The following is a 72,089-nucleotide window of genomic DNA, read 5'->3' on the forward strand; positions in this document are numbered from 1 at the left end:
TATATGCCAGTCCAACAAATAGATTTCATCATTGAACTGATAAGTTTCATTCTTGGACACAACTATTTCTTGTACCAAAGCAGATACTATCTTCAAACTAAGGGGACGGCCATGGGCACCAGGTTCGCTCCAAGCTTTGCTAATCTTTTTATGGGCAGTTCTGAACATTCTTATATATACAATGCCCAGTTTGCAGCGAACCTGGTGTTCTATGGCCGTTACATAGATGACTTGTTATTCATCTTCAGAGGGTCTACGGACGACATTAGTGCCTTTCTTGATCACTTAAATAACAACACTTATGGGATATCTTTTACTCATAACATCCAACGAGAAGAAATCGAATTTCTAGATCTCATCCTAGGGCGAACCCCCGAGGGTAGAGTTCAATCAAAAACTTTCTTTAAAACTGTGGACTGTAACAGCTTTCTCCACTTTGAAAGTAATCATTATAAATGTTGGAAGATGAATGTCCCTTATGGACAATTTAGAAGGATCAGAAGAAACTGTTCGAGACTGGAAGATTATGACATATAAGCTCAAGTCATTGGGGCGAGATTCCTTGAGAAAGGATATCCAAAAGATCTAATAGACCGTGAAATCATTAGAGTCAGACAGGAAGATAGGTCTTGTTATTTCACCAAAAAATCAAGAGAAAAGGAAGAATTCAAAGAATGCAATCCACCATTGTTTATTACAAAATACAATTCCAACCACCATGCAATCACTAAGATTCTTAGTAAACATTGGCCAGTTTTGACCCATGATCCAACTCTTATGAAAATAATAGGTAAGAAGCCTAAAGTGGTCTTTAGGAGAGCACCTACCCTTAAGACAGCTCTAGCTCCTAGCAAGGTGGTTAGGGATAAATATCAAGAGAGTAATAGTCATGGCACCAACCCAATAAATAGGAACATTCCTACAAACAGAATATCCAAGTGTTGTAGGAAACGCTGTGGGATGTGTAACTTTATATCTCACAAGGCGACAAGTTTCACATCACACACTACAGGAGATACTTTCAAAGTCAAAGGATTTATGACATGCAAGACATCCTTTGTCATATACCTTTTGAGCTGCTATTGTTGGGTCCAATATGTTGGACGCACCTGCCGCAAGGTGAAAAAGAGGTGGAGTGAACACTCATACAACATTAATAAAAAATCCAAATCACATAGTGTATCAAGACACTGTATTGCTCACCACAACAAACAAAAAAATCAGATGAAAATTACACCCATAGAGGTAATCTCTATATATTTATCTGATGCATTCCTGACTCTCAGAAAAAGAGAGACATTTTGGATTAGAAAATTGAGAACACTCCAACCAGATGGACTCAATGAAAATTTAGACATGGCAGCTTTCTAAACAGAATATCAGAAATTTGATTATTCTAGTTGGTATTCTCCATTTGAGGTAATGAATTCTTCTTTAGTGGCCATGTAGTTTCTTGTTTTGATATCTACTAAATCTATACTGGGGTGTACTTATGCAGTCTCATTTGACATACATAATTATTAACTCCTAAATAGAATATTATCCATATACATAAAATTTAATTAGATGTGAGATGTACCACTACCCTATACCATATCTGTCTCTAGTGACTTTTGTCACTGATACATAGGGACTAATAATATACCATAAAGGCATGTATATTAATTACTCTTACCACTAATATTTTATCACACATATTGACGACATGATGGTTCAACACTTCACTATTTAATCTTTAAACACCAAATCTATCTATACATCAAGATTTATTACACACTATTAGTAATATCCTAGTTTATAGTATATTTAGGTCATATAGAATAACTATTACCATCTGGCCACTAGTCCAATATTCCATACGACAATACAGTTTGCTATTTTCCACTTTCACCCAACCTACACTTTAGAAACTAGTAGCACATTAATGTTTTCCTTGTAAATGAGGGTAGATTAAATACCCCCTTATTTATATATATTTTTTATCACCACTATAGCTATTATATTATAGCATGCAATCACTCATATTTTATATGTAATTAATTCTCTTTACGTATGAAATTTAGATCACATCTCCCATTAATATAATATTGACCCATCTTATTGTAAGTATATCGTTACTTAACCCTTGGACTTGAATCTGTTCGACATATCTATATCATAATATTAGCATATCACTTCTATATATCTATAATGTGGTTACAAATACATTTGGATACATTATAGTTAACTCGATTCAAATTGTGCATATTTTTATATATACAAACACTATTACTAAATCTGCATCTTGTTGTTGTGAGTCCAGTTTCCCCAATATGTTTTCTCTTACCATTATAATTCATTATTATTTCTTATATGTAGTCCACAATCGTTATACACTCCTATCTTTTATAAATTTACACCTGATTAATCACATCATTTATTTTTTTTACATAACACCTTTTTAATTTGACATAAGCCTTAATATCTGTCCTTAGCCCCAGCATTTGCAACTGACAGTTTACTACTGATGCAAACGATCATGTACGATCTCTACTTTTTGACAGACATTTTGGTCAACCATACACACTTCCCATTTATAGATACTTCAGACACATTCATTTAATGGAACAAAGCGTGACAGGCAACCGTGCATGCTCTCACATACAATATTACTGGCTCCTTTTCAGATTGTTATATCACACATGCTGTGTGATAGGCACATTACAACTCCCTCACGGATAGGGTGACAGTTCACACTCCCCTCTCACAATGGACGTATCTGCATCGTTCCAAATATTTGGAGTTAGGCATTAGACATACACATACACAGCTGATTCAGCTACACGCCGTCCAACACACAAAGAACACCTTTTTCTTTAAATGTATTAACACGCTCTCTTGGTTATTTTCTTGGTATTAAAACCAGTATGGACCTTTAACAAATCCTAACAAACTAGTCAAGCAATTTCTGATAAAGATCTATACAAGATCTCTCTAATAAACTGTAAGTCAGTATTAACGTTTTTTTTTTTTCAAACTTGATATCAATTTGGTAGCTATAGAAGCTGTTCACATTAATATAATCAAATCTAGATTGCAAAAGATTTAGCTGTTGTTAGAATATATTTTTAATACATTGCTAAATAAGGTTGTTTGTATTGTAAGGATATACGGATGTTATAACAGATGTATTTCTTGTCTATAGATGCAAGTAATTGTTTTATGAATCGTCTTTAGAATCGTTTTATGTTGGAATAATCTGCATCAATTGGGATGGATAAACTATAAGAGGGCATTTTTTGGGTGTATGTACTATGTCAATTTTACTGTATGTTTGATTTATATTTTATTAGAATGAGCTATTGTTTGTTTAGACACCACCTGACCTACATGTGTTTACAATGGTTACCAAACCTACCACACAAATGTGATTACAGACAGGTGTTGTGCGTTAAATGATCATCCAATCACAAGGGTTCTCTGTCTTTTAGATTTTTGTTAAATAGCAAGTGTATCACAATGTTTGTTATAGCCTGATGAAACAGCCCTGAGTAGGCTGAGAAACGCGTCGCTGTGTGAATAAAGATATTTTATATTTTTATACACTTGCTATTGTGTGGTTTATCACCTTCTGTGAAAATTATATTTCTGATCATGGTTCCTGCTGAGGATACAGTGTGCTGGACCACTGTGAAGTTTCAGCCCGCTCTACTATCACCAGTTGGGTGCTTCATGTTTGTGAGTATTCACATTCTCCTGTGCTGTTGTTTTTATCTGTATTGGCGATATTAGGCCATGGTGGCGCCTCTGTTTTTTACTCTTTTCTAGATTCTGAACTTCAGGATAGCCATCCTTTGACAGAGTGCTGCCTCAACGTCCTGATTATTTCATTATCCTGGATTTATGGACATTTATATTATCTGATTTTATTTTATACCATATACTGTCTTTATTACTATATTCTATTTTATTTTAGTTTCACATTATTGATGATATTACCATTTGTTATGGTGTTTAACATAGATAACTGCATTGCTACTCACTTTTGAGATTTCTTAAAGCCCCCACATTTACCATCAAATACATCTGAAACTGAGGAAGTGCCCCCTTAAGGGCTTGGTGTGTATTAAGTACACATCACTCTCTATATACATAGGTTGCTTGGTTAAGTGACACTACTTATAAAGGCCAAGGGGTGTGACTAGCAACAGCTAAACAATGTGTACGGTTACCTGTATAAGTGCATAAACAAATTGTTGTATGATGCCAACTACTAGGAAGGTCAGAATTGCAAACTTGTCTACACAGGTGCAGCACATGAACACGAGCAAGTGATCCCTATATAGTGTGTATATGTCCCTATGGGAGTGGGAGTGATGGACTGCAAAATAATAGTATATAGTGTAAAGGCAAAATAGGGCCTTTGCTTCCTTTTCATGTGTGTAAAAAATGTGTCCCTTGGAATTGCTAGGCTTTTAAATGGGCAATAGCATAAGCTAATTTTTTTCTCTTTTGAAAGTTGTATATCTTTTGGGAAAAGGCCTTGAGCAGACACTTTCTTGCTAATTTTATTCCACAGCTCCTTTCTCCTACATCCAAAAGTCTGGCTAACTTTTTTGCCCATAATATAATCATAATAACGTAATATTCTATCAACTAGAACAACATTCTGCTTATAGCAGAACGGCGTGAGGAGTTCACTTTTGGTAACACCAGCAGTAGGCATATTGGAATTAAAAAATAATGGATTCTAATTGAAAGCGTTCGTACACCAAGTATTTATACACGTTGCACTGTATGGTGGTTCTATTTCTTGATACAAACTTTATCATGTGAGGAAAATAAATGGTGCATTAATACGTAGACAGTTTGATAAATACACATGTCTGCATCTAGACAGACTGCTAATTTATCAAACATTGCCTCTTATTGCGCCTAATTTGAAAAGAATGTATCCGGCTTAATTTTAATAAAGGCGAACTGTAATTCAGGGTGCTCAAATTGACGCAAATTGAGGTGGGCATTCTCCTAAAAGTTTTCTTCTATTTCAAGGCAATTTGATAAATCTAGGCCATTGTGAGGCATTTTAGTAACCAAAACAAGGTTTAAAGTTGATGTTCCTGAGTAACCCAAATTATCCTTTTAGCATTTAAAATTCACTTTCATAATGTAAAGCAAAACTGCAATAATCAAGGTTATGAATTCTTAGCCATGTTAGACAATCTTGAGAAATCCTTGTTGAATAAGAAACTTTTATTCACCCAACTAGTGAAAATTAATTGATTGAATAGGTAAAATAATAGATTTTATTTTTCCAATTGAGTAAAAGTTTTTTTTTTTGGTAATGAGAATTATTCTTATATAGTTTTCACATGACATAGTACAACTGTTCAGTTAATGTAAACATCCAAATAAACATTACAAGTACCCAGACGGATTAAAATGCATCCTGCAGGATCCAGAAACCTAAGACTACAACATTTTAGTGATTAATAAATCTGTGTAGGAGAACCATTTCCTAAGCAAAGGGGATAAGATTACTAGCTTTCAAGATGATTTTAAGTAGTATGTCAGTGCGAAGTTTCATAACAGAATGGTAATTATAGATGCTTTTATAACATGTTTGTTATATACAGATATTTTCTAATGCTCTCTTTAACTGTACTGTATATATATATATATATATATATATACAGGGGGGCATAAAAGTATTTAGTCAGCCACCAATTGTGCATGTTATCCCACTTAAGAAGATGAGAGAGGCCTGTAATTTTCATCATAGATATACCTCAACTATGAGAGACAAAATGTGGAAACAAATCCACATTTTATCTCTCATAGTCCTTGCTGGTTTGTCTCTCATGTCCTTGCTGGTTTGTCTCTCATGTCCTTGCTGGTTTGAACAAAGACTGTGGTCACATTTTTTAAAAGTGCTGTGACACAATATTCTAAACACCTAAAGTCTTCAGTATATGGGTATATATTCATTATTATGGATGAGTGGTCAAAGTGTATTTATTATTAGAGATAAGTAGACGAGTCCCCTATATGTTAGGTGCTAGTTTTATTTATCAAGATAATTTGTATTGAAGAGATTAAGGGAAGAATAAAATAAATACTAGTGTGTGTTTTGGGTATGCACCTCTTTAAATTCATTAAGGTACATGAACCTATATTGAATAACATAGCCCTCAACAAAGTCAAAGGTATGTATCCAGCACAAAATTCCCCAAGGTGTGCACAGAGCTGTGAGGTGTAAACTGCAAAAGACCCAAGTGGTCACACCTGTCTGTAGGTATTTAAGTTTGTGTCTAATGATTCATTTTGTATGAACATGAGTAAGGGTACATAACCCGAAACGTCGTTCTGTTCCATTGCTGTTTGCTATCCTTGTGACATGGAATAAAGAAAAAGATTGGAAACACTACAGTGGTGCTGCTGTGATTTTATATACTGAATAACATAGCCCTAACTGTGCATGTGGGTTTAACCAGAAATGCTGCTAGGTTGATGTCTTTATTGAAACCCTGGGAGGTCATGGTTTTTAGGGTATATACAGAAGGTTTCTCTTCTTCTTGGATGTATTTCCCTATTGCAGCCTTCAGGAACTCTTTTTATGTGCTCTATTATAGGGCCTCTCAGGCAGCTTGGATCCCTATTATGTTTGGTTCTGTAGTGGCTGGATAAGCTATGCAATTTATCACCTTTCTCAATGTTTTTATTTTGTTCCATTAGTCGTTTCTTGTAAGATCTTGTTGTGCAACCTGTATACTGTAAATTACAGCTACACTGCAATAAATAGATTACATACTCTGCCTTGCAGTTTACCAGTGTCTGGATTTCAAATGTTTTTTGTTAGATGTAGAAACTATCTGTCTGTGGCCTCATTATGTGTATAGTGGTGTAGACATGCTACACAGTTCAATCTATTACATTTAATAAAAGCCCCTACATTTTGTCTCAAGTCAATTTTTCATTGTTTCTTTTGGTTTTAATTTGCTAGGCGCTAAAATAGATTTGAAGTTCCTGTTCTTTTTAAACACGATTTGGGGGCCCTGTACAGTAAGTTCTTTTAGGAGGTTGTCCTTTTCTAAGATATGCCAATGTTTCTTTAGTATTTTTTTTATTTAGTTAGCACCTTCATTATCAGGGTGCCTTTTTGGGTTTCTTTTGTCTTTCTAGCTTTGTATTCTTTTCTATCCAGTTTCACTATGGCATCTATTTATCAAGCCGTCAACTTACCTGCATTCGACGGCACCAATACGCTCGCCTAAGATCGCCTAACATCACTGCTGCGGACCTGAATACGCTCTCCAAAATTATCAAAAAAGCTGTCAAAAAGCCACGCACCAAGTACGGTGCGATGAGCAGCGGACTGTTGTTAACTAACAGTCATCGATCTCGCTGATCTTCGGCTTTTTAACAGCTTTCTTGGTATACTGTCATTAAACACCCACACTATACTATACAGTTTACCCCCTAAACCGCCGCTCCCGGAGCCCACCGCAACTAAATAAATTGTTTACCCCCTAAACTGCCGCTCCCAGAGCCCACCGCAATGAAATAAATTGTTTAACCCCTAAACTGCCGCTCCCGGAGCCCACCGTAACTAAATAAATTGTTTAACCCCTAAACCGCCGCTCCCAGAGCCCACTGCAACTAAATAAATTGTTTAACCCCTAAACTGCCGCTCCCGGAGCCCACCGCAACTAAATAAATTGTTTAACCCCTAAACTGCCGCTCCCGGAGCCCACCGCAACTAAATAAATTGTTTAACCCCTAAACCGCAGCTCACGGAGCCCACCGCAACTAAATAAATTGTTTAACCCCTAAACCACTGCTCCAAGAACCCACCGCCACCTACATTATACTTATTAACCCCTAATCTGCCCCCCTACACTGCTGCCACTATATTAAATTTATTAACTTTTAATCTGCCCCCCCACACCGCCGCCACTATATTAAATGTATTAACCCCTAATCTGCCCCCCTACACCGCCACCACTATTCTAAATTTATTAACCCCTAAACCTAAGTCTAACCCTAACCCTAACACCCCCTAACTTAAATATAATTTAAATAAATCTAAATAAATATTTCTAGCATTAAATAAATTATTCCTATTTAAAACTAAATACTTATCTATAAAATAAACCATAAGATAGCTACAATATAACTAATAGTTTCATTGTAGATAGCTTAGGGTTTATTTTTATTTTACAGGCAACTTTGTATTTATTTTAACTAGGTACAATAGTTATTAAATAGTTATTAACTATTTAATAACTTCCTAGTTAAAATAAATACAAATATACCTGTAAAATAAAACCTAACCTAAGTTACAATTACACTACACTATAATTAAATTAAAGGGACAGTCTACACCAGAATTGTTATTGTTTTAAAAGAAAGATAATCCCTTGTTTACCCATTCCCTAGTTTTGCATAACCAACACAGTTATATTTATATATTTTTTACCTATGTGATTATCTTGTATCTAAGCCTCTGCAGACTGCCCCTTTATTTGTTCTTTTGACAGACTTGCAGTTTAGCCAATCAGTGATGGCTCCCAGGTAACTTCACGTGCACGAGCACAGTGTTATCTATATGAAAAACATGAACTAACACCCTCTAGTGGTGAAAAACCTGTTAAAATGCATTCTTAAGAGGCGGCCTTCAAGGTCTAAGAAATTAGCATATGAACCTCCTAAGTTAAGCTTTCAACTAAGAATACCAAGAGAAAAAAGAAAAAATTGGTGATAAAAGTAAATTGGAAAATTGTTTAAAATTACATGCCCTATCTGAATCATGAAAGTTTTTTTTTGGACTAGACTGTCCCTTTAATTCCCTAAATTAACTACAGTTAAATAAAATTAAATAAAATGATCTAAAGTACAAAACAAACAAACACTAAATTACAGAAAATAATAAAAGAATTACAAGATTCACCTAATCTAATCCCCCTAACAAAATAAAAAGCCCCCCAAAATAACACTAACCCCTTGAAGATCACCCTACCTTGAGACGTCTTCACCCAACTGGGCCGGAGTCCTCAACGAAGCCGGGCGAAGTGGTCCTCCAGACGGGCAGAAGTCTAGTGGTGAACAACTGTCAAAAAACATTTACATTAGAGGTGTCCTTCAAGGTCTAAGAAATTAGCATATGAACCTCCTAGGTTTAGCTTTCAACTAAGAATACCAAGGGAACAAAGCAAAATTGGTGATAAAAGTAAATTGGAAAGTTGTTTAAAATTACATTCCCTATTTGAATCATGAAAGTTTATTTAGGACTAGACTGTCCATTTACTATATACTTCTAATTTGTTTCTGTCACGCCAGTTGTTTTCTGCTCAACTTTTCTAATTTTTCGAATATTTTTTTTGGGATTCATTAGAGGTTATTTTCCAGTCTAATTTGTTCCTAGCTAATTGAAAGATTTGTATATTTTGTAGAAGGGTCAAAATACCCCCCCGTATTCAAAATCCTGCAACAAGGAAAAGTTCAAGGTATGAGAAAAAGCAGAATGCCTTCAACTAAAGAGTTATAAAATCAAACTAAATCAGAGAGCAAGCTGTGCAGTGAATGCATTCTTACAGACTCAATAAGGTACAAAAGAAGAATAAATGGGTTACGTGATTCACACACGTGACACTACCAATCCAATCGAATTCCTTGCTTTACTGTCAAGCAAAGTGGGTGTGCCTTCGCTCACATTTATTCCGTACTGGCTTCCCAAGAAGCATTTGAAAATCCCTCTGAGGAAGAAGGACTGTACCCTTTGGAGCCCCTAAGGGAATTCTTAGCTACCAGAAGGCATTTTGTTTTAACATATATTTTCATAAAAAATTGTTTGATACTCTGGAGTCCATGGAGAATTATACAAATTTAGGATTGGGGACACACTAATATTGAGTGCTAGACCTATACCTTATATCTTTTGAGGGTTTTAAATATGAATGCATTATCTTATAGTATAATGATTAGTGAATAATAAAACAATATTGCACTATTCTTTGTTCTCTTTCACGGTATAATCTATTGGATCTACCACAAGATTACAAAACTCTACTGTGCTTCAAGAGACGAAACAGACCCACAAAGACAAGGTCCCATAATTTACTACACCGGAGATCTCTCTCACAGAAGCAGCAACTTAACTCATATCGATTAAGGTATGTTCTATTGGAACCTATCACTGGGAAACATATTTCTTTATTTATACTACATTACATTAAAATGAGTACATAGCAAATATCCTTTGCTGCTGAAACAAACTGGTTTCTCGTATTTTGTTCTCTATAGACTTGGGACACCATGTACTATAGCTCATGTTTCATGCTGATTTGGGAATTTACTTGCACTCTCTTTTTGTACCTTATTGAGGTTGTAAGTGCCCATTCACTGCACATCTTGCTTTCTTATTTTGTTTGATTCTATCACTCCTTATTTGGGGGCATTTTACTTTTTCTTATATATATATATTTCCACTGAAGAATGCACTATCAGGCTTTTCTCTAAGTGAAAACAGCTTTATTGAGCTGTCCAGTGTATAAATAAACATAATAGAAATCTCTAAATATATATCACCATACCCTACTCAATCTAGTGTATATCTATATACATTATATTTCATCCTGCATATTATATGCAAGGAAATGGTCTAGTTTATCCTGTGATACATAAGGCAAGAGGATCCTATATAGATAGAAATCCGTGAGGCACAGTGGATATATAGACTGGGCACTATTTATCCAGGTGGACTAAACTCGGCACCAGACTTCAAGCAATTGATATAGCCTGTAGTTGTGATACACACTTGAAGTGCATTCCATAGCAATTGGGCTATATGATGGGAAGGTGGACATACTGACATCATAATATGACATGGTTGTCCCCCAAGTACCTGAAGCTGACAGGTGATTAAAAACGATATGCGCTAATAACTGTAAGTCTAACCCACTGCTGTTGGTGGTTACTCTATGCTCTTCACACTTCTGGCTTTAATATCTATATAATACATAAAAGGACACTATGTAAAAAACATCCACCCTAGGGCTCTAAGGATAGGTATTACATACCAGGGGTTCATACCATGAAGACATGACCCCTTGAGGTTGAGTAGGTATGCAGTTGCAGAAATTGCAAGTGCATTTTCTAATACCATCTCTTTATTGTTAGTGGGGAGGGGGGTACCCCGATCACACTTCCATTGGGGTCATGCCATGATGGATTGTCACTCACTTATATATACTATTATCCAAATGTCCACCTTAGCGTGTGATGGTCATAGGCCCATTATTGGGTGGGATGTTGAAGATACACAGGTGTCAAAGCATTGAATTGAGAGAATGAATATAATCGCTGTTTCTACCTATATGGCATATACATATCAAGAATGTGGTTTGGCATTACACTAAATATGCCTCCCATGTACCTATGGTCAGATAGAAACCATGGATAGGATCATCTTGCCTAATGTATCACAGGGTAAACTAGACCATTTCCTTGCATAAAATATGCAAGATGAAATATAATGTGTATAGATATACACTAGATTGAGTAGGGTATGGCAATATATAGTTAGAGATTTCTATTATGTTTATTTATACACTGGACACGCTTTTGTGTTTTATTTGCAACAACAAGTTAGGGTCACACTTTATTTTAACTATGTATAATGTGAGGTGACATAGAGGTCCCCCCTCGTTTTTTTTAATTTTTTCTATAAGTGTTGCAACGGCAACGGAAAATAAATATACACAATATAGTTGCTTTAATTGCAACATTGGGTACATAAACGAACCTCTGCTTTGAGGCAATGTGAACATCATGAATCTACCATAGCCTGCTAAGTAAGGCAATATTACTTATCTGATACACTTGTAACACAAAAGGAATACCACATAGAGCAGATATTAAAAACATATGAGCTCTATTAACAACATACCTGTATGATATTTAGGTTGGCAGCCATGGCAATGGATGGGTATCCTTGGTAATGGTTAAACACTGGTAGCATACTAACAGGAGAATGATGATCCTTTGTCAGTTTTTTAACAAAAACACACATTTTGTTTGAGGCACACAGAAGGCACTAAAGGATGATGATGTTGTTGCTTGTCCAAGTTGACCTGTTATTACTTTTTATATGTTTATTTTTCAGCACTTTTGTATTATACTGGAAGTGATGTACATACACTTCTGGTTCCACGTAACGATTGAACGCATGTTTACGTTCCAAGATAGATTGTTTGGCGCCACATGAATCTGGATGGGGTATGTATACATTTGTTATTTGATAGTAATCACTATATAATTGTGAGATTTATAAACTTTGATTATTCTGATGAAGGGGATGTAATCTCCCCGAAAACGTTCAATAAACCTTTGCTTTTTCACTTTGAGAAAAGCCTGAGAGTGCATTCTTCGGTGGTACTATTCAAGGACATTTTTGCACCCAGGTAGCTGTCATTTGGTGGGTGGATCTGCAGACTGATATATATATATATATATATATATATATATATATAAATATACACACATGGATAGATAGATAGATAGATAGATAGCCCAGTTCCAAAAAAACACTCATGCTTGCCCTGAATACGGGGGTAAAACCCCAAAACATCATGAAGGATTGTTAATTGAGTGTTAAATCCAGAGAGTGCATACTGAGGCCTAGATTTGGAGTTTGGCGTTAGCCGTGAAAACCAGCGTTAGAGGCTCCTAACGCTGGTTTTGGCCGCCCGCTGGTATTTGGAGTCAGTGATTAAAGGGTCTAACGCTCACTTTTCAGCCGCGACTTTTCCATACCGCAGATCCCCTTACGTCAATTGCGTATCCTATCTTTTCAATGGGATCTTCCTAACGCCGGTATTTAGAGTCGTTTCTGAAGTGAGCGTTAGAGCTCTAACGACAAAACTCCAGCCGCAGGAAAATAGCAGTAGTTAAGAGCTTTCTGGGCTAACGCCGGTTCATAAGGCTCTTAACTACTGTACCCTAAAGTACACTAACACCCATAAACTACCTATGTACCCCTAAACCGAGCTCCCCCCACATCGCCGCCACTCGATTAAAATTTTTTAACCCCTAATCTGCCGACCGCCACCTACGTTATACTTATGTACCCCTAATCTGCTGCCCCTAACCCCGCCGACCCCTGTATTACATTTATTAACCCCTAACCTGCCCCCCACAACGTCGCCGCCAGCTACTTACAATAATTAACCCCTAATCTTCCGACCGCAAAGCGCCGCCACCTACGTTATCCCTATGTACCCCTAATCTGCTGCCCCTAACACCGCTGACCCCTATATTATATTTATTAACCCCTAATCTGCCCCCCTCAACGTCGCCGACACCTGCCTACACTTATTAACCCCTAATCTGCCGAGCGGACCTGAGCGCTACTATAATAAATGTATTAACCCCTAATCCGCCTCACTAACCCTATAATAAATAGTATTAACCCCTAATCTGCCCTCCCTAACATCGTCGACACCTAACTTCAATTATTAACCCCTAATCTGACGACCGGAGCTCACCGCTACTATAATAAATGGATTAACCCCTAAAGCTAAGTCTAACCCTAACTCTAACACCCCCCTAAGTTAAATATAATTTAAATCTAACGAAATAAATTAACTCTTATTAAATAAATTATTCCTATTTAAAGCAAAATACTTACCTGTAAAATACATCCTAATATAGCTACAATATAAATTATAATTATATTATAGCTATTTTAGGATTTATATTTATTTTACAGGCAACTTGGTAATTATTTTAACCAGGTACAATAGCTATTTAATAGTTACCTAGTTAAAATAATAACAAATTTACCTGTAAAATAAATCCTAACCTAAGATATAATTAAACCTAACACTACCCTATCAATAAATTAATTAAATAAACTACCTACAATTACCTACAATTAACCTAACACTACACTATCAATAAATTAATTAAACACAATTCCTACAAATAAATACAATTAAATAAACTAGCTAAAGTACAAAAAATAAAAAAGAACTAAGTTACAAAAAATAAAAAAATATTTACAAACATAAGAAAAATATTACAACAATTTTAAACTAATTACACCTACTCTAAGCCCCCTAATAAAAGGAACAGCCAATAGAATGCGAGCTCAATCTGATTGGCTGATTGGATCAGCCAATCGGATTGAACTTGATTCTGATTGGCTGATTCCATCAGCCAATCAGAAAATTCCTACCTTAATTCCGATTGGCTGATAGAATCCTATCAGCCAATCGGAATTCGAGGGACGCCATCTTGGATGACGTCCCTTAAAGGAACAGTCATTCGTCGTTCAGTCGTCGAGCCGGATGGATGTTCCGCGCTGGAGGTCTTCAGGATCCTGCCGCTTCGCTCCGGATGGATGCTGCTTGGATGAAGACTTCAATCGGATGGAAGATCCTCTTCTGCCCCGCTTGGATGAAGACTTTGACCGGATCATGGACCTCTTCAGCCCCCCGCTTGGGCTTGGATCAGGACATCGGAGGAGCTCTTCAGGACGGATCGGTGAACCTGGATGGTGAAGACAAGGTAGGAAGATCTTCAGGGGCTTAGTGTTAGGTTTATTTAAGGGGGGTTTGGGTTAGATTAGGGGTATGTGGGTGGTGGGTTGTAATGTTGGGGGGGGGTATTGTATGTTTTTTTTACAGGCAAAAGAGCTGAAATTCTTGGGGCATGCCCCGCAAAGGGCCCTGTTCAGGGCTGGTAAGGTAAAAGAGCTTTTACCTTTTTTAATTTAGAATAGGGTAGGGAATTTTTTATTTTGGGGGGCTTTGTTATTTTATTAGGGGGCTTAGAGTAGGTGTAATTAGTTTAAAATTGTTGTAATATTTTTCTTATGTTTGTAAATATTTTTTTATTTTTTGTAACTTAGTTCTTTTTTATTTTTTTGTACTTTAGCTAGTTTATGTAATTGTATTTATTTGTAGCAATTGTGTTTAATTAATTTATTGATAGTGTAGTGTTAGGTTAATTGTAGGTAATTGTAGGTAGTTTATTTAATTAATTTATTGATAGGGTAGTGTTAGGTTTAATTATATCTTAGGTTAGGATTTATTTTACAGGTAAATTTGTTATTATTTTAACTAGGTAACTATTAAATAGCTATTGTACCTGGTTAAAATAATTACCAAGTTGCCTGTAAAATAAATATAAATCCTAAAATAGCTATAATATAATTATAATTTATATTGTAGCTATATTAGGATGTATTTTACAGGTAAGTATTTAGCTTTAAATAGGAATAATTTATTTAATAAGAGTTAATTTATTTCGTTAGATTTAAATTATATTTAACTTAGGGGGGTGTTAGTGTTAGGGTTAGACTTAGCTTTAGGGGTTAATCCATTTATTATAGTAGCGGTGAGCTCCGGTCGTCAGATTAGGGGTTAATAATTGAAGTTAGGTGTCGGCGATGTTAGGGAGGGCAGATTAGGGGTTAATACTATTTATGATAGGGTTAGTGAGGCGGATTAGGGTTTAATAACTTTATTATAGTAGCGCTCAGGTCCGCTCGGCAGATTAGGGGTTAATAAGTGTAGGCAGGTGTCGGCGACGTTGTGGGGGGCAGATTAGGGGTTAATAAATATAATATAGGGGTCGGCGATGTTAGGGCAGCAGATTAGGGGTACATAGGGATAACGTAGGTTGCGGCGGTTTACGGAGCGGCAGATTAAGGGTTAAAAATAATATGCAGGGGTCAGCGATAGCAGGGGCGGCAGATTAGGGGTTAATAAGTGTAAGGTTAGGGGTGTTTAGACTCGGGGTACATGTTAGAGTGTTAGGTGCAGACGTAGGAAGTGTTTCCCCATAGGAAACAATGGGGCTGCGTTAGGAGCTGAACGCTGCTTTTTTGCAGGTGTTAGGTTTTTTTTCAGCTCAAACAGCCCCATTGTTTCCTATGGGGATATCGTGCACGAGCACGTTTTTGAGGCTGGCCGCGTCCGTAAGCAACTCTGGTATCGAGAGTTGCATTTGCGGTAAAAATGCTCTACGCTCCTTTTTTGGAGCCTAACGCAGCATTTGTTTGAACTCTCGATACCAGAGTTAAATTTATGGTGCGGCCAGAAAAAAGCCTGCGGAGCGTTAACAGCCCTTCTACCGCCGAACTCCAAATCTAGGCCTGAGAGTGCTAAGCCTGTTTGAGATTATATATCTATATCTATCTATCTATCTATCTATCTATCTATCTATCTATATGCTGTGCTTATTTTTGAATTATTTAATTCTTTTTTAAACCCTTTTTAATTTGTCATGTTATATATATATATATATATATATATATATATATATATATATAAATGTATATTATTTACCAATTTAAAAAAAATTATTGTGCATAGTGTCTGCTACATTATATGGACTTTTCATCATTGCCTTTCTGGTTTGGAGAACTCTTTCTTTCTTTCTTTATATATATATATATAAGTATATATGAAGAAAGAAAGAGTTCTCCAAACCAGAAAGGCAATGATGAAAAGTCCATATAATGTAGCAGACACTATGCACAAGCCTTAAATAAAAATTGAAAATGTATTCGATATGCATTAAAACAATGTAGTTGAAGGTAGACTCAAGCTGAGGTATTAGCTGCATCTTTGCTTCAATGTGAGTCTGCCTTCAACTACATTGTTTTAATGCATATTGAATACATTTTCAATTTTTATTTAAGGCTTGTGCATAGTGTCTGCTACATTATATGGACTTTTCATAATTGCCTTACTGGTTTGGATAACTCTCTCTCTCTCTCTCTCTCTCTCTCTCTCTCTCTCTCTCTATATATATATATATATATATATATATATATATATATATATATATATATAATAGAGTTACTCTTTTAGTACTGAGTTCACATGAACAAAAGCACTTCAGAATACTGGAAACTTGTTGTACGAGATCTATTTGCATGATTTTGCTGGGAATTACTTGATATAGATACATTAATACTTTTCATTAAAGTAATTAATAGATACATTATGTAAAGAATGGTAGCTATACATCAACATGCATTTCAATGAAATATTTAAGATAAAATGTGGCTATCTGTGATTTCATTTTAATACAGTATGCGATTAATCTTGCATTGGATTTTCTTATCTGCTGTCCTACAGAATGCAATTAAGTAATGGATGTAACTTTAATGATTAAGCAAAATACAATACTATCAAATATGAAATATGCATTATATCAACTTAAAATAATGTAGAAATATTAATTGTAGAAGATGACATATCTATAGAATATTGTAGAGATTTCAACTGCATTCAAATGAGTTTATTTTTTAATGTCCAATAATTAGAAAAGAAAGCAAGGAGGCATTTGTTAACTGAACGTGTTGCTAAGGAAACAAATATTTTTCCAGCACATTATGTGCTTGTCATAGCTTTTTCATTTATGCTGAATGGTAAATGTTTGTTTCCAACGTCTCATATTAGAGTTTCTTTCTGTAAATAATAATATTGAGTATTATTAGTTAAAATAAACCTATATATGCTTTTCATGATCTTTGAGAATTCAGGACTCTGGCTTTCACTGGTGTTGGTGTATGACATCACATTCATATTTTCAGCAATACTGGAATAACATATAAATCATAATAGAGTCAACTTGTAAAACTTAATCAGAAACAATGTTGTACTTAAAGGGTCATGAAACACTAAATAAATGCTAGATTAATTGATGCACTCAAAGAAAAGATTAGTCTGAGAATAACATGTAGATGTATTTTTTAAAGTTGCATTAGCTGTTTAAATATTGACAAAATAAGTGTAAAGTTTTAGTGTCTATAAAACAATGGGAACTGCCATGTTGTAACTTAGGTTACCTTCTATGCTGTAGCCAATTAGGGACAGTTATAAATAGGTCACTAGAATGTGCAGCCAATGGCTGTGTGGAATACAACATTGTTCTGCATTTCAATTTTTAACAGGAACTGAAATACTCACAATTTCAGAATGGAATTACAAGAAAAGGGGACAGAATAAATAATAAAAGTATATTGCAGAGTTTTTTTTTTTATAGACATGTTATTTTTTTATTTTATATTACTATCTCAAAGTGTTTAAAGGGACACTAAACCCCAAATTTTTCTTTCATGATTCAAATAGAGCATGCAATTTTAAGCAACTTTCTAATTTTAGACCTATTATCAATTTGTCTACGTTCTCTTGCTATCTTTATTTAAAAAGCAGGAATGTGATGCATAGGAGCCGGCCCATTTTTGGTTGAGAACCTGGGTTATGCTTGATTATTGGTGGGTAAATGTAAGCCTCCAATAAGCAAGCGCTATTCATGGTGCTGAACCTAAAATGGGCTGGCTGCTAAGATTTACATTCCTGCATTTAAAATAAAGATTACAAGAAAACGAAGAAAAATTGATAATAGGAGTAAATTAGAAAGTTGCTTAAAATGTCATGCTCTATCTAAATTATGAAATAAAAAATTTGGATTCAGTGTCCCTTTTATGTCCCTTTAAAGGGACAGTAATCACCTTGAGATTATGATACATAAAATGTTTAATTATGAATATTACAACAACAATGTATATTTATTATGTGTGAGGATGTGTGAGGGCACAGTAAGATCAGCCCCAGCAAGTATAATATATTGCTGGTTTAGCACAGGCAGTTTTTTTTTTTTACAATATTATTATGTATAGGACACATTTGGGGATAACAACCTTCTAGCCCTTTCTGCACTGGACCATTAAAGCAACTAGATAGAGTGTCTCTTAATACTAATTACAAGAGATGAAGAGAAAGAGAAAATAAAAAGTTAAAATTGAATAAAAATCATAAAAATGTTCATGGTAAAGGCTCCCCTGCTGCCTGATGAATTAAAGTATTTATTTCCCTAAAAATATTCTGATATATATTAAATATATAGGTACAAAGGGAAAACAGCGCTTAAAAATTAATAATCTAAAACATAAAACATAAATGGTGGGTTAACATTAAAAAGATAAAATCTAGGTAAAAAAATGATAAATGTGTAGATAAGTAAAAAATTGGTAGCAAGTCCACTGTAATACTATTAGTAGTGTGAATCCCCTTACCAGAATTTACCTCAATCTAATAAGGTAAGTAGCCACACTGCAAGGGGTATATGGGTACTGGTACAGGTGTGTCCGGTATGGAGAAGGATGTCTTTATGTTCTCATCCACCTTTTGGAGTAGGTAGTAATGGGATAGTTCACATCCAGTAGTTTTCTCCCAGAATGTTCAGGATTGCCATCCACCTCTTGGAGTATGTAGCTTTAAACTTCTGTTAGCCTCCTCACAGGGGGATGAGCCCATAAAAGAGAGAAAAATCACAAATAGTGTAATACCGTTTTTAATATGCAATATTGACAAAACAAACAATTATTAAACTCACATGTAGTGACCTCAAACAGTGTGAGGTATGTTTCTAGCGTAACAGTGAGTAACTCCAATTGGTTTCAATGCAGTAGACAGTGTAGCAAAAGGTTCCAAAATCCACATGGAACAAAAGGCAATGTCATACAAGTAATCCGGTAGCAAGTACCCAATAGTAACATATATACCCTAGGGTATATAATTTTCTTTATTAATTGAATGAACTTATTTGAACTTATTTTAAATACGTTACTATTGGGTACTTGCTACCGGATTACTTGTATGACATTGCCTTTTGTTCCATGTGGATTTTGGAACCTTTTGCTACACTGTCTACTGCATTGAAACCGATTGGAGTTACTCACTGTTACGCTAGAAACATACCTCACACTGTTTGAGGTCACTACATGTGAGTTTAATGATTGTTTGTTTTGTCAATATTGCACATTAAAAACGGTATCACACTATTTGTGATTTTTCTCTCTTTTATGGGCTCATCCTCCTGTGAGGAGGCTAACAGAAGTTTAAAGCTACAAACTCCAAGAGGTGGATGGCAATCCTAAACATTCTGGTAGGAAACTACTGGATGTGAACTATCCCATTACTACCTACTCCAAAAGGTGGATGAGAACATAAAGACATCCTTCTCCATACTGGACACAACTGTACCAGTACCCATATACCCCTTGCAGTGTGGCTTCTTACCTCATTAGATTGAGGTAAATTCTGGTAAGGAGATTCACAGTACTAATAGTATTACAGTGGACTTGCTACCAATTTTTTACTTATCTACACATTTATCATTTTTTACCTAGATTTTATCTTTTTAATGTTAACCCATCATTTATGTTTTATGTTTTAGATTATGAATTTTTAAGTGCTGTTTTCCCTTTGTACCTATTTTTAACCTTTTTATATTTTGGTGTGTTTGCACTATCCTTTAATGAATTTGTTTTTTAATAGCAGCTGATTATTCTCCCCCTGATCAGCGCAATATTTGGTGCTGCTTGTTTTCAGATCTGTTACATTCTACTTGGATGTATATATTAAATATATGTGCACACATTATTACTCAATGGCAAGCAAAGGCATTTGATTTTTTTAAGATCCAAATTGAGCACTTTAAAAAGAACTACAAGAGACCAAACAATTAACATATTTGTTCTGTTTGTTTCTGTAAAATGTCAAAATGTGAGCACCTCCTAAAAAAATTTTTTTGCACTATTTTGGACCAACAAAAAAAGTATATATTAGAATATAGTAGGAAACTTACATGTTACTAAAATTATTATACACAATATTTTTGTTGTTGTTATTTTATTTATTCATTTTTTCTAAATTAAATTATAGCACATAAACAACTGTGGCTAAGCTGTTGAATAGACAAATCATCTATAAAAACATTTTCTGTACTGAAAAAAATATATTCTATAACAATACAGTAAATAAAAGAAATGCAGTAAATAATGATATTCTGCCTCTGTAGCAATTTGCTTTATCTTACAAAGCTGTAGGTAGATAGAAATTCTACCTGGAATACTTATTAAACATTCCTAAAATGCAGTTCAAATAGCTTTAGTGGGCTCTGTTTTGTTAATTATTACCTTTTATTTGAATGGACTTGTCAAAAACATGTGTATTAGTTTGTTGATTGTTGAAATATCCTAAAAACACTTCCCTCCAAATGAATGCAGTAAAAAAATAATAAAGATGAAAATAACTGCACAGAGTATATTTAAATACAGTAAAGTGTTTCTTATCTTACAAAAATATATGCATTGCTTGTAAAATCTAAATATTATGGCTTAGATTAAGAGTGGCACTTGAAAAAACTTCAATTTTATTGAAAGTGCATCAAAATAAAACAGCAACGTTTCGGACACAATAGTCCTAATCATGCATAAATTGTTACAGATGTGGAAGACTTAAATACCACTTCAAACCCCACCCTCTCTGACATCACAGAGCAATACAAGTTCAAGTGCATAAAATCCTATTCCTTTCTTAAAGATACAGGCCTAGATTTGGAGTTTGGCGGTAGCCGTGAAAACCAGCGTTAGAGGCTCCTAACGCTGGTTTTAGGCTAACTCCGGTATTTGGAGTCACTCAAAAAAGGGTCTAACGCTCACTTTTCAGCCGCGACTTTTCCATACCGCAGATCCCCTTACGTAAATTGCGTATCCTATCTTTTCAATGGGATTTTTCTAACTCCGGTATTTAGAGTCGTGGCTGAAGTGAGCATTAGAAATCTAACAACAAAACTCCAGCCGCAGAAAAAAGTCAGTAGTTAAGAGATTTCTGGGCTAACGCCGGTTCATAAAGCTCTTAACTACTGTACTCTAAAGTACACTAACACCCATAAACTACCTATGTAACCCTAAACCGAGGTCCCCCCATATCGCCGCCACTCGATTAAATTTTTTTAACCCCTAATCTGCCGACCGCCACCTACGTTATACTTATGTACCCCTAATCTGCTGCCCCTAACACCGCCGACCCCTGTATTATATTTATTAACCCCTAATCTGCCCCCCACAACGTCGCCGCCAGCTACCTACAATAATTAATCCCTAATCTGCCGACCGCAAAGCGCCGCCACCTACATTATAGCTATGTACCCCTAATCTGCTGCCCCTAACACAGCCAACCCCTATATTATATTTATTAACCCCTAATCTGCCCCCCTCAACGTCGCCTCCACCTGCCTACACTTATTAACCCCTAATCTGCCGAGCGGACCGCACCGCTACTATAATAAAGTTATTAACCCCTAATCCGCCTCACTAACCCTATAATAAATAGTATTAACCCCTAATCTGCTCTCCCTAACATCGCCGACACCTAACTTCAAGTATTAACCCCTAATCTGCCGACCAGAGCTCACCGCTATTCTAATAAATGTATTAACCCCTAAAGCTAAGTCTAACCCTAACACTAACACCCCCCTAAATTAAATATAATTTTAATCTAACGAAATTAATTAACTCTTATTAAATAAATTATTCCTATTTAAAGATAAATACTTACCTGTAAAATAAATCCTAATATAGCTACAATATAAATTATAATTACATTGTAGCTATTTTAGGATTAATATTTATTTTACAGGCAACTTTGTAATTATTTTAACCATGTACAATAGTTATTAAATAGTTAAGAACTATTTAATAGCTACCTAGTTAAAATAATTACAAAATTACCTGTAAAATAAATCCTAACCTAAGTTACAATTAAACCTAACACTATACTATCATTAAATTAATTAAATAAAATACCTATAATTACCTACAATTAAACCTAACACTACACTATCAATACATTAATTAAATACAATATCTACAAATAACTACAATGAAATAAACTAACTAAAGTACAAAAAATAAAAAAGAACTAAGTTACAAAAAATAAAAAAATATTTACAAACATAAGAAAAATATTACAACAATTTTAAACTAATTACACCTACTCTAAGCCCCCTAATAAAATAACAAAGACCCCCAAAATAAAAAAATGCCCTACCCTATTCTAAATTAATAAAGTTCAAAGCTCTTTTACCTTACCAGCCCTGAACAGGGCCCTTTGCGGGGCATGCCCCAAGAAGTTCAGCTCTTTTGCCTGTAAAAAAAAAACATACAATACCCCCCCCAACATTACAACCCACCACCCACATACCCCTAATCTAACCCAACCCCCCCTTAAATAAACCTAACACTAAGCCCCTGAAGATCATCCTACCTTGTCTTCACCTCACCAGGTATCACCGATCCGTCCTGGCTCCAAAATCTTCATCCAACCCAAGCGGGGGCTGGCGATCCATCATCCGGTGGCTGAAGAGGTCCAGAAGAGGCTCCAAAGTCTTCATCCTATCCGGGAAGAAGAGGTGATCCGGACCGGCAACCATCTTGATCCAAGCGGCATCTTCTATCTTCATCCGATGACGACCGGCTCCATCCTGAAGACCTCCACCGCGGACCCATCTTCATCCGGCGACGTCCAACTGAAGAATGACGGTTCCTTTAAGGGACGTCATCCAAGATGGCGTCCCTCAAATTCCGATTGGCTGATAGGATCAGCCAATCGGAATTAAGGTAGGAATATTCTGATTGGCTGATGGAATCAGCCAATCAGAATCAAGTTCAATCCGATTGGCTGATCCAATCAGCCAATCAGATTGAGCTCGCATTCTATTGGCTGTTCCGATCAGCCAATAGAATGCGAGCTCAATCTGATTGGCTGATTGGATCAGCCAATCGGATTGAACTTGATTCTGATTGGCTGATTCCATCAGCCAATCAGAATATTCCTACCTTAATTCCGATTGGCTGATAGAATCCTATCAGCCAATCGGAATTCGAGGGACGCCATCTTGGATGACGTCCCTTAAAGGAACCGCCATTCTTCAGTTGGACGTCGCCAGAAGAAGATGTGTCCGAGGTGGAGGTCTTCAGGATGGAGCCGGTCGTCATCGGATGAAGATAGAAGATGCCCCTTGGATCAAGATGGTTGCCGGTCCGGATCACCTCTTCTTCCCAGATAGGATGAAGACTTTGGAGCCTCTTCTGGACCTCTTCAGCCACCGGATGATGGATCGCCAGCCCCCGCTTGGGTTGGATGAAGATTTTGAAGCCAGGACGGATCGGTGATACCTGGTGAGGTGAAGACAAGGTAGGATGATCTTCAGGGGCTTAGTGTTAGGTTTATTTAAGGGGGGTTTGGGTTAGATTAGGGGTATGTGGGTGGTGGGTTGTAATGTTGGGGGGGGGGGTATTGTATGTTTTTTTTTTACAGGCAAAAGAGCTGAACTTCTTGGGGCATGCCCCTCAAAGGGCCCTGTTCAGGGCTGGTAAGGTAAAAGAGCTTTGAACTTTATTAATTTAGAATAGGGTAGGGCATTTTTTATTTTGGGGGTCTTTGTTATTTTATTAGGGGGCTTAGAGTAGGTGTAATTAGTTTAAAATTGTTGTAATATTTTTCTTATGTTTGTAGATTTTTTTTATTTTTTGTAACTTAGTTCTTTTTTATTTTTTGTACTTTAGTTAGTTTATTTCATTGTAGTTATTTGTAGATATTGTATTTAATTAATTTATTGATAGTGTAGTGTTATGTTAATTGTAGGTAATTGTAGGTATTTTATTTAATTAATTTAATGATAGTATAGTGTTAGGTTTAATTGTAACTTAGGTTAGGATTTATTTTACAGGTTATGTTATAATTATTTTAACTAGGTAACTATTAAATAGTTCTTAACTATTTAATAGCTATTGTACCTGGTTAAAATAAATACAAAGTTACCTGTAAAATAAATATTAATCCTAAAATAGCTACAATGTAATTATAATTTATATTGTAGCTATATTAGGATTTATTTTACAGGTAAGTATTTAGCTTTAAATAGGAATAATTTATTTAATAAGAGTTAATTAATTTCGTTAGATTAAAATTATATTTAATTTAGGGGGGTGTTAGTGTGTGGGTTAGACTTAGCTTTAGGGGTTAATACATTTATTAGAATGGCGGTGAGCTCCGGTCGGCAGATTAGGGGTTAATAATTGAAGTTAGGTGTCGGCGATGTTAGGGAGGGCAGATTAGGGGTTAATACTATTTATTATAGGGTTAGTGAGGCAGATTAGGGGTTAATAACTTTATTATAGTAGCGGTGTGGTCCGGTCGGCAGATTAGGGGTTAATAAGTGTAGGCAGGTGGAGGAGACATTGTGGAGAGCAGATTAGGGGTTAATAAATATAATATAGGGGTCGGCGGTGTTAGGGCCAGCAGATTAGGGGTACATAGGGATAATGTAAGTAGCGGCGGTTTACGGAGCGGCAGATTAGGGGTTAAAAAAAATATGCAGGGGTCAGCGATAGCGGGGGCGGCAGAATAGGGGTTAATAAGTGTAAGGTTAGGGGTGTTTAGACTCGGGGTACATGTTAGAGTGTTAGGTGCAGACGTAGGAAGTGTTTACGCATAGCAAACAATGGGGCTGCGTTAAGAGCTGAACGCAGCTTTTTTGCAGGTGTTTGGTTTTTTTTCAGCTCAAACAGCCCCATTGTTTCCTATGGGGGAATCGTGCACGAGCACGTTTTTGAGGCTGGCCGCGTCCGTAAGCAACTCTGGTATCGAGAGTTGAAGTTGCGTTAAAAATGCTCTACGCTCCTTTTTTGGAGCCTAACGCAGCCTTTATGTGGACTCTCAATACCAGAGTTATTTTTATGGTGGGGCCAGAAAAAAGCCGGCGTTAGCTACGCGGGTCCTTACCGACAAAACTCCAAATCTAGGCCACAGTGTTTGCAATAAACACATAGGTAAAACCATCATAATAATCTTTAATTTTTTTACAGTATTTTACAGATAATTTTTGGTAATAAAAATAAAAACAAATGTTTAAATATATACACTGTTACAGAAAAAGGGATAAGTCCCATTCTTTATTCATCCCAAATGGTATCCTACTCTCAAGATGATAGATTCAAAAGGCCTCTCTCTGTTTGAGCCTCTTGTCTCTATCACCCCCCTCGTTTGTCTATTGGTAAATGCTCAATTATTTGGAATCTCAGTTGACTCACTGAATGCCTGGCCTACTTAAAGTTACAGGCCACTGGAGATTTTTCATATTAATTTCTGATATTCGATTTGTGCTCCGTAATGCAATCTCTGACCCTTCCGGTCATCTCACCTACATACAACTTAGAACATGGACATTTAAGAATATAGATCGCATATTCTGTGTTACAAGTAAAATATCCACTAATAAATAATTTTTTCCCGTACGTGGAAGAATAAAATAAGGACCAGGTATTAAACTGTTACAATTAATACATCCTAGACAGGGAAAACAACCCATATTCTTGGTACCCAGTAGGGTCTGTCTCTGTACTTTACTAGAGCCTACATCAGACCTGGTGATTTTATCTCTTAGACTTTTAGACCGTTTGTAGGCGGCCATGTTTTTTTTTTTTAATTCAGTCACTAGTGGATTGCACTGTTGTAGCATGCCCCAATGTTTGGTAATAATTTAAAAAATTTGTGGGCTTTGTTTATTGAACTGTGAAACAAAGGATATTCTGTCCCTATGTTCAGATTTTTTTCTTTTGAACTTTTGTTTCCAAAAGAGTAGACCATAGAATCTTCAAAACCTGTTCTCTCTCTTTGTCTATCAAATCCTCTGGATAGCCTCTATTTCTAAAGGGTATTGCCATTTCTTTTAATCTGATCTCCAAGATATCAGTATTAGTCACAATTTTACGTACTCTAAGAAACTGGCTTTTAGGTAATAAGTTCTTTAAAGCTAAGGGGTGTGCGCTCTCATAATACAGAAGATTATTTCTATCTACCTCTTTTCTATATAGATCAATTTCAAGATCATTAGGTGCCTTATATACCTTGGTGTCCAGAAAATTAATAGAACATTCACTATATTCCAAGGTAAAACTAATGCACTTAGTTGCACCATTCAAGAAGGATACAAAATCCATTAGGGTTCCAACGTCACCCAGTCATACACCAAAAATATTGTCAATATAGCGCCACCAAGTGGCACCATATTGAGTAAATAGTCGGTTTTCATAAACAAAGTGTTCTTCAAATGCATTCATATATAGATTGGCATATGTGGGGACGACGTTGGAACCCATCGCAGTTCCCTGTAACTGCAAGTAAAATTGATCTTGAAACAGAAAAAAATTACAGTGTAAGACAATTTCCAGTAAATCAATTATACATTCAATTTCTTGTTGATTATTCATATTTGCCAACAAACTTACACAACATCAATACCACTAGCATGGGGATGGAGGTGTACAGGCTTGAAACATATATAGAATACATTTACTGGTCGGTAATTCCAAATTTTGCAATTTACTTAGAAAGTCTCCTGTATCTCTGATATAATAGATGAATTTCTCAACCAATGTTCTTAGGAGTCTGTCCAAATAAATCGCAATGTTGGAAAGAATGGAGCCCACCCCTGACACAATTGGCCTACCAGGGGGTTTATTAAGGTTCTTGTGAACTTTTGGTAAAGTATAAAAAAATAGGGATCCTAAGATTAACAATAGTTAAGAATTTAGCAGTTTCCTTTGAAATTATGTCATATATTATGGCTTTAGAAATGCAAGCTTGTATTTCTATTTGTAAATATACCTCTCTGTCAGACAGTTGCTGTTTAATTTCTTCAATATAATAGTCTCTGTTTAAAAGAATACTAGCACCCCTTGTCAGCCTCCTTTAGAAGAATCTCTTTATTTTTGGATAAGGAATCAACAGCTTCTTTGTTATGCTTAGTGAGGCTTTCCGGAGACCTGAAAATTATGTCTCAGTTTTTCAATATCCTGGGACACTAACTTAATATATACATCAATGCTGGGGTCATATCTGGTTGGCAGAAAAACACTTTTATTTCTCAAGCCTAGATTATGTAAAGATAAATTAACCCCTTCAGTATTAACAGATTGAACAGTGTCAACAATATTATTCAATGAATATTGTGAACTCTCAGAAAAAAAATATTTTAACTTTAAAGTCCTAAAGAACTGGAATAATTCCTGTTGTAAAAGAAAAAAAGTCACAGTTGGGAACCGGACAAAAGAACAGTCCTTTTTCTAATGTGTAAGGCTCTACAGATGTAGGAGTTTGAGGTAGTAGCTAAGCCTTCTGAGTCTTTTCCAGGATGCCTGTATCTCCTTCGATTCCAACCGGAACTGTTTATTTGCTAATCTCTCATATTTGATGCTTAAAGTAATTGTTGGTGAGGTTTTCAAAAAGTCTCTTGTACCACGTACAAGTGTGGTATTCCGTGCTGCCTCCACATCTGAATAGGCAAACACCTTTGTGTGCACCAAATCCTCTTGTCCCTCCTTGTTGGAACATACCTCTTTAAGTCTATTGGTGGCAGACCGGCAAAACCGGAAGTCGGGGATGTGACACTTCCGGTTAGAATCAAAGGAGATACAGGCATCCTGAAAAAGACTCAGTTACTACCTCAGACTCCACAACGGGGGACTCCAAAAACAAGGTTGCCTCAGGAGAGGGGGCAAATGCTACAAAAAATATCGGAGCAGGGGCAGTAGAGCAAAAAAAGGAGAGCCGGCCAAGACACATACCGAAGAAATGCTAGTGGTAAATATATCACAGTATACACCTACATCTGTAGAGACTGCCACGTTAGAAAAAGGACTGTCCTTTTGGCTGGTTTTCAGCTGTGACTTTTTTCTTTTACAACAGGAATTATTCCAGTTCTTTAGGACTTTAAAGTTAAAATAATTTTCTTCTGAGAGTTTACAATATCCATTGAATAATATTGTTGACATTATTCAATCTTTTAATACCAAATGGGTATTTTTACATAATCTAGGCTTAAGAAATAAAAGTGTTTTTCTGCCAACCAGATATGACCCCAGCATTGATGTATATATTAAGTTAGTGTCCCAGGATATTGAAAAACTGAGACATAATTTTCAGGTCTCCAGAAAACCTTTAATAAACATCTTCCCTAGGCATAACGAAGAAGCTGTTGATTCCTTTTCCAAAAATAAAGAGATTCTTCTAAAGGATGCTGACAAGGGGGGTGCTATTGTTATTTTAAACAGGGACTATTATATTAAAAAAATTAAATAGCAATTGTCTGACAGAGAGGTATATTTACCCATGAATTAAAGTACAAAGAGAAATACAAGCTTGCATTTCTAAAGGCATAAAATATGACATAATTTCAAAGGAAACTGCTACATCCTTGACTATTGTTAATCCTAGGATCCCTATTTTTTATACTTTACCAAAAGTTCACAAGAATCTTAATAAACCCCCTGGTAGGCCAATTGTGTCAGGGGTGGTCTCCATTCTTTCCAACATTGCAAATTATTTGGACAGACTCCTAAGATCATTTGTTGAGAAATCCAACTCTAATATCAGAGATACAGGGGACTTTCTAAGTAAATTGCAAAATTTGGAATTACCGACCAGTAAATGTATTCTATATAGTCTAGATGTTTCAAGTCTGTACACCTCCATCCCCCATGCTAGTGGTATTGGGGTTGTGTAAGCTTTATTGGCCCAAGAAAATATGTATAATCAACAAGAAATTTAATTTATAATTGATTTACTGGAAATTGTCTTAGACTGTAATTTTTTTCTGTTTCAAGATCAATTTTACTTGCAGTTACTGGGAACTGCTAGGGGTTCCAACGTCGCCCCCACATATGCCAATCTATATATGAATGCATTTGAAGAACACTTTGTTTATGAAAAATTACTATTTACTCAATATGGTGCCACCTGGTTGCGCTATTTTGACGATATTTTTGGTATATGGCTGGGTGACGTTGGAACCCTATTGGTTTTTGTATCCTTCTTGAATGGTGCAACTAAGTGCATTAGTTTTACCTTTGAATATAGTGAATGTTCTATTAATTTTCTGGACACCAGGGTTCATAAGGGACCTAATGATCTTGAAATTGATCTATATAGAAAAGAGGTAAATATAAATAATCTTCTGCATTATGAGAGCGCACGACCCTTAGCTTTAAATAACTAATTGCCTAAAAGCCAGTTTCTTAGAGTACGCAAAATTTTGACTGATATCTTGGAGATCAGATTGAAAGAAATGGCAACACTCATTAGAAATAGAGGCTATCCAGAGGATTTGATAGACAAGGAGAGAGAACAGGTTTTGAAGATTCCAAGGTCTACACTTTTGGAAACAAAAGTTAAAAAAAAATAATCTGAAAATAGGGACAGAATAGCCATTGTTTCATAGTTCAATAAACAAAGCCCACAGATTTTGAAAATTATTATCAAACATTGCAATCCACTAATGACATTAATAATAAATAAATAAATAAAAAAAACAAAAAACATGGTCGCCTACAAACGGTCTAAAAGTCTAAGAGATAAAATCACCAGCTCTGATGTAGGCTCTAGTAAAGTACAGAGACAGACCTTACTGGGTACAAAGAATATGGGTTGTTTTCCCTGTCTAGGATGTATTAATTGTAACAGTTTAATACGTGGTCCTTATTATTCGTATCCACAAATATCCAAATATAATTTATTAATGGATATTTTACTTGTAACACAGAATATGCAATCTACATTCTTAGATGTCCGTGTTTTATGTTTTATGTAGGTGAGACGACCAGATGGGTCAGAGATCGTATTACGGAGCACAAATCAAATATCAGAAATGGATATGAAAAATCTCCAGTGGCCTGTCACTTTAAGGAGGCCAGGCATTCAGTGAGTCAACTGAGATTCCAAATAATTGAGAATATACTAATAGACAGACAAGGGGGTGATAGAGACAAGAGGCTCAAACAGAGAGAGGCCTTTTGAATCTATCACCTTGAGAGTAGGATACCATTGGGAATGAATAAAGAATGTGACATCCCTTTTTCTGTAACAGTGTACATATATTAACATTTATAGTTGTATTACTGAAAATGATTTGTAAAATACTGTAAAAAATTAAAGATTATTATGATGGCTTTACTATTTGTTTATAGCAAACACTGTATCTTTAAGAAAGGAATTTGAATTTAATCACTTGAACTTGTTTTGCTCTGTGTTGTCAGAGGGGGTGGGGTTTGAAGAGGTATTTAAGTCTGCCACATCTGTAACAATTTATGCATGATTAAGGACTATTGTGTCCGAATCATTGCTGTTTTATTTTAATGCACTCTCAATAAAATTTGATTTTTTTCAAGTGGTGCTGCTGCCTCTGATTTTCTATATGCTAAGGAGCTTTGGTGTGAGGCCTGGCAGGAAGCACACTACACTGGTGCTGAATTACTTTGGATTGCTTAGATTAAGAGGGGAGCACTATTGGTAACCCAAGGGGGCGCGATAAATATCGATGGACCACACTAAGATTAGCGCAGAATCTGATATTACAAGTCCATGGTTAAATAAAATTTACCAGAGAATGTTAAGCATGGCCTGCATTCCTTTAGCGCTCCCTATACTTTCAATGGATATCCTCATTGCTACAAGCTGAAAGTTATGTTATTCGTGTGAGCACAATACACAACATCACTAAAAAAGCACAACTTGAAACCTGCGGCTCCATTTGTCAAGCAGCAGATGTTACTTTGGAGCCCCAGTGTTTCAGGTTTGCCTAAAACTGAAGTTTTAGGTGTCGGACTGAAATCATCCTGATACGATATGATCAGGATAATTGATGGCCCCTGCTAGCGTATGCTGTCGGCATTTAGTGAGGTCGAGCAGACATGATTCACTACAGCGAATCATGTTCCCTCGACCTCTGTTAAATCCACCCCTGAAGTCTTAAAATGACATGCTCTATCTGTTTCATGCAAGTTTAATTTTGACTTTCCTATCCCTTCAATAAAACATCAACATCTTTTATATTGATTTAGCTAAATATTTTTTTTTTCCAAACAAGCTTTATTAAGGTTGACAAAAATGACATACAGCAAAAAATCATGTACAGTGTTTGCCTGAGTATTACATAATATTTTCTTACATAATGCAAAGTAGCAAATTATTAGCTAAATATTTTTAATAGCTTATAATAACTATACAAGAAATTATTTTTTAAACTAAAGAGGTTTTTATTTAGGCCATCTAACAGATCTCATTAGCAGTTCACTGCATAAAAAAATAGCCCCTTAGCTTGACTTTTTAATTTCCATGATAACTAACCACCTATAATTGAAAAAAAAAACACAATATGTCAAAATTACTATCACTGGCATACATTAAGTGAACTGAAGTTATACACACTTGTGAGGTTGAACAAGGACCCTGTTAGGTTATGTTCAAAATGTATTGAGACTCTATTTGCCTATCTTTCTGAACCAACCGCTAGCAGTCATCCATGCTATTAACATCTATAGTTACTTTAAGGTCCCAATGCATTAACTTATTGCTAAAAGGTTAAAACAATTTCAACAGCAAGTCAGCAACAACTTCAGAGACACACTTGAAGCAAGGGTAACGTGTATGTAAGTGTAGAGGATATGCATATCTCTTTTGAAATGAAAAATTACTTTTGCTGGCTAGAACATCTCAGAAACCTTGCAGAGAGAACAAGGGGATGATAGTTGGCTAACCATAGCTGTTCAGGTCTTATTACGTTTTTTTCCTGAACTTCGGCAAAGCATGTGGAATACATAAATACTCTATTGCCCTTGGAAGTATCCTATGTCCCTGTCACGTCTCGCTATTATATTTTACTTTCTTGTCACTACCTTAGCAAAGTTCTAGATTTAATAAGCTGTTATATAATTTGTAGTTTAAATGCTTCGATTTTCTATTTCGATTTTACGCCGTATGATATTTTTTGAATATTAAATTTGTTATTGGGGTTTGTTTTTTAAACTTCTATCTCAAATTTTAAGACTTGTATGTTTTTAATTGAAAAGCTCATTAATTATATAATAATAGAATGATTATATACAATTGCTGACCTTCAACTAACCTTTAAATGTATTATTTCTAAATTATCCATTAGGTGAAAAATGTAATCACAATATCCATGGTAAAGTCATAAAATTCTGTTAATTAAATCCTTTTATTTCTTTAATGTGCAAATGAGTCCTGCACATTTATAGACACAGAATAAATAATCTGCTAACTACTTACCTTGAACTTTGCTAATTTTTTTATGGATATTCAAGCTAATGTGAAGATTAAAGTAATTCTTTACAAAACTATTACTTGATAAATGTATTAGATGTGTACAGCTTGCAATGATATTTGGTTAAATATATATTCATATATACTAAGGTGAATGGATTAAAAGTTACACACATACACACACACACACATAATGAACACAAGGAAATTAACAAATTAATAATAAAGATCATATTTGTTTTATATTTATGGTATAAAGATAATAAAAAATGAAAACACAATATTTATATATACACACAAAAAATTAGCACAAGGTAATTAACAAAAAAGCATGGTGGTCATATATGTTTAATGGTCAAAGTATAAAGTTCATAAGAATATTAAAACAAAGATTGATATTGTGTGTTAAACTCCTTTGTATAATTACCATAGTGGCACCTGTTGTTGTAAAAGAAACACCAAATTCAAAAGGAACAATAATAGTGCTAACATTGTTGTAGCACAGAGATTGTTGAGGTCTGGAGCTCCCTCAGAGACTCTTTGCAATAAAATTGATAGAAATACAGGGCCTTGTAAATGATAAAGTTTTTGTTTTTTATTAAAAGGGATGTAGGAGTCCAGTTATAAGTGAGTCCTTTGTTAATTAATTAGATAGTTGGATCTGGAATAAACTAGAGATATTGCTTTGTTAATCAATGAAGATGAGGAAACTCAGACAGGAATTCTTATCCATTATTCCAAGAGGGCTCACTGACAAGGTCCTGATGGACTGGGGTTAGCTGTCTTTTTCAGGAAGAGAAAAACCTATTTTTTTGAGGCTGGAATAAACTTTTGGAAGAAACTAAACTGATATAATTCAGAGAATGACTTCTCTAAAAGGTTGTACAATGGTATGAGCCCCATTTGATAAAACAAGCTACCATTGTTATAGTGGTTCTATATTGATTGCCTCTCTCTTGTTCTTTGGATTAAGAGCAGAGATAGGTGAATGATGGAATTTGTATATGAAAATTGCATCTATATTAGATATATAGATAAATAAATGGATAGATAAATAGATGATAGATAGATAGATAGATAGATAGATAAAATGCCACCAAAAAGGCATAGAGACCCCCAAGACCCCTTGTTTTAAAGTCCCTAATCCCCTCTTGAAAATAAAGCCCCTATATTAATGTTAATAAGGTTAGAAATATACATGGAAATGTATTCACGCCAGGTAATGTGCAGATCAAATTCACATAATTATGCAGAAAGACCCTTATTTATAAAAGGATAACATCTTCTTTTTACTATATAGTCTAGTGGTAAAAAACACACACTTTTGTTTGTAACCTTGTTTATTAACATTTTAATGAAAAAAAATATTTGTTTCCATGATATATATATATATATATATATATATATATATATATATATATATAGATACCGGTATATATATATATATAAATAATGGTATAGTTTAAATATGATGGGTCTCCTAAAAATTATATATAATATGGGTGGGTTTCTCACTGAAAAATTACCTACAGTAGGACCTAAATATTAGCAGTATCTAAAAAATACAAAACAGCTCAGCACAGGGGTGGAAATAACTCAGAAGTTAAAGGGTTAAATACAAAAGACTTGCATAATCAACTAATGCGTAATAGTTAGACAATGCAATGGCAATTACTGGTAATTAAGGGCACGATCCGATATACGGCGTAGGTTTCAGTGCAAGCGTGGAAACCTGCTTTGCCCGTAATTTCACCTCGCACATTGGGGTATTACATATATTTCACCAGCATTTCCTAAGTGTCGTAAGTCGGATAAACTAGCGATTTCCAGAAATAAGAGTAAATAAAAATTTCTGGAGTCCCCGGTGACTTACGGCAAACTGCCGGCACCTAAGAAAAGTAACAAAAATTTTAAATCTCCCGTAACTGTCTAACACGCCTCCCAAAAATAAGCCAGACACGTATACCCCTATATCCGCAATCCCCCCTCTCACTCCTAATAATAAATGTATAAACCGCCATAGCCCAAACCGCAAGTAATAACTAAATTATTAACCCCTAAACCGCCATAGCCCACACTGCAATAGACCTATTCTAATATTAACCCCTAATCTGCCACCGCCAGCGTCACCGCCGCTATAATAAAGTTATTAACCCCTAAACCTAAGTCTAACCCTAACACCCCCTTAACTTAATTATTATTTAAATAAATCTAAATAATATTACTAATATTAACTAAAGTATTCCTATTTAAAACTAAATACTTACCTATAAAATAAACCCTAAGATAGCTATAATATAACTAATAGTTACATTGTAGGTATTTTAGGATTTATTTTTATTTTACAGGCAACTTTGTATTTATTCTAACTAGGTACAATAGCTATTAAATAGTTAATAACTATTTAATAGCTACCTTGTTAAAATAATTACAAATTTACCTGTAAAATAAAACCTAACCTAAATTACAATTACACCTAACACTACACTATCATTAAATTAATTAAATAAATTAACTACAATTACCTAAAATTAAATACAATTAAATAAAATAAAATATAGTACAAAAACCGCCCCCACTAAATTACAGAAAAAAAAAAAAAAATACAAGAAGTTTAAACTAATTAATCTAAGCCCCTTAATAAAATTAAAAAAACACCCCCAAAATAATAAAATGCCCTACCCTATACTAAATTACAAATAGCCCTTAAAAGGGCTTTTTGTGGGGCATTGCCCCAAAGTATTCAGCTCTTTTACCTGTAAAAAAAGAAATACACCTCCCAAGATTACAACCCACCACCCACACACCCCTACTCTAAAACCCACCCAATCCCCCCTTAATAAAACCTAACACTACCCCCTTGAAGATCACCCTACATTGAGCCGTCTTCACCCAGCCGGGCACAAGTGGTCATCCTATCCGGGCAGAAGTCTTCATCCGATCGGGGCAGAAGAGGACATCCGGACCGGCAGAAGTCTTCATCCTATCCGGGCAGAAAAGGACATCCGGACTGGCAGAAGTCTTCATCCAAGCGGCATCTTCTATCTTCTTTCATCCGACGTGGAGCAGCTCCATCTTGAAGACATCCGATGCGGAGCATCCTTCCAGCACGACGACTACTTGACAAATGACGGTTCCTTTAAATGACGTCATCCAAGATGGTGTCCCTCAAATTCCGATTGACTGATAGGATTCTATCAGCCAATCGGAATTAAGGTAGGAAAAATCAGATTGGCTGATTTAATCAGCCAATCGGATTGAAGTTCAATCCGATTGGCTGATTGGATCAGCCAATAGAATGCGAGGTGACGTCATTTAAAGGAACCGTCATTCGTCGAGTAGTCGTCATGCTGGAAGGATGCTTCACGTTGGATGTCTTCAAGATGGAGCCGCTCCTCGTTGGATGGAAGAAGATAGAAGATGCCGCTTGGATGAAGACTTCTGCTGGTCTTGATGTCCTCTTCTGCCCGGATAGGATGAAGACTTCTGCCGGTCCGGATGTCCTCTTCTGCCCCAATCGGATGAAGACTTCTGCCCGGATCGGATGACCACTTGTGCCCGGCTGGGTGAAGATGGCTCAAGGTAGGGTGATCTTCAAGGGGGTAGTGTTAGGTTTTATTAAGGGGGGATTGGGTGGGTTTTAGAGTAGGGGTGTGTGGGTGGTGGGTTGTAATGTTGGGGTAAGGTGTATTTCTTTTTTTACAGGTAAAAGCGCTGATTACTTTGGGGCAATGCCCCACAAAAAGCCCTTTTAAGGGCTATTTGTAAATAGGTTTAGGGGTTAATAACTTTATTATAGTGGCGGCGACGTTGGCGGAGGCAGATTGGGAGTCAATACATTTAATAGGCTATGTGGGCTATGGTGGTTTAGGGGTTAATACTAGAATAGGTTAATTGCGGTGTGGGCTATGGCGGTTTAGGGGTTAATACAGTTTATTAGTTATTGCGGCGGGGGATTGCGGTTGACAGGTAGAGAGACATTGCACATGCGTTAGGTGTTAGTTTATTTTTGCAGGCATTTTAGGGAGTTACGGTGCTCCCATACTCAGTGCAAGGCCTGCTATGGCTGCATTTTATGGGGAGGTGAAAATGGAGTAAGATTTTTCCATTTTCGCCACGTAAGGCCTTGCGCTGGATTTTGGATACCGATTTACGACGATTCCCATGTTATCCTATGGGAGTAAAAATTGCGAGCGAAGGGTGAAATATACGGCCGTAACTTGTATGCTATGCCATATATGTAATACCAAAATCACGCAAAATCTGGCGTCACCGGCTTTTGCGGGCGACGCTGCATATCGGATCGGGCCCTAAATGAGCAGTAAATTTTTTTCTGACATTTTTCACAATTTGCTACCATTTGCTCCCTGCCATATCATGTGTTAGCCAGTATTATAAAGTCCATGGGCCCGATGGTATAAACCTCGCAAGTTCAGACGTGGTTTTTTATGTGGACCATCACAGAAGCTGCCCTGGTGGAATTATCGTAAAAAAGCAACAGTCCCTGCAAGTGGCAAGATCACTCATATTGAAAGTAATGGGGCTTACTGGAAGTGACGTTAGCAGAGATCAGGGGTGAAAGTTAAAAATGTAATCCTGCAGCCAATATAAATCACATTAAGTTGCTTTCTGCATATAGCAGCTTGCAATCACCGTTATTTTTGTATTCATTTGTTTTCAACTGAGGCTGACTATCTATTATTATAAAAAGTTATATTTAGTAAAGATATAATGAAATGTTAAACCAAGTTGCTATTAATGTCTAATGTCCTAGAGAATAATCAGTACCTGAGATTATTTTCTTCCGTTTTTAAACTATGAATTATTGTTAAATGATGTATTAATCATGTGTATTTGTATGGTGTTTTAATGTAGTGAGAAGGAAGAGAATCGTTAATGGATTTTCATTGGTGTATGTAAACAACTCCATCTTGCTAAATAGTTCTGTGTGTGTTATGGTAATCAGCTCTGATGAAACACCTTGTGAGCATGAAATGCATCAGCTGTGGATGCCAGGTATACTGAGTACTCCATGTGTGCTGTGCCCTGTATAGTCCTGCAGTGGATTTACCTTTTTTATTGTTTATAACAATAAAGACTTTCTTTTATATTACTAACTGGTGTCAGCACCTTCTATGACCACCTATACGCTGCCCTGTTTGGAGAATTGTGATTATGACAAAGAGGGCTTGAGGGAGAGCCCAGGCAATGAGAGTGAAGCCACAGCTGGTTGGATTCAGACCGGCATAGGAGAAAGACGTGCGCTGAGGTATTTACACGCAAAAGGTGTGCGTACACTGCAAGCAACAGGGACATTTGATTTTGGCTGGTGGGATTTGGCCCACAGTGTCTTTCCTACACAGGAGCAAGTGAGTCCCTAATTGTGTGCGGAGGATACAAGCGGTAAGACATCTTTACTCTACTTCATACAGTGTTTTGTATACACTCTAGATACATTGTTTTAAAGAGTAACTTGTTACATAGGGCCGGAAATATGAGGTTTGCTACACAGTGGATATATACCAAATATAAGAATTGCATTAGCATACTTCATCACAAATAAATAACTGCAATACCAGAAAAACAACAGTTAGCTCATGTGTATTTGTGGACAGGCAACCGTCTAATCATTCCCTCAAAAGGTGACAAAGGTATGAGCAGTTAAAAGTAACAATTAGCAATGGTCTTAAACAAGATATCAGTTTTTATTACAATCATATAATCAACATGGCTGGGTGCAATGACGATGTCAGAAGGCAAAGACTCACACAGTTATTAAAGGGCACAGCCACAGGTGGTAGTACTGTGGACATTAACACGAAAGTGGATTTGAAAACTATTTTTTCAAACAGGGAGAAGTTATGCATAAAAGATTTGAAACTTTGGTGGGATATAGAATTCATGGTTCTATATGTAAAAGAAAAAAAAGATCCCAAGGGGTTTATGAATGAAAAAATACCCTGCTTTTCATCGAGATTTCCCCCAATTCATGATGGAGTAGAATGATGCATTAAGTGACTCTTCAGTGATCCTAATGGAAAAATTGATTACATTTAAATGAGGACAGAGATATGGAGGCATATAAAGATGAATTAAATTATATAAAGATGAACTAAATTATGATGCCTATGTAAATCAACTGAATGATACTTTGATAAAGCTTAATAATGAATTATCAGATAAAAAATATAAGAAATATAAGAAAGACAATAAGGATTATGAACTCTATGTGGTTTATAATTGGAGAAGAGTAAATAAATCTGCGACTGGGCAAAATAATAAGAATAATGGAAAAAATAAAAGAAATGGGAAGAACAAAAACAAGGGTCACTCGAAAATGGAGGAAAGTAAAGGTCACAGTTCAAAGAAAGTCACGTTTTCCAGTTTTGAAAGCTCCACATCAAAGAATTATTCTAAATCAGTAACCCTGAATACTCCCGTATCCACATCTACTCCTAAAAGATCAATCAAATAAATGGGTGCTAGGCCAAAAAACGGGGAGCAGACGAAGGAGCAAGAATCATGGGGGACAGAGATACAGACACCTCATTACCCAAGCCGGGAGAATTCCATGAAACGTTACAACAGGAAACAAAATAATTAAAGATCATAAATCTATCTATCCAAAGTTTTAAGTGATTTAGAAACATCAGTACTTACAAAAGGACTTGGCTTTGCACCCTCGCAAGACTTTGATCCGTTTAATACAGTTCTTGACATAAACAAATTTGTCAGGAAAATTATGTTAAATAAACATTTCAAAGAAAGTGTGGAATGTAATGAAATTAAAAATGATGCATCTGAAAAATCATATAGTGCTCTGGGTATTGATGTACGATTGGATTTTGAGGAAGTATGTGACACAGTGTCATTATGTGATTTACAAATAATTGACACAGGTGGTAAGAAAGCAAGTCAACAACCAATGAGGGATAACAAAGGGAGCACACAATGACATAATAGAGATATTTCACTCTATTGTAGAGCAAGATTTAGTTAACTTGTCTAAAACAACTGAAAAAAGGGAAAGTGTATGAGCAACTTAACTAAAGAGAAATTGCAGCACTAAATAAGATTAAGAAAGATCAAGATCTAGTGATTCTTAATTCAGATAAAGGAGGCTCAATAGTAATCTTAGACAAACAACAGTACTTAGAAGAATCTTATAGACAGCTAAGAAAGAGTGACACTTATTGCAAGTTAACATTTAATCCTACTAAAAAATTCCTGAATAGATTAAAACATATTTTGGATGATGCAGTAGACCATTTCTAACAAATAGAATTAGTGAATATATCTTTGTTGAACACCCTAGGGTACCAGTTTTCAAATTTTTACCAAAGGTTCATAAATCCTTAGTCAATCCCCCTGGGCGTCCTATAATTTCAGCTATAGGATCCCTGGGGGAGAGACTTGGGGAGTGGTTGGATGCACAATTACAACCTGTGGTCCAATCCCTCCCAGGCTTTTAAGAGATACCAAACATCTTATAAAAATGCTTAATGGTTTAAATTGGGATATAAACACAAAGTTTGTTACCATTGATGTTGTATCCCTATATTCATGCATACCACATGATTTAGGGATAACAGTGTTAAGGAGGATGCTTTATAAATATTCTATGAAAAGGAATTGATTTAAATTATATTGGTAGCAATTGTCTTTCTTCTTAATCACAACTATTTCATATTCAATGGAGAATTTTATATTCAAAAGAGGGGAACTACGATGGGGGCAAAATTCGCCCCATTGTATGCAAACTTATATTTGGCAGATTATGAAGACAAGGCAATCTTTGGCCTTAATAATATATATAGACAGAACATTCAATTCTATACAAGATATATTGACGATATGTTTTGTTTTGGAGAGGTGACAATATAGAACTTGATGACTTTGTGAGATACCGAAATGATAATGGAGAAAATTTGAGGTTTATCTATGAATCATCAGTTGACTCTATTCCGTATTTGGACGTAAAATTAAGTCATGGAGATAATATAGTAGTCACAGAGGTATATAGAAAGGAGATTTCTGGAAACACAATGTTGAGGGCATATTTTTCACATTTAAAGAAAGGAATACCAAAGGGACAGTATATAAGGTTGAGAAGAAACTGCACCACACTAGATGGGTATTGGAAACATGCAGATCTATTAACAAACAAATTATGTGATAGAGGTTATGATTTAATTATATTGAAAGAAATATCCCTTAAAGTTTCCAATATGGATAGGGATTCCCTACTGAGAGAAAGGGAAGGTAAGAATAGGGGTTTCAAAAAAGGAGGTATTAATTTCATCACAAATTACAGCAAAAAATATTGTGAAATATGTAGGATAATTAGAAAAAGGATGTCCATACTTGAAAGAGATTTAGACCTGAGAAATGTTTCCAAAATGTGTAACTTCATTTCAAGGAAATCTAAAACAATAGGAGACATAGTCCGAAGAAATTTTGGAGAAAATGTAACAAATGAAAAATCAAAAAGAAATTGGTTAACAACTAAAAGCGGGTTTTTTAAATGTGGTGGCAATCCGTGTAAGAGTTGTAAGTATTTTGATACAGGAGATTATTTTGTATCGATTCATACAAGACAGGAGTATAAGATACAGAGCTGTATTAACTGCAATTCAATGTTTGTCATATATTTAATAACCTGCAAAATTTGTAAGATGCAATACACAGGACTAACCTCAAGGCTTTTGAAGGACAGGATCCGTGAGCACCTCCTTTCCCAGGAGGCCGAGGAACCAAAAACACCAACATGATAATAGGTTCAGTGCATTCGGGTTCCAGGAAAAAGAATGTGTCACATTAGGATTAGGAGGAGGAGATAGGTAAGCTGCCTTGAGCAAGAATGAGATCTATTGGATCCACACCCTCAGAACGGGGCATCCATATGGTATCATTAAAATAAGTGATTTAAAACTATTTATTGATGGGACTTAAAATGGATTATTGAATATATAAAATATATAAAATATGTAAAAATATCATTATGAAATTAAAAGGTGGACTATAACAATGAGTATGATAACAATAGTGCAAGAAAGGGTTAAGACTATTTTCCAGATTTATTGCAGCATGTGTTTATTTAAAAAGAAAGTTATCATACTCATTGTTATAGTCCACCTTTTAATTTCATAAAAGGGACAGTCAACACCAGAATTTTTTTTGTTTTAAAAGATAGATAATACCTTAATTACCAATTCCCCAGTTTTGCATAACCAACACAGTTATAATTATACACGTTTTACTTCTGTAATTACCTTGTATCTAAGCGTCAGCAGACTGTCCCCTTATTTCAGTTCTTTTAACACACTGGCATTTTAGCCAATCAGAGCTGTCTCCATGGTAAAGTCACTTGCATGAGCTCAATGTTATCTATATGAAACATGTGAACTAATGCCCTCTAGTGGTGAAAAACTATCAAAATGCATTTAGATTAGAGGCAGCCTTCAAGGTCTAAGGAATTAGCATATGAAGCTCCTAGGTTTAGTTTTCAACTGAGAATACCAAGAGGAAAACAAAATTGGTGATACAAGTATACTGAAAGTTGTTTAAAATTACATGCCCTATTTGAAACATGAACGTTTTTTTTTTTGGACTTGACTGTCCCTTTAAGCAGTAATGATGATATAGTAATAATAATCAAGTGCATTGTAACTCAACAGTGATGCATTGTCAAATATGGATTACTAGTTAAATTCCTTTATTTATATTTCTATACGGAATTGAAATGTTTTGCTGTCTATATTTGTTTACAGTGGAGTTACTTGATTATAATCCCTAAGAGTTATTTCCACTAAGCAACTGAGGCTGACTATAATATGGAATGTTAAAACAAGTTGCTATTAATGTCTAATGTCCTAGAGCAGAGCTTTCCAAACTTTTCATGTTGGTGACACACTTTTTAGACCTACAACATTTCACGACACAGTAAAAAGGTGGTTAAACTAACTTGTTTTAAAGAGATACGGACACACATAAATTATATAATAATGAAATCTATTTACAAGTAACAGTATGTAAGTATGTGCAAGAATTAAAAAAAAGTTTAATAACACCAATAATATTTACTATTTTAAAGGGATGTATGAGGTTGATGGGATGAACACAGTTTCTGAATATTTGGTGGAATATTAGATAAAGACACTCGCATTTCATCATCAAGCATTTTTAAGCTTCCACTTCCTATCCATATATCAAGGGCAGGAGCAGCAATGCACTACTGGGAGCTAGTTGTAAAAAAAAACACACTTTGACTTCAGCTCAGCATTTAAGCTGCTGTCCTTAGAGCTTGGTGAGTCCGATTGACCACTACCCGTGCTGCAAACACACTGCTGTCCCACTCACTGACTACACATGCAGTCACGAGCCGATTAAGGAGACTGCCAATAGGAATAGTTTCCGTTCCCACTGAGCTGCGCCAATAGGTTAAGATGATCTGTAACACACTAGGTATCAATCACATGTCAACCATGTGATATGCGTAGCAGCCAGGAGGAAAGTCGGAAACCCAAAAAATTAAATGAATAAAAAAATTGTGCTGAAGCAGGGACACACCTACACACTGCTACTGACACACTTATGTGTCATGACACACAGTTTGGAAAGCACTGTCCTAGAGAATAATCAGTACCTGAGTTCATTTTCTTCCATTTTTAAACTATGAATTATTGTTGAATGATGTATTAATCATTTGTATTTGTATGGTGTTTTAATGTAGTGAGAAGGAAGAGAATCGTTAATAGATTTTCATTTGTGAATGTAACCAACTCCCTCTTGCTAAATATTTCTGTGTGTGTTATGGTAATAAGCTCTGATGAAACGCTCTGTGGGGGTGAAACGCGTCAGCTGTGGACGCCAGGTACGCTGAGTAATCCATGTGTGCTGTGAGTGTGCCCTGTATAGTGCTTCAGTGGAATTATCTTTTTTATGGTTTATAACAATAAAGACTTTCTTTTATATTACTAACTGACGTCAGCGCCTTCTATGACCACCTATACGCTGCCCTGTTTGGACATTTGTTTTTCTATTAGGGTTATAGGTATTTTGAGTGTTTTGAGAAAAGCTCGCCACCTTCTAACTTGCTAGAAAAAACAGTGAGATCTGAATGCAAAACTCTTTACAGTATTATGCTGGGATTAGAGAGACAATTTAATAGAAGCCCATTTTATGTAAAACTTAAAAGTATCAATTTCTAAGTAATTTTTGCACATCCAGTGTACTTAAAATACAATTTATGCTGTGCAAATTAAATATGATTTATTCCTGTGTAATTTACTTACAAATTTTACATCTTGATAAAATACAATTCATGGTGAAGAAATTTGTTATGATATTGTATGCACCTTAAAGGGATAGGAAAGTCAAAATTAAACTTGCATGATTCAGATAGAGCATGTCATTTTAAGACACTTTTAAAATAACTTCTTTTTTCAAACGTGCTTCTTTCTCTTAGTATCCCTTGTCAAAAAATGAATACACACATATCATACACTAGTGGGAGCTGCTGCTAATTGGTGCCTGCACACATTTGTCTCTTGTGATTGGCTAAATAGATATTTTCAGCTTCCTGTCAGTAGTGCAATGCTGTCCCTTCAGCAATGGATAACATGAGAATGAAGAAAATTTGATAATAGAATTAAATTGGAAAGTTGTTTGAAATTGTTCTATCTGAATCATAAAAGAAAATGTTGGGGTTTACTATCCCTTTAATAAAACAATTTTTTTCCTGCGTATATTTGTATGAATGGTTAAATTATTCATTTGGTATGATGTTTAAAATACAAATTTTATTGTGCACTTTTGCAATGTATGCATCCCCTTCCCATATGAAAATGCAGTATACTCCCCTTAAGGAGACACCCTGTTTCATGGTAAAAAGCGGCTTAGATCATTCCACCAGGGAAATAGAGGTACTGGAGAGCGTTCTTTAATATTCTTGCCTGCCTAGAAATCTTTACATCATCGAGCCACCTGTCCTAATTCTTCAAAAGCAGTTTTTACCTTAAGAACAGTGTGTCTCACAAAGGGGTGTTTCCAGCTTTTAATTATGTGAAGGTGAGCCTTAACTTACAAAAGGACTCACTAAAAATGTAATTGAAAAATCATATAAAATAAACAAATTGAACATTAAAATTAAAATACACAGTAAAAATTGTATTGTTCAATTGCATTCCAAATTGGGCCAAAAATGTTCTATGAAAATCCAAAGCATATTATTTTCAATATTGTAAAATGAGTTTTGTTGCCTCTGCTAATGTTCTAAACAGGGGAATTCCATGGCAGTAGCTGAAATTTCTCCTTGAGGTATGGTATTTTCTGTAAATATTTTCCTCTGCATATCTCACTGTTTTTTTTTCTTGCAAACTAAAAGGGGGTGAAATTGTGTCATAAAAAAAACATCTGCTTACAAAAATAAAAGTTATTGTAAGGTACTATACACTGGAAGCATAGTAATCAAAACTGTATCTGCTATATATAACAGTGCATAGGGACTGCTTTCTGTAAGATATATTTAGTGACCTACCTTGTTTCAAGCCCACCCTAGGGACATCCATCCCTTTAAATGGGAGTGTTTCATCTGAGCTGAGTATTTGCCAGTTGGTCCTGAGTATAGTCGAGAACTCATTCTTATCCACAGAGTATGTGGTGGTCATAGTCATTTTTTCTTTTTTATGTCCATTGATCTTATCAATATCACTTGTACCTTCTTTAAATGTGGAAATATGTTCTCGTAGAAGTTTTTTGCGGTAGCCCCTTTGGATAAACTGGTTCCTCATTTCTTCAGTTTGTGCATCTGCTTGCTCTGTGTTTGTATTGTTCTGTCTTACCCTAAAGAATTGCAATTTCGGAAGGGACTTTTTTAGTGCCGGAGGATGACAACTTGAAGCATCTAGAAGTGAATTCCTGTCTGCCGGCTTCCTATATAAGGTTGTACCTAATTTATCTCCATCCGTATATATTCTCAGGTCCAAGAATTCTGATTTTTTTCTGGCTAAAACTCATTTTACACTTCAGAGTAGTGTGTTCAATATTCAGCTCATTAAACCATCTTTGCAGGTTTTCTTCATTGCCCCTCCAGATAATCAACAGATCATCTATATATCTTTAAAAATATATGATCTCTAGTCTGGTGAAGCAGTTTGTCCCGTTGTTCTCAAACTCTGACATAAATAAGTTAGCATATGATGGGGCCACACTGGACCCCATCACTGAACCCATAAGCTGTAAATAGAACTGTCATTCAAAGCGAAAGTAATTCTTTCTTAGGCAAGTTTCCAATAGATCCAAGATAAACTCCATTGGTTGGCCTATGTATGGATATTTTAGTATTTGTCTTCTTACCGCCAGACCCTCTTGGTGGGGGATGACTGTGTATAGGCTAGTGACATCTATTGTCACCAGCATATCACTATCCTCCATGTTCAGAGTCCTAAATATAGGTGTTCATATTCTGAACAAACGGCTGTAGCAGGCTGTCCACATAGGTCGCTAGTGGTTAAAGTATTGAATCTACAACGGAAACAATGCGTCACCCTGGTGGTCTCTCCAAATCCTTATGGATTTTCAGCAATGTATTGAAGATTGGGATCCTTGGATGATCCACTTTCAGATATAGTAGGGTCTGCTGGTCTATCCAATTATCATCCAGAGCTTCTTTCAGATATTCATCTATATCTGTTTTGAATTTTAGAGTTGGATCCCTGGGAAGTTTAGAATATGTAGTGCTGTCACTCAATTGTGCAATTATTTCTTCTCAATAGTATAGATAATCTAAGATCACTATCGCACCGCTCTGCAAGGCTCTTCATTGCTTGCCTTTCGTTCTTAGTAAGATTGAATCTCACTTTATCTCCTTATGATTTTGTGGAGTTGTTCAGATCCATTTCTATTTTTTTACAGAATGTCTGAATGGTGGCATTGGTACTTTTTGGATCAAAAGTGCCTCTTCTTCTCAGGCCTATTACTTGTTCTTTTGTTGTGGTACCAAAAACTCTTTAAGTCTTAGGGATCGCTGAAAGTGCTGAATATATATATATATGTCAGTACATTTAGTAGGAACAAATGACAGGCCTCTTTGTAGGAGTGATATTTCATCTTTAGACAACATTTGTTGGCTCATGTTAACCACAATTTGCTTGGTTATCTCTTTTTGTCTTTGGGGTCTGTTCCTTGTTCTTATATTGCCCCCTCCTCAGGTGGGGGTGTCCCCTCCAGAATTTCTTTGATCTCATGATTAGCTCTCCTTCTCTCTGTGCACCTGTTGGAGTGTCTTGTTCTGGTGCAGTTTCTGAATTCTGTACCAGAGCCTGAGCTGTCTATTGTAGCCAAGTTTCACTTATATACTTTCTTTTCCCAGTAATCTTCTAATACCGCTTCAAATTTTCTATTCATAAAGGCCGTCAGCTATTTCTAAAATATAAAAAGAGAGAGAGATGCACTCAGCTGAGACAGAACAAAAGCTAGAAAAACTTCCGTGCCTGTTCATTTTTGGGTGCCACTCAGGGTGCATACTCTTTTAGCACACTATGCCCCTTCACAGAGAAAAAATATCCTGTAGCATATCAGTCTGACCCTGCCCAATGACAGTCCAGCGCCGAAATACCAGGCAATTCTTCTCTGAACAAGAGAAAACAACAACCCCAGACGATCGTTTCGGCCTTTTGTGGGCCTCGTCAGTGAGGTGCAGTCGCATCCCTCTAAGGGCATGTGTGCAAGGAGTCCACGTCTGGTTTCCCCTTTTACTCTTAGGGAGACCCAAGAGCAATTTGCATAAATATAAAAAGAGAGAGAGATGCACTCAGCTGAGACCGAACAAAAGCTAGAAAAACTTACGTGCCTGTTCATTTTTGGGTGCCACTCAGGGTGCATACTCTTTTAGCACACTATGCCCCTTCACAGAGAAAAAATATCCTGTAGCATATCAGTCTGACCCTGCCCAATGACAGTCCAGCGCCGAAATACCAGGCAATTCTTCTCTGAACAAGAGAAAACAACAACCCCAGACGATCGTTTCGGCCTTTTGTGGGCCTCGTCAGTGAGGTGCAGTCGCATCCCTCTAAGGGCATGTGTGCAAGGAGTCCACGTCTGGTTTCCCCTTTTACTCTTAGGGAGACCCAAGAGCAATTTGCATAAATATAAAAAGAGAGAGAGATGCACTCAGCTGAGACAGAACAAAAGCTAGAAAAACTTCCGTGCCTGTTCATTTTTGGGTGCCACTCAGGGTGCATACTCTTTTAGCACACTATGCTCCTTCACAGAGAAAAAATATCATGTAGCATATCAGTCTGACCCTGCCCAATGACAGTCCAGCACTGAAATACCAGGCAATTCTTCTCTGAACAAGAGAAAACAACAACCCCAGATGATCGTTTCGGCCTTTTGTGGGCCTTCGTCAGTGAGGTGCAGTCGCATCCCTCTAAGGGCATGTGTGCAAGGAGTCCACGTCTGGTTTCCCCTTTTACTCTTAGGGAGACCCAAGAGCAATTTGCATAAATATAAAAAGAGAGAGAGATGCACTCAGCTGAGACAGAACAAAAGCTAGAAAAACTTCTGTGCCTGTTCATTTTTGGGTGCCACTCAGGGTGCATACTCTTTTAGCACACTATGCCCCTTCACAGAGAAAAAATATCCTGTAGCATATCAGTCTGACCCTGCCCAATGACAGTCCAGCGCTGAAATACCAGGCAATTCTTCTCTGAACAAGAGAAAACAACAACCCCAGGCGATCGTTTCGGCCTTTTGTGGGCCTCGTCAGTGAGGTGCAGTCGCATCCCTCTAAGGGCATGTGTGCAAGGAGTCCACGTCTGGTTTCCCCTTTTACTCTTAGGGAGACCCAAGAGCAATTTGCATAAATATAAAAAGAGAGAGAGATGCACTCAGCTGAGACAGAACAAAAGCTAGAAAAACTTCCGTGCCTGTTCATTTTTGGGTGCCACTCAGGGTGCATACTCTTTTAGCACACTATGCCCCTTCACAGAGAAAAAATATCCTGTAGCATATCAGTCTGACCCTGCCCAATGACAGTCCAGCGCTGAAATACCAGGCAATTCTTCTCTGAACAAGAGAAAACAACAACCCCAGACGATCGTTTCGGCCTTTTGTGGGCCTCGTCAGTGAGGTGCAGTTGCATCCCTCTAAGGGCATGTGTGCAAGGAGTCCACGTCTGGTTTCCCCTTTTACTCTTAGGGAGACCCAAGAGCAATTTGCATAAATATAAAAAGAGAGAGAGATGCACTCAGCTGAGACAGAACAAAAGCTAGAAAAACTTCCGTGCCTGTTCATTTTTGGGTGCCACTCAGGGTGCATACTCTTTTAGCACACTATGCCCCTTCACAGAGAAAAAATATCCTGTAGCATATCAGTCTGACCCTGCCCAATGACAGTCCAGCGCCGAAATACCAGGCAATTCTTCTCTGAACAAGAGAAAACAACAACCCCAGACGATCGTTTCGGCCTTTTGTGGGCCTCGTCAGTGAGGTGCAGTCGCATCCCTCTAAGGGCATGTGTGCAAGGAGTCCACGTCTGGTTTCCCCTTTTACTCTTAGGGAGACCCAAGAGCAATTTGCATAAATATAAAAAGAGAGAGAGATGCACTCAGCTGAGACAGAACAAAAGCTAGAAAAACTTCCGTGCCTGATCATTTTTGGGTGCCACTCAGGGTGCATACTCTTTTAGCACACTACGCTCCTTCACAGAGAAAAAATATCCTGTAGCATATCAGTCTGACCCTGCCCAATGACAGTCCAGCGCCGAAATACCAGGCAATTCTTCTCTGAACAAGAGAAAACAACAACCCCAGACAATCGTTTCGGCCTTTTGTGGGCCTCGTCAGTGAGGTGCAGTCGCATCCCTCTAAGGGCATGTGTGCAAGGAGTCCATGTCTGGTTTCCCCTTTTACTCTTAGGGAGACCCAAGAGCAATTTGCATAAATATAAAAAGAGAGAGAGATGCACTCAGCTGAGACAGAACAAAAGCTAGAAAAACTTCCGTGCCTGTTCATTTTTGGGTGCCACTCAGGGTGCATACTCTTTTAGCACACTATGCCCCTTCACAGAGAAAAAATATCCTGTAGCATATCAGTCTGACCCTGCCCAATGACAGTCCAGCGCCGAAATACCAGGCAATTCTTCTCTGAACAAGAGAAAACAACAACCCCAGACGATCGTTTCGGCCTTTTGTGGGCCTCGTCAGTGAGGTGCAGTCGCATCCCTCTAAGGGCATGTGTGCAAGGAGTCCACATCTGGTTTCCCCTTTTACTCTTAGGGAGACCCAAGAGCAATTTGCATAAATATAAAAAGAGAGAGAGATGCACTCAGCTGAGACAGAACAAAAGCTAGAAAAACTTCCGTGCCTGTTCATTTTTGGGTGCCACTCAGGGTGCATACTCTTTTAGCACACTATGCCCCTTCACAGAGAAAAAATATCCTGTAGCATATCAGTCTGACCCTGCCCAATGACAGTCCAGCGCTGAAATTCCAGGCAATTCTTCTCTGAACAAGAGAAAACAACAACCCCAGACGATCGTTTCGGCCTTTTGTGGGCCTCGTCAGTGAGGTGCAGTCGCATCCCTCTAAGGGCATGTGTGCAAGGAGTCCACGTCTGGTTTCCCCTTTTACTCTTAGGGAGACCCAAGAGCAATTTGCATAAATATAAAAAGAGAGAGAGATGCACTTAGCTGAGACAGAACAAAAGCTTGAAAAACTTCTGTGCCTGTTCATTTTTGGGTGCCACTCAGGGTGCATACTCTTTTAGCACACTATGCCCCTTCACAGAGAAAAAATATCCTGTAGCATATCAGTCTGACCCTGCCCAATGACAGTCCAGCGCCGAAATACCAGACAATTCTTCTCTGAACAAGAGAAAACAACAACCCCAGACGATCGTTTCGGCCTTTTGTGTGCCTCGTCAGTGAGGTGCAGTCGCATCCCTCTAAGGGCATGTGTGCAAGGAGTCCACGTCTGGTTTCCCCTTTTACTCTTAGGGAGACCCAAGAGCAATTTGCATAAATATAAAAAGAGAGAGAGATGCACTCAGCTGAGATAGAAAAAAAGCTAGAAAAACTTCCGTGCCTGTTCATTTTTGGGTGCCACTCAGGGTGCATACTCTTTTAGCACACTATGCCCCTTCACAGAGAAAAAATATCCTGTAGCATATCAGTCTGACCCTGCCCAATGACAGTCCAGCGCCGAAATACCAGGCAATTCTTCTCTGAACAAGAGAAAACAACAACCCCAGACGATCGTTTCGGCCTTTTGTGGGCCTCGTCAGTGAGGTGCAGTCGCATCCCTCTAAGGGCATGTGTGCAAGGAGTCCACGTCTGGTTTCCACTTTTACTCTTAGGGAGACCCAAGAGCAATTTGCATAAATATAAAAAGAGAGAGAGATGCACTCAGCTGAGACAGAACAAAAGCTAGAAAAACTTCCGTGCCTGTTCATTTTTGGGTGCCACTCAGGGTGCATACTCTTTTAGCACACTATGCCCCTTCACAGAGAAAAAATATCCTGTAGCATATCAGTCTGACCCTGCCCAATGACAGTCCAACGAAATACCAGGCAATTCTTCTCTGAACAAGAGAAAACAACAACCCCAGACGATCGTTTCGGCCTTTTGTGGGCCTCGTCAGTGAGGTGCAGTCGCATCCCTCTAAGGGCATGTGTGCAAGGAGTCCACGTCTGGTTTCCCCTTTTACTCTTAGGGAGACCCAAGAGCAATTTGCATAAATATAAAAAGAGAGAGAGATGCACTCAGCTGAGACAGAACAAAAGCTAGAAAAACTTCCGTGCCTGTTCATTTTTGGGTGCCACTCAGGGTGCATACTCTTTTAGCACACTATGCCCCTTCACAGAGAAAAAATATCCTGTAGCATATCAGTCTGACCCTGCCCAATGACAGTCCAGCGCCGAAATACCAGGCAATTCTTCTCTGAACAAGAGAAAACAACAACCCCAGACGATCGTTTCGGCCTTTTGTGGGCCTCGTCAGTGAGGTGCAGTCGCATCCCTCTAAGGGCATATGTGCAAGGAGTCCACGTCTGGTTTCCCCTTTTACTCTTAGGGAGACCCAAGAGCAATTTGCATAAATATAAAAAGAGAGAGAGATGCACTCAGCTGAGACAGAACAAAAGCTAGAAAAACTTCCGTGCCTGTTCATTTTTGGGTGCCACTCAGGGTGCATACTCTTTTAGCACACTATGCCCCTTCACAGAGAAAAAATATCCTGTAGCATATCAGTCTGACCCTGCCCAATGACAGTCCAGCGCCGAAATACCAGGCAATTCTTCTCTGAACAAGAGAAAACAACAACCCCAGACGATCGTTTCGGCCTTTTGTGGGCCTCGTCAGTGAGGTGCAGTCGCATCCCTCTAAGGGCATGTGTGCAAGGAGTCCACATCTGGTTTCCCCTTTTACTCTTAGGGAGACCCAAGAGCAATTTGCATAAATATAAAAAGAGAGAGAGATGCACTCAGCTGAGACAGAACAAAAGCTAGAAAAACTTCCGTGCCTGTTCATTTTTGGGTGCCACTCAGGGTGCATACTCTTTTAGCACACTATGCCCCTTCACAGAGAAAAAATATCCTGTAGCATATCAGTCTGACCCTGCCCAATGACAGTCCAGCGCTGAAATTCCAGGCAATTCTTCTCTGAACAAGAGAAAACAACAACCCCAGACGATCGTTTCGGCCTTTTGTGGGCCTCGTCAGTGAGGTGCAGTCGCATCCCTCTAAGGGCATGTGTGCAAGGAGTCCACGTCTGGTTTCCCCTTTTACTCTTAGGGAGACCCAAGAGCAATTTGCATAAATATAAAAAGAGAAAGAGATGCACTTAGCTGAGACAGAACAAAAGCTTGAAAAACTTCTGTGCCTGTTCATTTTTGGGTGCCACTCAGGGTGCATACTCTTTTAGCACACTATGCCCCTTCACAGAGAAAAAATATCCTGTAGCATATCAGTCTGACCCTGCCCAATGACAGTCCAGCGCCGAAATACCAGACAATTCTTCTCTGAACAAGAGAAAACAACAACCCCAGACGATCGTTTCGGCCTTTTGTGTGCCTCGTCAGTGAGGTGCAGTCGCATCCCTCTAAGGGCATGTGTGCAAGGAGTCCACGTCTGGTTTCCCCTTTTACTCTTAGGGAGACCCAAGAGCAATTTGCATAAATATAAAAAGAGAGAGAGATGCACTCAGCTGAGATAGAAAAAAAGCTAGAAAAACTTCCGTGCCTGTTCATTTTTGGGTGCCACTCAGGGTGCATACTCTTTTAGCACACTATGCCCCTTCACAGAGAAAAAATATCCTGTAGCATATCAGTCTGACCCTGCCCAATGACAGTCCAGCGCCGAAATACCAGGCAATTCTTCTCTGAACAAGAGAAAACAACAACCCCAGACGATCGTTTCGGCCTTTTGTGGGCCTCGTCAGTGAGGTGCAGTCGCATCCCTCTAAGAGCATGTGTGCAAGGAGTCCACGTCTGGTTTCCACTTTTACTCTTAGGGAGACCCAAGAGCAATTTGCATAAATATAAAAAGAGAGAGAGATGCACTCAGCTGAGACAGAACAAAAGCTAGAAAAACTTCCGTGCCTGTTCATTTTTGGGTGCCACTCAGGGTGCATACTCTTTTAGCACACTATGCCCCTTCACAGAGAAAAAATATCCTGTAGCATATCAGTCTGACCCTGCCCAATGACAGTCCAACGAAATACCAGGCAATTCTTCTCTGAACAAGAGAAAACAACAACCCCAGACGATCGTTTCGGCCTTTTGTGGGCCTCGTCAGTGAGGTGCAGTCGCATCCCTCTAAGGGCATGTGTGCAAGGAGTCCACGTCTGGTTTCCCCTTTTACTCTTAGGGAGACCCAAGAGCAATTTGCATAAATATAAAAAGAGAGAGAGATGCACTCAGCTGAGACAGAACAAAAGCTAGAAAAACTTCCGTGCCTGTTCATTTTTGGGTGCCACTCAGGGTGCATACTCTTTTAGCACACTATGCCCCTTCACAGAGAAAAAATATCCTGTAGCATATCAGTCTGACCCTGCCCAATGACAGTCCAGCGCCGAAATACCAGGCAATTCTTCTCTGAACAAGAGAAAACAACAACCCCAGACGATCGTTTCGGCCTTTTGTGGGCCTCGTCAGTGAGGTGCAGTCGCATCCCTCTAAGGGCATATGTGCAAGGAGTCCACGTCTGGTTTCCCCTTTTACTCTTAGGGAGACCCAAGAGCAATTTGCATAAATATAAAAAGAGAGAGAGATGCACTCAGCTGAGACAGAACAAAAGCTAGAAAAACTTCCGTGCCTGTTCATTTTTGGGTGCCACTCAGGGTGCATACTCTTTTAGCACACTATGCCCCTTCACAGAGAAAAAATATCCTGTAGCATATCAGTCTGACCCTGCCCAATGACAGTCCAGCGCCGAAATACCAGACAATTCTTCTCTGAACAAGAGAAAAAAACAACCCCAGACGATCGTTTCGGCCTTTTGTGGGCCTCGTCAGTGAGGTGCAGTCGCATCCCTCTAAGGGCATGTGTGCAAGGAGTCCACGTCTGGTTTCCCCTTTTACTCTTAGGGAGACCCAAGAGCAATTTGCATAAATATAAAAAGAGAGAGAGATGCACTCAGCTGAGACAGAACAAAAGCTAGAAAAACTTCCGTGCCTGTTCATTTTTGGGTGCCACTCAGGGTGCATACTCTTTTAGCACACTATGCCCCTTCACAGAGAAAAAATATCCTGTAGCATATCAGTCTGACCCTGCCCAATGACAGTCCAGCGCCGAAATACCAGGCAATTCTTCTCTGAACAAGAGAAAACAACAACCCCAGACGATCGTTTCGGCCTTTTGTGGGCCTCGTCAGTGAGGTGCAGTCGCATCCCTCTAAGGGCATATGTGCAAGGAGTCCACGTCTGGTTTCCCCTTTTACTCTTAGGGAGACCCAAGAGCAATTTGCATAAATATAAAAAGAGAGAGAGATGCACTCAGCTGAGACAGAACAAAAGCTAGAAAAACTTCCGTGCCTGTTCATTTTTGGGTGCCACTCAGGGTGCATACTCTTTTAGCACACTATGCCCCTTCACAGAGAAAAAATATCCTGTAGCATATCAGTCTGACCCTGCCCAATGACAGTCCAGCGCCGAAATACCAGACAATTCTTCTCTGAACAAGAGAAAAAAAACAACCCCAGACGATCGTTTCGGCCTTTTGTGGGCCTCATCAGTGAGGTGCAGTCGCATCCCTCTAAGGGCATGTGTGCAAGGAGTCCACGTCTGGTTTCCCCTTTTACTCTTAGGGAGACCCAAGAGCAATTTGCATAAATATAAAAAGAGAGAGAGATGCACTCAGCTGAGACAGAACAAAAGCTAGAAAAACTTCCGTGCCTGTTCATTTTTGGGTGCCACTCAGGGTGCATACTCTTTTAGCACACTATGCCCCTTCACAGAGAAAAAATATCCTGTAGCATATCAGTCTGACCCTGCCCAATGACAGTCCAGCGCCGAAATACCAGGCAATTCTTCTCTGAACAAGAGAAAACAACAACCCCAGACGATCGTTTCGGCCTTTTGTGGGCCTCGTCAGTGAGGTGCAGTCGCATCCCTCTAAGGGCATGTGTGCAAGGAGTCCACGTCTGGTTTCCCCTTTTACTCTTAGGGAGACCCAAGAGCAATTTGCATAAATATAAAAAGAGAGAGAGATGCACTCAGCTGAGACAGAACAAAAGCTAGAAAAACTTCCGTGCCTGTTCCGTCAGTTATTTCTGTCACAACAGGAAACGGCTACTACTGAAGGTACTGTAAGTTCTATGATCCAGGGGGCAAGTGAATTTTAATACTCAGAAGATGATGCCACAGAAATACTGTTTGAGGCATTGACCACAAGCCCCAAAAACAAACCGGTTACACATATATTGTCACATCTGCTTAAGCTAAAAAAGAAAGAAAAAGACCTGGAGTTACATGGAGAACATTTGTCCAAATATCACAGAAAGCGGTTCATACCCAGGGGTTTTAGGGTTAAAAAAAGTCCCTACCCTGGGTCGGATTAACCCTGTATTCTGCGAAAGGTGGTGCAACATTTTAAATAAATGTGCACTGGATTTAATGCTTTCATTAACACGAGAAGTTAGAAGTCTGCTACTACAAGTTAGAACTGAAACTGAACACTATACTACAGAGCACAGTAGTATTCTAATTCAAAACGAAGAGGAGGACTGGGAGAGTAAAATACGAACACAACTTGAATATCAGAAAGAACTGAAGGCCTTTAAGAATAGAAAATTTGAAGCGGTATTAGAAGATTACCGGGAAAAGAAAGTATATAAGTGGCTATTGAAACCAAATGAAAGACAGAGACTCAGAGGCTATCGCCCCAGAAAATATAGGGCCAGAAGACCATGGAACTTGGCTACAATAGACAGCTCAGACTCTGGTACAGACTCAGAAACTGCACCAGAACAAGACATTCCAACAGGTGCACAGAGAAAGAGGGATAATCACAAGATCAAAAAACTCTGGAGGGGACACCCCCACCCGAGGAGGGGGTAATATAAGAACAAGGAACAGACCCCCAAGACAAAGGAGATAACCAAGCAGATTGTGGTTAACATCAGCCAAAGAATATTGTCTAAAGATGAAATATCATTCCTACAAAGAGGCCTGTCATTTGTTCCTACTAAATGTACTGACACATTTGATCTCCATATAGATATTCAGCACTTTCAGCGATCCCTAAGACTTAAAGAGTTTTTTGGTACCACAACAAAAGAACAAGTAATAGGCCTTAGAAGAAGAGGCACTTTTGATCCGAAAAGTACCAATGCCACCATTCAGACATTCTGTAAAAAAATAGAAATGGATCTGGACAACTCCACAAAATCACAAGGAGATAAAGTGAAATTTAATCTTAAAAAGAACACAAGTCAAGCAATGAAGAGCCTTGCAGAGAATAATACAATAGTGGTGAGAAGGGCCAATAAAGGCGGTGCAATAGTGATCTTAGATTATCTATACTATTGAGAAGAAATCATTGCTCCATTGAGTGACAGCACTACATATTCTAAACTTCCCAGGGATCCAACTTCAAAATTCAAAACAGATATAGATGAATATCTGAAAGAAGCTCTGGATGATAATTGGATAGACCAGCAGACCCTACTATATCTGAAAGTGGACATTCCAAGGATCCCAATCTTCTATACATTGCCGAAGATCCATAAGGATTTGGAGAGACCACCAGGGTGACCCATTGTTTCCGCTGTAGATGCAATACTCCAACCACTAGCGAACTATGTGGACAGCCCTTCTACAGCCATTTGTTCAGAATATGAACACCTATATTAAGGACTCAGGAGATGTGATAACGTCGATAAGAGGTTTGAACATGGAGAATAGTGATATGCTGGTGACATTAGATGTTACTAACCTATACACAGTGATCCCCCACCAAGAGGGTCTGGCTGCACTAATAAGACAAATACTGAAATATCCATACATAGGCCCACCAATGGAGTTTATCTTGGATCTATTGGAAACATGCCTGAGAAAGAATTACATACGCATTTAACAATAGTTCTATTTACAGCTTATGGGTACAGCGATGGGGTCCAGTGTGGTGCCATCATATGCTAACTAATTTATGTCAGAGTTTGAGAACAATGGGACAAACTGCTTCACCAGACCAGAGATCATATATTTTAAAAGATATATAGATGATCTGTTCATTATCTGGAGGGGCAATGAAGAAAACCTGCAAAGATGGTTTAATGAGCTGAATACTGAACACACTACTCTGACGTTTAGAATGAGTTTTAGCCAGAAAGAAATAGAATTCTTGGACCTTAGAATATATAAGGATGGAGATAAATTAGGTACAACCTTATATAGGAAGCCGACAGGAATTCGCTTCTAGACGCATCAAGTTGTCATCCTCCGGCACTAAAAAAGGCTCTCCCGAAATCGCAACTCTTTAGGGTAAGATGGAACAATACAAACACAGAGCAAGCAGACTAACAAACTGAAGAAATGAGGAACCCGTTTATCCAAAGGGGCTACCGCAACAAACTTCTACGAGAACATATTTCCCGGTAAAGAATGTACAAGTGATATTGATAAGACTGATGGACATAAAAAAGAATAAATTACTATGACCACCACATACTCGGTGGATAAGAATGAGTTTTACTATACTCAGGAACCACTGGCAAATACTCTGCTCAGATGAAACACTCCCGTTTAAAGTGATGGATGTCCCTAGGGTGGGCTTTAAACAAGGTAGGTCAAAAAACGGAAAACAGACCCTATGCACTGTTATAGTTCAAATACATGGCTTGAAGAAGTTAAACCAGGCTGCTACAAATGTAGTGGATGCACCACCTGTAACGGGTTACAAGCAGGACGTTTTTTCTATCACCCTAGACATAAAAAAAAATGCTTTCACAAATATAGGATGACGTGCACAACAAAATATATAGTTTATCATCTGTACTGTCCCTGCAGTTTGTTTTATGTCGGTAAAACAAGAGACAACTTGAGAACCAGAATGGCAAATCATAGGAGTGCAATAGACACAGCAATTAAGAACAAGGAACCGACCAACCAGTTGGCAGGCATTTTCTGCACAGTGGCCATAATGTAGCAGATTTGCTAGAAAGGGGGAGATCGAAATAAAGCCCTGATGCAAAGAGAGGCTAGATGGATGTTCGAACTTGAGACTTTAAGCCCAAAGGGTTTGAAAACCAAAATTGAATGGCATAGTTTCATGTGATTTATTATGATGGTCATTTTGTTGTCCTTTCCCTCTTTCTGTGTGACTTATATAGTTTATCATCTGTACTGTCCCTGCAGTTTGTTTTATGTCAGTAAAACAAGAGACAACTTGAGAACCAGAATGGCAAATCATAGGAGTGCAATAGACACAGCAATTAAGAACAAGGAACCAACCAACCAGTTGGCAGGCATTTTCTGCACAGTGGCCATAATGTAGCAGATTTGCTAGAAAGGGGGAGATCGAAATAAAGCCCTGATGCAAAGAGAGGCTAGATGGATGTTCGAACTTGAGACTTTAAGCCCAAAGGGTTTGAAAACCAAAATTGAATGGCATAGTTTCATGTGATTTATTATGATGGTCATTTTATTGTCCTTTCCCTCTTTCTGTGTGACTTTTCTTCTTCCATTTCATTTGTTTTTTCTTTAGTCCCTTTCTTCCCTTTCTTTTCCCCCTTTTTACTTCCCCCTATCCCTCCTTTTTTAACCTGAGTTTTTCTTCCCCTTTCTTTCCCATATGACACACATACTAATGTGGTTAATACTGTTCTTTTCTAGTCTTTTTTGTCCTAGCATATTGAGACTAGTACTTAGCTGATAGTTTGTCTTAGCCCTTACCCTTTTTCAGTACCGTTAAACATCTAGAATACATTTTTGATTGGTGTAATAGCACTTAGAAGCACTATTCTGCCTTTGCTTAATTACGTTACAGGTTCAGATTAGATAAAATTATTTGTTAGATTAGCTCAATGCAGTTAAATATATTCATAGCCCCTCTTATCCTATTAGGATTATGTTGTTGACTAATTTGGTTGTTTTCAAATATGTCTATTGTACATATGTTTAGATAAGTTTATAAACTGGCACTCTAAAACATGTAATGTATTTGTTTACAGCGGCGTCAACATACGGCGTCCTATTGTGACGCAAGCAAAGTGCCTGGTGACTGCCATTGGAGTTTGCATGGTGGTTGGGTGAGTAACGGATTAAGTATTACACTAATTGTATATAAGGTGGGTGTTTGTATCACTGATTTGTAAAGTCTGAAGAAGGAGGTAAAACTCCGAAATGTCACTGCTAAGGATTAAAAAATATCCTATTTGAAAAATAAATTCTGGCGAGTGCCTACTTTTCTTGGAGCATATATATATATATATATATATATATATATATATATATATATATATATATATATGTATATATATATATATATATATATATATATATATATATATATATATATATATACACACACACTCACTTTTTAGGTCTTCCAAGTCAAATACCTTGAAACATGCAATATAATTTTTATTCATTTTAATGTGTTTTCAATAGAAATACTTAAAATTGTTACTCACATAGAAAAAAATATTATTTTTATTTTTAAATATCAATATTTCTATGCATATACCTGCATATACAATATATATATATATATATATATATATATATATATATATATAGCTATATGTGTATAAATGTATATAGCTATAATGGTAAAGACATATTTTAAAAATAAAAAATTATATATATATATATATATATATGTATATATATATATATATATATATAACATTTTCTTCTATGTTGAGAACATTAGAATGTAAAATATTCCTAACTAACTTCAGGTTTAGAGCAGTTGGTCTAATGCTGTGTTGCACCCCATAGAAGTCTATTGGGAGAAGAACTGAGTGGTATCCGAACTCCAGATGCTACTGCACATTGGTCTTTCGCTTGCGCGCTAACTGTTCATTTTACACTTGTATTAAGCACGCTAACCTGGCCGCAATAAATGTTTACTTTGAGTGCAGTTAGTTCGCGAGTGACAAAGTTATATAGCGTGGCCCATAGTGTGCATATTAATTTCAAAAGGGTTAATTAAAACACATACCTGTACCATATACTGTATTTGTCTTACAGAGGAAACTAAAAACAAAATTAATATCTTAAATACCTGCAGTCAAGGACCTGGTCTTAAAATATCTGGGATTTTATATTTAGTCAAAAGCTATGTTTGAATATGCAGTTCTGAGACTTTAATCAATATGTAATTTTGTATTATATTAACTGAAGAAATTATGTTACATATTGTTTCACTTATTAATCAAAACTTATCTATTATCACTATTCATAGAAACAAAGTCTGATTGATATAATGTAGCCTTGGATTTGTTATCTGTATAGTCTAAAGGCTGACAATATAAATCATGCTAATGTCACTATAAAGGGACTGGTTATCAAAGTTTCAGGTCTATAATTTGTGTCAGTATAGAAAATCTTTAGCTTTCTTGGTTAAGTCTCTTATGTACTGTAAATGCACCACATGATATTACGAACTTATGCTTACATTTAACAAAGTATCGATTCATATTTGTTAAACACAGTGGGCCATAGCATGATAGTGATATTAAAAGCGCTCACTCACCATACTCATCTGAATGTTTGGGTCCTGCTTGCGTGTCCGTTGTGATTTCAGAATGTTGGTATTCCATGCACTATCTGTATGGCTTTCTTACAGGCTGCACTGCATATTAGCCTTAGGATTATCAGTGCTATGCGCGGTTCGTATGTCAGACATTCAACTTACTTGGATCTGGCGTGTCTGAAATCTGCATACTGGGCGCCGTTTCTATAGCAGTTGTAGCATGAGTGTCTCAATCAGCTGGGAGCAGATATTGCCCTGGAAAATCTGCTTACAAAAAAAGCACCTCAAAGTGAAGTGCCACAAAAAATGGAGAGTTCCCAACTGACAATGGACTGAAATAGTTAAAACTTAGCTTTTATTGATAGTGAGAAAAATACCATAATAGGTTGTAATAAATTATTTAGCGTGCCACTTGTAATCTTGCCCATAGTGTGCATATTAAAGGACCACTGTAAGTAAATATTTTCTATGCCTGTTACTAACTAACTACCCAAAATACGCTTTTTATCAATAGCATTTCATTAACATATCTCTACCGTATATCAGAAATCTTGTCTGCAAATTTAATTGTTTTCCAAACCCACTCCGTTGGTATCCTTTGCTCTGTACCAATCCGTTTACAATACCTAGGTTTCAAAATGGCACTTTAAAAACAATGTTATTGGTTTAAGTATTTTGAACATGCAATGCAGAAAATAGTGGGCAGGATAACGTGACATCATCGGCGAATAAAAGATATAACTTTTAGAACGTTTTGAAACTTCATTTTGGAGAAAATATAGGTCAGTAGGTTTTAATTAATGTTTATTAACTTTAATATGTTAGTTGTTTAGCTTAAAAATTATAACAGAAAGTAATCCTTTAATTACAAAAGGGTCAAATTAAAACACATACTTGTACCATATACTGTATTTTTCTTACAGAGGAAGGTAAAAACTAAATCTATATGTGAAATAGCTGTAGTCAAGGACCTGGCATTATAATATCTGGGATTGTATATTTAGTCAAAAGGTATGTTTGAATATGTAGTTCTGAGACTTTAATCAATATGGCATTTTGTATTATATTAACCGAAGAAATTATGTTATATATTGTTTCACTTATTAATCAAGACTTATCTATCATCACTATTCCATAAGGGATAAGATATCCAATTTTCTTCTCATTTCACTTGCAAATAAAATCGAGTGCATTATTTGAAACAGGGATGCAAAATAGAAACTGATTCATCTAACCGGACAGTTTGACTTTTTCACGCCTTTCTGCTCCTAACTGCAGAATTCCCTGTTTATTGCCTTCATTTCTAAACATATTCATTGCATTTTTTAATCCTCGGGGTATTAAACCTTCTTACACTTAATATAATCTTTACATAAAATTGAGCAGCGAATAATTTCAATTTTTGACATGAAATTTATATTCTGACATGTGGAATATTAGTAGGACTTCAGGCACTGTTTTTGGTAATGGTTTTTACAGAAATATACACAGAAACTTTCCTAACAGTAAGGTATTATTTTTAATCACAACAAAATAGGAGAGTTGAAAAAAATAAAGTATTTGTAACAGTTGCTTATAGTCTTGTTCTTTCTACAATGCTGCAAATAAAAAGAATATGACAAAACTAAAAGCTAGATACAATAAAGTGTGTGTTTTTTTGTCCTGCAAGCTACAAGCAAAGATCTGTCATGTGATTAAGTTCCCTAGATTAATGTTAAAAGGGTAAATTTACATTAAAAAGTCTGTAGCTCAGTATGTGGTATCCCTGACAATAGCAAAAGGCAAATAAAGTATAATAGGATATGAAATAAAATGCATACATCTTATTCACTTTAAACGTAATACTTTGGGCTCCATTTATCAAGCTGTGAATGCCGCTTTGGAGTTTCTTTGGTGCAGGATCACATGAGCAAGCCTGCAGCCAGAAGTAAAGATGCAGACTGCTATTTTCTAACCTATATCTCAGTTCTCAGATGGTGGATTAAAATCATGTCAGATAAGTCTGACCAGGGGGATTAATGGCCACTGCTCACAATGCCAGGTGGACAGGATATCTAAAGAATGTACCCTGGAGCATACTGTTGCATGTAGTACAACCTGTGCAGCAGAAACAGACAGTTTTCTTACACCTACATTTAGAGTTCTGCATTAATCTTAAAAAGCATCGTTAAGGGGTCCTAATGCTTCTTTTTAACGCCCGCTGGTATAACGAGTATGGCAGGTACAGGTGTACCGCTCACTTTTCTGCGACTCGAGGCTACCGCAAATCCCCTTAAGTCAATTGCGTATCCTATCTTTTTAATGGGATTTGCCTAACGCTGGTATTACGAGTCTTGGAAGAAGTGAGCGGTACAGCCTCTACCTCCAAGACTACTACAGCATAAAAAAGTCAGTAGTTAAGAGTTTTATGGGCTAACACCGGAACATAAAGCTCTTAACTACAGTGCTACAAACTACACTAACACCCATATACTACCTATGAACCCCTAAACCGAGGCCCCCCACATTGCAAACCCTATAATAAAATTATATAACCCCTAATCTGCCAATCGGACACCGCCGCCACCTACATTATAGCTATGAACCCCTAATCTGCTGTCCCTAACATTGCCGACACCTATATTATATTTATTAACCCCTAATCTGTCACCCCCAACGTCGCCGCCACTTACCTACACTTATTAACCCCTAATCTGCCGACCGGACATCGTCGCCACTATAATAAATGTATTAACCCCTAAACAGCTGCACTCCCATCTTGCAAACACTATAATACATTTTATTAACCCCTAATCTGCCCTCCCTAACATCGCCACCACCTAACTACAATTATTGACCCCTAATCTGCCGCCCCCAACGTCGCCGCTACTATAATAAAGTTATTAACCCCTAAACCTAAATCTAACCCTAACCCTAACACCCCCCTAAGTTAAATATAATTTAAATAAAACGAAATAAAATTACTATAATTAAATAAATTAATCCTATTTAAAACTAAATACTTACCTATAAAATAAACCCTATTATAGCTACAATATAACTAATAATTGCATTGTAGCTATTTTAGGATTTATATTTATTTTACAGGCAACCTTGTATTTATTTTAACTAGGTACAATAGCTATTAAATAGTAAATAACTATTTAATAGCTACCTAGTTAAAATAATTACAAAATACCTGTAAAATAAATCCTAACCTAAGTTACAAATACACCTAACACTACACTATCAACAAATTTATTAAATAAATTAACTACAATGAACTAAACTAAAATACAATTAAATAAACTAAACAATATTACAAAAAAAAACCCCCACTAAATTACAAAAAATAAAAAAATATTACAAGAATTTTTATCTAATTACAACTAATCTAAGCCCCCTAATAAAATAAAAAAGCCCCCCAAAATAATAAAATTCCCTACCCTAAACTAAATTTCAAAAGTAACCAGCAATGTTACCAACCCTTAAAAGGGCTTTTTGCGGGGCATTGCCCCAAAGTAATCAGCTCTTTTACCTGTAAAAAAAAATACAAGACCCCCCCAACATTACAACCCACCACCCACACACCCCTACTCTAAAACCCACCCGATTCCCCCTTAAAAAAACCTAACACTACCCCATTGAAGATCACCCTACCTTGAGCCGTGTTCACTCAGCCGGGCACCACTGGTCATCTGATCCGTCCAGAAGTCTTCATCCGATGGGGCAGAAGAGGACATCCGGACCGGAAGAAGGCTTCATCCAAGTGGTTTCTTCTATCTTCATCCATCCGGCGCGGAGCGGGTCTATCTTCAAGACATCCGACGTGGAGCATCCTCTTCCTTCCACGGCCAACGACTAAATGAAGGTTCCTTTAAATTACGTCATCCAAGATGGCGTCCATCGAATTCCGATTGGCTGATAGTATTCTATCAGCCAATCGGAATTAAGGTAGGAAAAATCTGATTGGCTGAAGTTCAATCCGATTTGCTGAATGGATCAGCCAATAGAATGCAAGGTCAATTCTATTGGCTGATCCAATCAGCCAATCGGATTGAACTTCAATCCGATTGGCTGATTCTATCAGCCAATCGGATTTTTCCTACCTTAATTCCGATTGGCTGATAGAATCCTATCAGCCAACGGAATTCGATGGACGCCATCTTGGATGACGTCATTTAAAGGAACCTTCATTCAGTCATCAGCCGTGGAAGGAAGAGGATGCTCCGTGTCTGATGTCTTGAAGATGGACCTGCTCCGCGCCAGATGGATGAAGATAGAAGATGCCGCTTGGATGAAGCCTTCTCCTGATCCGGATGTCCTCTTCTGCCCCATCGGATGAAGACTTCTGGACGGATCAGATGACCAGTGGTGCCCGGCTGGGTGAACACGACTCAAGGTAGGGTGATCTTCAATGGGGTAGTGTTAGGGGGGATTGGGTGGGTTTTAGAGTAGGGGTGTGTGGGTGGTGGGTTGTAATGTTTGTGGGGGTCTTGTATTTTTTTACAGGTAAAAGAGCTGATTACTTTGGGGCAATGCCCCGCAAAAAGCCCTTTTAAGGGCTGGTAAAAGAGCTGGTTACTTTTGTAATTTAGTTTAGGGTAGGGAATTTTATTATTTTGGGGGTCTTATTTTATTAGGGGGCTTAGATTAGGTGTAATTAGATTAAAATTCTTGTAATATTTTTTTTTTTTTTTTTTAATTTAGTGGGGTTTTTTGTAATATAGTTTAGTTTATTTAATTGTATTTTAGTTTAGTTCATTGTAGTTAATTTATTTAATTAATTTATTGATAGTGTAGTGTTAGGTGTATTTGTAACTTAGGTTAGGATTTATTTTACAGGTAATTTTGTAATTATTTTAACTAGGTAGCTATTAAATAGTTATTTACTATTTAATAGCTATTGTACCTAGTTAAAATAAATACAAGGTTGCCTGTAAAATAAATATAAATCCTAAAATAGCTACAATGTAACTATTAGTTATATTGTAGCTATATTAGGGTTTATTTTATAGGTATTTAGTTTTAAATAGGATTAATTTATTTAATTATATACATTTTATTTCGTATTACATTTAACTTAGGGGGGTGTTAGGGTTTGGGTTGGACTTAGGTTTAGGGGTTAATAACTTTATTATAGTAGCAGCGACATTGGGGGCGGCAGATTAGGGGTTAATAATTTTATGTAGGTGGCGGCGATGTTGGGGGGGGACAGATTAGGGGTTAATAAATATAATATAGGTGTTCGCAATGTTAGGGACAGCAGATTAGGGGTTCATAGCTATAATGTAGGTGGCGGCGGTGTCCGGAGCGGCAGATTAGGGGTTAATAGTATAATGCAGGTGTCAGCGATAGCGGGGGCGGCAGATTAGGGGTTAATAAGTGTAAGGTTAGGGGTATTTAGACTCGGAGGTTCATGTTAGGGTGTTAGGTGTAGACTTAGAAAGTGTTTCCCCATAGGAAACAATGGGGCTGCGACAGGAGCTGAACGCTGTTTTTTTGCAGGTGTTAGGTTTTTTTTCAGCCATCTGAGCCCCATTGTATCCTATGGGGATATCATGCACGAGCACGTTTTTCCAGCTTACCGCTACCGTAAGCAACACTGGTATTGAGGGTTGAAGTGGAGCTAAATTTGGCTCAACGCTCACTTTTCTGAGGCTAACGCAGCCATTCAGAAAACTCGTAATACCAGCGTTGTTTAAAGGGTGCGCTGGAAAAAAAAGGCTCGTTAGAAACGCACGGCTTAACCGACAAAACTCCAAATCTAGCCGTTAGTCTTTAACCAAGTTTGGGGTTTTTGTAACAATGTATAGATTCAGAGCACATTAATATATCCTTAATATTGCATACTTTTTGTTACCCACTCTGGGTGGGTCCCAATCCCTTTGAGTGCTAAGGACTTTCCCACCTGGGTGTTAAGCTGAATTTTTTTTTTATTTTTTTTATTTTTTATGTTTTTACATAAAACATTTTTTTACTTTATTTTTTTTTTACAAATCCCCAAGACTTATACCATTAAAAAAAAGGTTAGGCGATTACCTTTCCAAAGGTGGGTCTTGGGGTTCTGTAGATGCTTAGATGCCTTAGATACAGGCTTCTAAGCAGCATGCCCCCTTTCCATATACGTTGCATTGTCCATTTTAAATAAAGTTGCGCTGTGACGTCATCACATCATTGCGTGCGATGTCACCGCGCAAATGTGAAGCCCTGGCGATGCCTGTCACTATACAGGCCCGATCACTGGGGTAGGAGCGGGTAGAAGCCTCCAGATCTCCCTCAAGGTGTAAGTATGCTAGCGACGACTCAGAGCCATCGTTAGCACCTGAGTGAGACAATTTACAATGGCTCAGAGCCGTCGTTAGCACTCAAGAGGTTTTTAAAGGGAAGTTGTGGGTCAGTTGTCACAATATCACATCTCTTTCTCAATTTGAAGCCAACATCCCTCTTGGCATTATCAAATTTTGTTGTGAAAGTGATTCTTTTTTCCAGAACAGTAATTGATATTGACCAATTTGAGTCATGGTTCCACCCTGTTTATGAGTTTTATTCTGTAACTCTGGATTAAAGTCCCACCTCTAAAACTTTGTAGTCATTTGATCTAGTTGTATTTTACATTGTTTATTATTTGTATTTTTCTTCTCAACTCAAGGCATAGCCCTAATTACATTATGTGGGGTGGTGGCTTGTTGCATGTAAAATTGAATTCCTGTCTATAGGTTTATTATAAAGTGTAGTGGTCAGATTATCTTCCTCTTTAAAGGGACATTAAACACCAGAAATGTAATTGTTTAAAAAGATAGATAATCCCTTTATTACCAAACCCCCAGATTTGCATAACCAACACAGTTATAATAATACACCTTTTACCTTTGTGATTACCTTGTATCTAAGCCTCTGCAAATTACCCCCTTATTTCAGTTATTTTGACAGATTTGCATTTTAGCCAATCAGTGCTGAACTAACGTCTTCTAGTGGTGAAAAACTGTCAAAATGCATTCACATAAGAGGCGGCCTTCAAGGTCTAAGAAATTAGCACATGAGCCTACCTAGGTTTAGCTTTCAACTAAGAATACCAAGAGAAGAAAGCAAAATTGGTTATAAAAGTAAACTGGAAAGTTGTTTAAAATTGTATGCCCTATTTGAATCATTAAAGTTTTTTTGGACTTGACTGTCCCTTTAATAATTCCCAGGTCCAGGAAATCAGTTTGGTGTGGAATTTAACTCATTGACCCATGTTTGTAATGTAGCCTCATCATCCTGCAAGATAAAAAAAGTAATTCATATAGCACCTATAATAGCACACTTGTGATTTATCATAGATTTTTTGTATTGTTGTGTGCTACTGTCTTCTATTAAATATTAGTATCACAAAAAGCAAAATACACACTTTTTTAAAAAACACAAAAATAATTGCAATACATATTCTAGCATTATACAATAAAATACATATAAATAAAGCATTGTATTCATATGTACAATATACCAACAATTGCCCACATTATTCATGTCCTAGTTTCCCTATTGTATTGTAAAAAAGGGGTTACGCTTCTGTTGACACACGGAAATTTTTTTTTTTTTTTTATTGAGGATTTTAAATTTACATGAACAAGCATCATGCGATAACAAATATACAAAAATCCAGACATAAAAAAGCATGATATAAAGATTGTACATAAGCTAACAGTATTTGAATTTATATAATAAAAAGTTAGGTGTACAATGCAGTACCTCTTTTCTTACTTTTTGATATCAACAACCTTATGATTGACACATAAAGTGATAAAGGAACCATCACAACAGTATTTCTTAATAATCAGCCGGTGGAAAGATTGAACACAAATGTTACTACAAGACAGAGAGGGGAGATGCCTAATGATATATATGAGCCTTCCTATGTGTGGGTGACGAATCATTTGTTAGGATATAGTAATAGGCTAACATTATGGTGGCCACCTACTATGCTTGACGACAGGTATTGTGGAGCTGTTAGATATTAGCATCTCAATGAGTCTATAATGTGGATCATGCTAACTTCACCTTTTATTTATGTAAATAGTGTTAGAAACATACAAATTTGAATGGCTTATCTAACTACAGTATAACCACCCAAGCATATAACCATTCAAACACATCAAGAACAAAAGTTGCAATTGCACATGAACATATTGCAAAGAACCCTGTGGTATGTAGTGACTGTAGATCAAAATATATATGAGGCCAGCATTGGGCAGGAAATAAAAACCAAGGGTTAGGTGTCCTAAGACCTCTTAAAAAACTTAAACCGGGCAACTTACATAGGGTAGAATGTGACATAGGGCATACTAAAGGTAAAGAATGTCAGGGCCCCCAACAAAATGTCCTCATGGTGGGGTGCAAGACAGCCTCATATGCATTCAGCTCTTAGCAGGGATATTATTGAGCCGCAATCTTTTATAGCAATTGGTCTTATGGTCTTGTTACATACAGTCCTGCAACCCAAATCAGGGTCTCCTTTGTGTTACCCCACACCATGTCGGAACCTAAGGCAAGGTGAGTGAGGCTTCGGATACCTACAGCTAAGTAGATGGAATGAGTGTCTGACAAGTATACTCGCCAAAGGGTGACATTTATAGTACCTACAGTCTTGCAAATGACGGGAGTACACTGCATGAAAGCAAGCCAGCAAAGTCCATTTGTTCCCAGCAGCAGAGCCTACGGACCCAGGTATGGCCATGATGGAACCAGTACTATCGATCTCACCTTGTTGTGGCACCGGATCAGAGATTGTGAAACCGGTGAATGGGGCCGCCTGTGGCGTCTGGTAATCCCAGTGAATCAGCACTGCGTAGCTTAGGCAAGGCATCTCCTCTAAGAGAGCAAGGGAGGTTTCCACCTCCAATTCAGATGCGGTGTCCGTCTGTGGAACAAGCACCCGCTCAGCGCGGGTTAGGGCCCCCGTTACTGCAAAGTCCTCCTTACCTGGCTCCAGCACGGGCAGATAATCTTTCCCAGAGACACTGCCGTGGGCTATTTGGCTAGATAGGGAGGTGGTAGTAGCGATGAGCGGGTCACTCCTGAGCTCATCTTCGTAGCTTCTTGTAGGCAGATCTAAGATTCGAAGATGATCGCCCACCATGTCCTCCCCGGTGAGAAATAGCTTGCATAGCTCTATTTCCAGACTCCGGTAATGATCACTTATCGCCTTGGTTATAGTGCGCTCCCATCTGTCCAGAGCCTCCATAGCCATAGTGCAGATAGGGAACGTTTGCTGCAAATACAAGCCCCCTGTGTGTGGCTACTTTGGAGTTGTAGATGGTTCCTGTGTTAGGATGAGAGAGTTATTACAGTGTTCTGCGGAATCTCACTGTATCGTAACGACAGGGACACACTAGATCCCTGCCGGGGGTTAAGTTATAGGCCGCAGCCCGTATTTTATTCCAGTAGATTAGATGAAGCTCCAAAACTGTAAAATAATGGTATCCCTCTGTAGGGTTCAGTCTGCTGTGCAATTTGAGGGAGGAAATAATACTCGATGGAGCATTAATAAGGGTTTTGTAAGCAGATTGAAGTGAAGGGATGGAGCAGCAAACAATCTAGCGACCTGTCATGGCCGCCGCCCGGAAGTTCCCCCGACACACTGAAATTTTATTGGCATACAAAACTGTTTAAATGGATCATTTCAGGGGCGTATTTTGTCCTAGGCAAACAAGGCACTTGCCTAGGGCAGCAGATTGGGGGGCAACACTTTCTGAGTCCTCTGTTAGGAGCAGCAGGTGACTTAACTAGCGTTAGCTGTCTGTATAATATATATTTTTTTATCTATATATACTGTATATATATATATATATATATATACTGTATATATATATATATATATATATATATGTGTATATATATATATATATATATATATATATATATATATATATACAACAACAAAAAAACCTTAGTGTATGCAAGAGTTTTACAGTAGACATGTGCATGGTGAAAAAATTCGGTTCTGATCGATTCGGATTTTTTCAAATTTCGGTTCGGAGCGATTCGAATTCGGAAAAATTTGAATCAATTCGGTTCGGATTTGTTTCGGATTCATTCAGATTCGAATAAATTCGGTTCGGATTTGTTTCGGATTCATTCGGATTTGAATAAATTCGGCTGGATTTGGTTCGATTCGGTTCGGAAATTTGGAATTTCGGTAAGTGTTAGGTGGGATTAGACTAGTATTATGTACTGTACATTAGGTGTAACCCATAGCAGAGTGATATAGCCTAATATACTGTACAATACTAGTGTAATCCATGGCCATCCGAATCTACCGAATAAATCCGAATAAATCCGAAGTAATTCGGATTTATTCGGTAGATTCGGCACTATTTTAAGTCGGAGATTCGGTTCGATCCGAATCTCCGAATTTGCCAAATTTTCCGAATTTCCGAATTGAACCGAATCGCACATGTCTATTTTACAGCCCTAGTGAACATTTACTTTGGAAATGCCATGAAAAAAAGCCACATTACTCCCTGACCAAAAAATATTATGGCCAAAAAAAGACATACAACTTGGAGGGAGTATGCAGAATTTTGAGTACTTAGGGAAGCAAAAAACCTAAATACGCCATGGGGGTCATTTACATTAACCATTAATGTAGGTGGTGATGCTGCTTTGAAAATATCACCAGCATCACCACTCACTGAGATGTATAGTAAAATGCCCCTCAACAAGTCTGCCTTCAAACACTGATGTCAGAAGCTTTAAATATTTCACCATCAATTTCGTTCCCTCGATGGATCCCTTTTTTTTTATTGAGGTTCATTTCAAAGCATACAACATTATAAGAATATTACTTATATCACACAGAATAAAATATCACTTTTACAGTAAATAGGAATAACAGGTTGCATAAATGAAAATCAGGTGGATAGAAGCATATGTACCATACAAACTGTATACAAGTAGGATGCCAATTAGTCTGA

Source organism: Bombina bombina, chromosome 2 (assembly GCF_027579735.1).
Source record: "Bombina bombina isolate aBomBom1 chromosome 2, aBomBom1.pri, whole genome shotgun sequence".
NCBI lineage: Eukaryota > Metazoa > Chordata > Amphibia > Anura > Bombinatoridae > Bombina > Bombina bombina.